The sequence below is a fragment of the Juglans microcarpa x Juglans regia genome, chromosome 2S, assembly GCF_004785595.1.
Source record: "Juglans microcarpa x Juglans regia isolate MS1-56 chromosome 2S, Jm3101_v1.0, whole genome shotgun sequence".
NCBI lineage: Eukaryota > Viridiplantae > Streptophyta > Magnoliopsida > Fagales > Juglandaceae > Juglans > Juglans microcarpa x Juglans regia.
This window is the reverse complement of record NC_054597.1, coordinates 10,723,797-10,782,541: the sequence shown is the minus strand read 5'-3', so window position 1 is coordinate 10,782,541 and position 58,745 is coordinate 10,723,797. Positions and strand designations below refer to the sequence as shown.

The following is a 58,745-nucleotide window of genomic DNA, read 5'->3' as shown; positions in this document are numbered from 1 at the left end:
ATAAACGGTTTGGTGTCGTTTAATTGTGAGATTGAAGGCTCTCAATCCCATTGAAAAGAAGAAAAGATAGCATGCATTCCAACAACTCGATCATGAAACCAAATAGAAATTCTTATAGGTTGACGCCATGGTGATACTTGAATTCCTTGTGATCATGCATACCTGGAGAAAGAGGAACAACTGACATCGTAGGACGCCAAAATAAAACATGCAGCTAGCAGCTAGAAAAGAGCGAAAAGCGACGTAAGAAGAAATCATAGGATTCAAGAAGATCAAGCGGTGAGGGCAAGGAGGAGCAAGACTCGGCCAGAAAGCAATGGGGGAGGGATGTTAGGAAAAGTCCGTAGCCAAAGGTAGATCTCTCTGCTGTCCAGTCACCTTGAAGACTAGGAGGCCAAGTACGAAAGAGATGGCAAGATGTGCTGCTCCTTCCCCAACGTATATAGCCTGCTACAAAGCACCATTCTCCCATTTGTTCCTAAAGAGATGGCAGTATCTATGCCACCAAAATTAATTTTAAGATGCCCCATAAAGACCTGTTCAACGGGTCCAAGGATCCCACGTACCGAACTCATTTAACGCTATGAGGCAAATGGGGTTGTTTTGAAGTGTTCAGGAGGCACTTCAAAACAATGATTTGGAGGAAATGCTCCCGAGCATGGTGAAAGCCGAAGTACGTTGAAGATCAATCATAAAGTAAATAAATAAGTAAACATGGATTCTGAAACATCAAAACAACTTGAACATTGATTGCATGATTCTCAGGTTTGCTTTGGGTACGTACCAATCTCTCCCACGTTTGATGTCATATGGATGGATTTATGCATTTTGAACTTGACAAATGAATTGACAACCCATAGTATAATGTCGGCAATAACAGAACCAAAAACAATAATTATTCATAAAGCAGAATATTATCATACCCCCTCATTCACGTACAAAGTCGGTACAAAAAGCAAAAATGCAAGTAGATTAAATAAATAAAGATTGATAAAAGTAAATCATTTTTTAATAGAATAAAGATTGAAAATTACAACTCTTGAAGTAGGAATGGCCTTTTATGAACATGAATCCCAAGCAGTTTCCTCTCTCTCTCTCTTCTCGGCAGAGACCACGCAGGGCATACTATTATATACGCTGTCAAGACAAAATAATTGAAGAAATACATGGAAGGACTGACAACATCCACCAACAATTTCAAGAACAACCAAAACATCTACTTAAAGATAAAAAACTCGATGTCACTGGTTCTGGCTCGAGATCAGGCTTTTTGCAAGGAAGATGTTTAAAGAAGGCTTTCACTGCTCCAGCCACACCATCCTCATTTTCCATGGCCTTTGCAAGTTCGACCGCACGCAATTTCACCTGGAATGATTCTAAGGTAAGTTCATCATGAGGTAATTCGCACATTCTTAAATTCACCTTGACAGACCATAATAAACATTTTTAAAAGTTCCACAAAGGTTTGCAAATTAATGACACCTTCCGAGGAACTGAAGTATACCTGTTGGGAAGGCTCGATAATTTGAATAATTTTGCTATTTTTGTCACGCACTAAACCTAATTCTGCTTCTACATAGGCGGAAAATACTTGCAACCAAAAGGAAGTCACTTGCCAGTCCCCAAGTTTAAAATCAAATTGAAAATCCTAAGCTTACTAGAACACCTTTACCTAGAGGTAAATTTCAGGCTCTTAACACATTGAGGTACAACAGAATTCTAATTAAAGCCTCCTTTGGTCAGTACTCTAGAACATTAAAGGCATGCAGGTATCAAGTCATCCCCACAATCAAACTGAAGGCTGAAAAAAAGGGGTAAACGAGGAGGGCAGGGGAAGAACCCACACTTGCATTCACATCTATCTACAAGGCAATACAGATTCAACACACAATCTGACTGTTGTTTTAATCAAGGCAGTTATTTTAAGAACTTGGATTACAGTATCTACCATTTCAAGAAAAAAACAGCATTACCTTTGGATCTACCATAAACTTTATTGCATCAACCAACTTCGTAAGTGTAAACTCCTCAACAGGAATGGGTGCAGGACCTACTCCTCTTGCATGTACCCGCTCTCCCCAAAAGGGTTGGTCACCGAAGAAAGGTACAATGGTAGTAGGGCACTATATTGCAAAAACATGGATCACAATAATCCAGAAGCCAATTACATGGAACCAAAAGCATCAGAGATAAAGTAAGCTATGATTACCGCAGCTCTAAGACCAGCAGCTGTAGTTCCAGCACCTCCATGATGCACCTGAAGGCATAGAGAAAAAAATGATAAAAGCATGCCTGTTAAATATTAGAAGAACATTGAAAACTAATAGCACACAAGGAACAGGCCAACAACTTTCAAGCCTAACCATGGCCCCCCTAGTCACAACTTGTCACTAGGCCTGATTTGGTACATTTTCATTATCTAGGATGCTTCTGTAACTAGAGATTTAGATCTCGAAAACAGTAATTTTAACTCTCACCACAGCCTTGCATCGTAAGAATAGCCAGTCATGAGGGCAGTTGTCCAATAAGTAAATGGAGTCCTTTGGTTCTGCCACTGGAAAGAACAAGAATTACAGCTAAATAAAATAGCATATCTAACAGATGTGATCAGATAGTAACAGAGGTCATAATAATACAAGAAACATGCAACGCTTTAAAATGAAACTAAAACTTACAGTTCCCAAGGCCACCCCAGCCTTTGTTAATGATGCCCCTCTGTTTAGTGCTTTGCAGTGCATCCACAATAGTTTGGGTCATTTTCTCTGGCTCTTGAACAGGCTGACATCAAAAAGGAAGAAAAAAGGGGGAAGATACAATTACTCAATCAAAAAGAAATATAAATCACAATTCAGTCAGAAGAGAAGGGTTATATACATATCATGACAAGCTGACAACATGTAATTTTCTTTAAGGGGATCCATTCTCACATGTAAAACATTTAAATTACACTATGGGGCTTTTAAGACTCATAAAATGAAAACTACATATTAGAGAGAGAGGCATCCTCCAGAATATACACACTAAGCCTATCTGCTTCAATATTTATAATTCATAAGCCTTTATACAAATTACTTATAAAAAAAATATATATATATATTCCATCATTCAAAGTCTGAATCTTTAAATACAATGAAGCATATTCATATAGACTCTTTGGTCTTTACAGAGCGTACTAGAACTAGATTTCTAATTTGACTAGTACAACCTTCATTGGAAAAACATAATAGACTCCTCAAGACAAAAACTTGAACCCTATCCCATTGTTGCGCCAACCTCCTGATGGATGGTTATCCAGCTTTATTGGAAAAAAAAAAAACAGAGAGATGCTCATACTTCATTAACCCATTTTCATGCTCCAGCTGATAAAAAAAACACCCAAGTCTTGCCGTAATCTCCATTACTCTCAATCCATAGATGTGGCTGATAAGACCATGGATGTTGCGCGCACACAGTTTGAGCATCATCTCTTCATGAACTCTGCTGCTATTAGGACAGAATCATCTCCAATCACCCACTTCATATGATGTACTGTGTCTTTCAATCAAACTTAAATGCCCACAAAGGTAACCCAAAGCTAAAACAATTTCTACAAAATCTGTTATCAAGCTCCATTCCACCCACTAAACCTCTTGATCTAGTATATATTTTAGAAACTTTTTTTTTTTTTGAAGTAATCAATAATATATTAATATATTAATAAATAAAATATATAGTATATATTTTAGAAACTGCTGATGTATTGATCTTTTAAAAGAAATATATAGCTCAAATACATGCAAAAATTTCACAAATCTTCACGAAATAAAATGGTAGGATAACAATAATGTTAGTTATATCATAACAATGGAGATAATGAAGGTGCATCTGATTCTTCAATGTCTTGAAGATTATTCCAGCTTCCTAGTCCTAAGACATGTTTAGAATCTTAATTTTTTTTTTTTAAATTCTCAATAAATTGCTAATGTCCTCAACAAGTCAATCATCCAACGACTCAATTAATTTGTTATATGACCTAAGATGGATTGTCAATTTATCAAGACAATCCAAGCACCAAGACTACCACTAAAACTTTGGAAACAATCTTAAGTATCCATAGGGCAAGAGCAGATATATTAATATGAGAAATAAGAATAGAAACTCACAAGGCTACCAAATCCAATGTAAATAGGCTTTTCACCAGCTCCAAGCCATTTTACAAGAGGTTCAGGAGGTTCATAGTTCGATGCAAGATCAAGGAAACAGAATCCAACCACGTCAACCTTAGGTCCCCAATCTGCAAGCAATATCATCCATAAATTTACATGTTGCATCAAAATTCATGACCGCCCATTTTGCAAGGCTGATGCACAATAAGTTGTTTCAACCAAAATAAATGCAGTCTCACCTAAAGAAAAAGAAAAGACATAAAAAAAAGGTAAAAGAATATACAAACTAAAATGGAGGAAAGAAGCAACATGCCTGAATCAGAAGAAAATGCATATGCCAACTGATTTATCTATCTTCTAGAAATAACCTTGATCCACATGCATTCTGGTGAAAACTACAAACTGGATGGATAAAAGAGGAGAACGCCAGAACAAAATAAGCATATAGCATGAGAGAACACTCTACTCACCAAATTCACCCCACAACTGATTCCTAACCAACTTTTGAGATCAAATCCATTTCATAAAACATAGAAAGCTACCCTTCTTGTAGCTACATTTGACCGACATAATCTTCAGATGGAAATAAGGGAAAGTCTTGCACTTAAAAATAGGATTGAGGACCACATGGTGACACAATTTTCATGAGATTGGCGAAGGAAGTATTCTGTGCTTTGAGAAATTGTAGCATATGGTTCTGTTTTGAATATAATTAGGCATACAATAGGACATGATTGAAATCAAAAGCAACCACCTTTTGGTTTAGGAACCAGGTGAGGACTCCATATATATCCATGTGGGATCTCAGACTCACAGCCTTGTGAACCACTTAAATATGTTACAGGACGAAGCTTCAGCTTTTTCTTCCTCAAATCATTGATCATGTCCCGAATCCCAAGCCAAATCAAGGAGTCAACAATTTGATATGACAGCTGAAAAAATTGAAGCATGCAACCAAAAGTTAGAAGAACTTACCCAAGCAGGAAGAGGCAGAGAAGCTACAGTACCCAAATAAGCAGGAAAGAATAACGACAGCGAAAAAGAAAGAAATCAAACAGACTCACCCTATATCCAGCTTGCTGCTTCACACGGGATAAAGGATGTGGAAATTCGTTAGTTGGCCTGGTATGAAAAAAGTAAAACATATGGAATGCAGTTCAAAATCCTTCACTCAACAATATGAGTAGCACAATACATTAAAAAAAAAAAAAACACATACTTAAAACTAGAGAACAGTTCAAAGTAATACATAATTCAGTAAGATTCAATTACCCAGACAAGACTTACGTCCATGGCATCGTGAAAAATATGTGAATCGGTACTTTCAGTGCCTCAGCCACATGGGTATGCCCTAAAGAAGTATTTAATGGTTACTAGGAGTTTATGAAACAAGGAAATACAATCTCAAGTTCAATAAAATGTGGAAAGCAAGAATATGATCAAGTGTCACCAAAATACAAGTTTTTGCTTAAATTTAGCAAAACCAACAGTCTATAATTGTGTTCCAAAATTCACAACATTCAGTGAGTCATTTTGAAATGGAATCTAAATTGATCGGGTTAACCATTGGGTAAGCAACTTGGCTTCAAATTCAAATTCTTCTGAATATTCAAAAGTCGAATAATTGGGAAATTCTGTGTCTTCCCAGGCAATTCAGCCCAAATGTTTGAAATCTACAACTTTATCCACATATGATTGTCATTGTCTGGTATTTTCTTGTAAAACCATAGAAGTATATTTCACTCTTTTTTCTCACTAACATGGCAAACACACGGCAGTACAATCTAAATTCATTACAGCTAAACAGCCTAAAGTAAACAAATTTGATAGTTGACTTACTTATAAGATGCTATATCATGTATCCAACTAACGTGAACCTGTTTCGTCCACTTATTTACTAAGCACTTTGTACTAAGTTCACCAACCAAATTCATTCTCTGTTACCAAGAAGCTAAGGAAATACTTCTTAGTCCTTAGCTTCCAAAGAAAATATTATCTCTACAACCAGAATATTTTTTTTTTTCTTTTTCCTGCCAAATTTATTCATCAGTTCACCCAAAAAAAGTTCCCTAATCAAAATCAAAACTGACAAACTTCATTGTCAAAAACAATTGGGGAACTACATCAAGATTACTCGTGAATTAAATTCAAAACAGAATGTTAATCACGCTTAGATCTCTTTCCTTGAAAGGTAGCATTAGGAAATACACCCTTTTCTCCTTTTTTTTTTTTTTTTTTTTTTTTTTTTTTTTTTTTTTTTTTTTTTTTTTAATTTCTTCAGAATTTTTCATATGGAATACCTAAGTGAACCTCTTGTTTTCACCCTATCTACCTGAGGATTCTCCTCCTAATAAACTTTCTTATTGCTTATTCGTACGAAGAAAAGAATGTTCATCTACTTCAAAAGGAACATTAAGTACAACAGTCACAAGATCTAACCATATGCTGGGGATTGGCAATGATTGCATCCGCTTTAAAGGGGATACCAGAATCAATATCAGGGTCTTTGCAAGCTGGAAGTAAAGAATAAATAATTTCCTTCATTTGATTTCTTTGAACAGGTATCTCTGAAGGCCCCGAAGGCAAGAACCCTTTATTTTTAACCATGTCTGTTAGAGAAAAGAAATACGAAATCAGTAGAGTCAACAAACTTCTTTCAGCATCTAAAGTAAACAATGAATGAAACATAAATTTAATTGTAATAACAATAATAACATCAACAAAAATATAGCAAAACAATAACAATGATGATGACGATGATAACAATAATAACATTAGTAATAATAGTAATAACGATAACAACAACAACATTACCAACAACCACAACAACAATAACAAGAAGAATCATTTTTATATTAGTATAAATGACAAAAAAAAAACAGCAGCATAAAAATAATAAAATATATTTAGTTAGTTTAATATTTGATCAGCCCCCCCCCCCCCCCCCCCCCCCCCCCCACCAAAAAAAAAAAAAGATGTATTCTTGGTTCCAACCATGCTTTGTTCAATGGCCAAGCATAGCCTGCGAACTTTGCTATTGATTCATTAGCTATATGTCTCATTGGTTTATACACTCTGCTAATTCAAAGTGAAATACTCTTGATGAGCATCAAAATAAGTATAAAGACCAACATGAACCTTATTTGAAAAGGAGTGATGGTACAAGGAACTTGAAAGAATATAAGAACAGGCCCCAGATATGCTGCAAAAGCATCGTAGAAACCATTTATGCATCAAGACTAGGTGAAAGGCATTTCCAACCAGTGCTTCTAAGTGCCAGCTAAGAGCTATGTAACTAATTTAAATAGCTGAGCAGTATTGTGGTTACATTTTAAAAGATTTATAACTTTTTCTTTCTCTCTCTCTTAACTTTTTCTCTCCATACAACCAAAACTTCAATGATGAAAAATTTTATCTTTTCCTTATAGTGATTTTCTGGTGCATGTAGTGGTGAGTTAGTGTTTGATTTTAGTGAGTTATGGGTACTGCGAAGCAGGTTGTCATTGAATCTAAGGTTTTTGAGGTAGTAAGGGATGGTAGGTTTGTATTCTTGACTGAGTAAGGATGGAAGGTGGTGAAAGAGATTAGACTGGGGCTAGGCATGGCAAGGTGGTTCATCAAAGCCTTGGAGGATTGCTTGAAGGCTGCAAGGAAGGGGTTTTATTCTGCTCATAGGGAAGGAGATAGGGGCTATGTTGCACAGCAATGCCACAACTCGAGGATCCTTCATGGCATTGATGGAGTATGGTGGAGGTGGGTATCGGAACTTCTTATTCATACTAGAAGATAGGGAGGGAAGGGGTTGGAGAAAGCTGGTGGCGGTTATGAGGGAGGCTGGTTGTACAGGTGGTCCTGTGTTTCAGCTACCACAACAACCACAATTACGGTCATACCGGGAGGCACTGCTACCCAAAGGTAGTGTCAGGGGTGGCCTGCAAAGGAGTGCCGCCATTTATGTAGGAGTCCAGGCTCGGGAGAAAGGTGACAGAGTGGTTGTCGGTTTGTATGAGGAAAAGGATTTGTGTGCCTTGCAGGAGATGAATTGTCAGATAGATTTGCTGCAAGTGAATCTCAATTGGATGATACGATGTGTAGAGGAGAAAAAAGGGATGGGCTTGGGTTTGGGAGTGGGAGTGGGCTGTGGTCCAAGTGAAGCTAAGAGGAAGGGTGCTACAGCATGGGAAGAAGGCAGCTTACGGGAAGAAGAGCTTCGTGGGGCTCAGATTGGGAAGAAGAATTTCGTGGGCCATGAAGATGAGACAAACTTGAAGGGGAAGAAGGCTACTTACGGGTTGGGCCCAAGTAAAAGCCCATGCAGGGTCCGGAAGGAGAGAGGCCTGATATTGACACAAGAGAAGGTCAGTTTATTGGGTGTGCTGGAGGTGCCTGATACTTCTATAACGGGTTCGAGTCTTGGGCCAAGTCTGACACAAAAAGGGGCGACGGCTTCCGACGACTCAGGTGGTGGTCCGTCGGAGGTCTTACAGTCACCAAAAGTGGAGGTGGGGGAAATCATTGAAGTGGAAGGCTTAGAACTGTGTATCATTGAAGTGGAAGGCTCAGGTGGTGCTCAGGGAGGGCCGCCAGCCACAGATATTTCCGGTGAGCCTTGGGACATCTCTGGACCTATCAATTCCCTTGGGCCAGGCACAACTAAGGTGTTGGGGGGGGGGGGGGGCAGATATGGCTCACGGTGAACCTTTGGAGGGAGCCCGAGAAGGTCCTTTTGTTGCTTTGGAGTGTGGGGGCACGTTGGATAAGGGGGAGATAGATGGGGAAGGTCAGTTGATGCTTTAATATCCCTATGAATACTCAAAAGAGGGGGAGGAGTCAGCAGGAGAGGATCCTACACCCCTATACGTATGATCCCTCCTACTATTTCCTCTAATTGGATATTGAAAAAGGTAAAGGAATTGCAGAGTTGTATGGGGATTTCGTGTGAAGGCTATGATGGGAGTGCAAGTCGTGGTAGAAATAAGGGGAGAGCTGGAACAGTTGATAAATGAAGTCAAAAATTATGAGTTGGAATGTTAGGGGGCTGAATGAGATTAATAAATGCCTTCAAATAAGAGCCTTATTAAGGCAACGGAAGTTGGACATCATTTGCTTGCAGGAAACAAAGTTGATGCTTATCAATAGAAGAATTATTCAGAGTATATGGAGTTGCCAATTTGTAGATTGGGCATACCTACCCTCGAAATGGGCCTCGGGTGGAGTGTTGGTTATGTGGGATAATAGGGTGGTGGAGAACATTGATGAGTTTGTGGGAGAATACTCGGTGGGGTGTTTTTTTTTTAAATATTGATGATGGTTTCTTATGGGCTTTTGCTGGGGTATATGGCCCTAATTTAGATAGTGAGAGGCGGTTGCTTTGGAATGAGCTCGCTGGCTTATGTTCTTGGTGGGAGGCTCCTTGGTGTATTGGTGGGGATTTTAATGTGACAAGATTTTCCAGCGAAAGATTAGGGGGGAACGACAAAATCAAGCTATGGTGGATTTCTCGAACTTCATTTTTGAGTTAGATTTGATGGATATACCTCTAATAGGAGGTGAATATACTTGGTCTAATAATCGAACTTGGTCAAGACTGGACAGATTCCTCATTTCTCTCTCGTGGGACCTACAATATCCAGACTTAAGTCAGAAAAGGCTCCTGAGGACATGCTCTGATCACTTCCCTATCATGTTAGACTATGGTGGCATTCAAGGGGGGTAGAAGGCCGTTCAAGTTTGAGAATATGTGGTTAAAAACGGATGGGTTTGTGGACTTGATTAGACAATGGTGGAATTCATACTTTTTTGAGGGCAACCCGAGCAATGTATTGGCTAGAAAGTTAAAAGTTTTGAAGAAGAATTTGAAGACATGGAATGAACAGGTATTTGGTGATGTAACTTTACAAAAGAAGAGCTTATTTCAAGAATTACAAAACTTGGAGGGTGTAGGAGATGAGAACAAACAAAAAGATAAAGTAGTTTCTGAACTTGAACGTTTGATCCTAATGGAGGAGATCTGGTGGAGGCAAAAGTCAAGGACTTTATAGCTTCGGGAGGGGGATAAAAGCACAAAGTTTTTTCACCAAGTTGCTAATGCATGTAGGAGGTTTAATTCCATTGAGTCCCTGAACATAGATGGTGGTGCATTCTCAGATCAGGTTGTGATAAAGGAGCATGTCGCTGGCCATTTCAAACATTTGTTGTCGGAAACTCATGCCTGGAGGCCTATCGTGGATGGTTTAGCCTTTGAGGCCATTGATCAAAATAGTTCGGCTTTGTTGGAGAGACCTTTTGAAGAGGAAGAGGTACAACAAGCAATCAGGAAAATGAATAAAGATAAAGCTCTAGGTCCGGATGGTTTCACTATGGCTTTTTTCCAGACTTGTTGGGAAGTGGTGAGGGAGGATGTAATGCTGGTTTTTCAGGAACTTTTCACTTATGGCAAATTTGAGAAAAACTTGAGTGCTACTTTTATTGCTCTAGTCCCTAAAAAGACTGGTGCAATAGAGGTACAAGATTACAGGCCGATTAGTCTTGTGGGCAGTGTGTATAAGATGCTTTCAAAAGTCCTTGCTAATAGGATGAGCTCGGTCATGACGAATATCATTTCTAAGTCACAAAATGCCTTTGTGAGAGGGAGCAAATTTTGGACTTGATCCTCATAGCTAATGAATGCTTGGATAGCAGGATCAAGTCGGTAGCTCGAGGTATAGGCAAATTAGATATGGAGAAGACATATGATCATGTTAATTGGGATTTCCTGATATATATGCTGGGGAGATGTTTAATAGTTCGAGGGGACTACATCAAGGTGATCCATTATCACCCCTCTTGTTTGTTCTAGTAATGGAGGCACTAAGTAGAATGGTGTCGCCTGCAGTAGAGGGAGGTTTTTTCTCTGGCTTCTCAGTAGAAGATATCCACGGCTCTACCAATATTTCTCACATTTTGTTTGCAGATGACACCTTGCTATTTTGTGAGGCAAATGCAGGGCATATTCAATCTTTGAAGGCCATCTTACTTTGTTTCAAAGCGGTATCTGGATTGAAGATTAATTTTGCTAAGACGGAGATGGTCGTGGTTGGTGATGTAAACAATATTAGAGGGTTGGCTGACATCTTGGGTTGTGTGGTTTCTTCATTGCCATTGAAGTACCTTGGACTTCTGTTGGGGGCTTCCTTCAAAGCTAAGACAATTTGGGAGGTGGTGCTGGAAAAATTTGAGCGGAGGCTGGCCGGGTGGAAAATGTTGTATTTATCTAAAGGGAGGCGAATCACTCTTATCAAGAGTAATTATCCGCCTTCTCACATACTATTTATCTTTATTTCCTCTCCCCGCTAGCATTGCAAATAGAATGGATAAAATTCATCGTGATTTTTTATGGAGTGGGGCTATGGAAGTATATACAAAAAGGTTGGTGCTCCTTTACTAGTAATACTCGGTTGTGTTTGGGGGATGGTAGTAGGATCAGTTTTTGGAAGGATATGTGGGTGGGAGACACGGCCTTGAAGGATATGTTTATCCCACGATCTTTAGTATTGCAAGGGAGAAGGAAGCTATGGTGGCCGATTTACGAGTAATCAATCAAGGTTTACAGGAGTGGAATATTAGCCTTACTTGGGATGCACATGATTGGGAAGTGACTGTTTAGTGGAGTTTCTGAACTTGCTGTATAACACTCCTATTGTGGCCACAACTGAAGATTCGCTAGAATGGAGACCCTCTAGGAAAGGGAAGTTCTCGGTACGCTCCTTCTATGACTCTATTACCATGCAACAAAAGCACAATTTCTCTTGGAAGAACATATGGAGTAAAGCACCAACCAAAGCCGCATTCTTTGTCTGGACAACAGCTCTAGGGAAGATTATGACCATCGATAATCTTAGACGACGTGGCCTTATAATCACAGATTGGTGCTGTTTGTGCAGAAATAGTGGTGAAACGGCGGACCATCTACTTTTACATTGTGATTTTACTCGAGATATTTGGAATTACTTCTTCAGCAGAATGTGAATAGCTTGGGTAATGCCAGGTAGGGTGGTGGAACTGTTAGCAAGCTGGAGAGGGATCACTGGGACACCACAGATTGCGGCCATGTGGAAGATGGCTAGCATATGTATTTTTTGGTGTATTTGGTGTGAAAGAAACGAGAGGTTTTTTGAGGATCATAAGCACTCATTGGAAGAGTTTAGGAGTTTTAGACTTTGTTTTTGTGGGTCATTGCTCTAGATTTGAATGGCCTCAGCTTCCATGATTTCCTTATAACTGTTTCTAGTTCTTAAATAGGTGTATTCACATGTATACTTTCAGTGTACGCGGGCTATGCCTATCTTTTTATTAATGAAATAATTTATTACTTATAAAAAAAAAAACTAATTTAACAAGAAAGCATATAGTCATTATTAGATCCCATGAGATCACCCAAATCATTCGAACATAGATAGTGTTTAGGTACATACAACCAGCAAGAACTTTTGGATCTCCGCCTAGAGGGTAAAACTCCAACCCAGCAGACAAGACAAATTCTTTGAAATTTGAATGAGTTGCTAGTCTAACACGATGGCCATAGTCCTGCATGTAGAATATCCTCATAAATAAAAAGAAACTGCTGATTGTAATATCTTCAATGGCCTACCTATGTACAAATGTAATTTTAAGTGCATAGATAAATACACACATATAAATCTCATATCAAAATTTAATTCACATTATCTTGGTATGTTTGATAATCGATAGGCAGAAATCAATATTAAAATCCTCCTAAAATAAGTTGGTCTCATCTAACCAAACATAAGGGTCTGTATATAAAATAGTTGCAGACCCATGCGATACAAGGGACATTGTTAAGTTTTTAATTCTATTCTATTTTTTATTTTGTTTATAATTTGATTGTGTGAAGTTGTTTAAACATGATCTTCTTCCATTACTAATTTTAATGAGTAAAGGGTAGAAATAATAATGAAGAAATCAATAAATGACAGGAAGTGCAAGAGACGGGTAATAAAGTGGCAGTAAAGGGCAGAAGCAATAATGAGTAAAGCGATAACTGATGAGAAGTGCAAGAGACAAGAAGTACAAGGGACAGGTAATGAAGTGGTAATAAATGGTCTGTAACATTGGCAAGAAGATAAAGGGTTATAATATGACAGTTCAATTTTACTCTTACAAATTATTTTATTTTAATTTAAATGATAAAAAATGACATGGCTTAATAGGAGAAGAGTTTTGTGCTACAGAAATTATATAGTATATAGATTACGTATTGGTAATACTAACAAATTCTTCTCAGATTAAAATATCATTAAGAGCAATCCAACTTTAACATGAGCAAGAAAAACAGAAGAAAGAATGAAAAAATTGTAGAGAGATGATCACGTATAGCATGAAAATTTGTAGATGAGCAAGAATATAGCTGCCAAATGTAGGACAAAGCAGAAAGGTAGGAAACTTGGCAAGGGGCAACTAGCATTTTTATATCTTGCCTACCAATCCCTTTGAAAAAAGTGGGGTCCACCATGAAAAAGTTCATTTTTTCATGTAGGTCCCAGATTTTCTCTACTTTTTTCAATAGAAGTGCGTGGGGACTTACACAGTCTAGGACTGTATAAATCATTTCCCAATATTCATATCCTAGAGGTGGTTTCACTTGTGGCCATGGGAATGGAGACAAGATCCTTGAGATCGCCAACCGTTACATACAAGGCATAAATGTGAGTTGATCACCCAAGATATCAAAGGAAAAAGGTTTATAATATGTGTGCAGATGCCTAAATGCATTTAAGAATGTTTTCAAAGGTAAAACCAGATTCAAAATCTATTTATCTATTGAGTAATTCACTCATTTTTGATTTTGTGTTTTAAATGTCCCAGGAATGATGATAAGTCCACAAGCTAGAACTGGTGATGGAGACCAGAACTTAGCCAAGCTTTAGTGAGTGTTCAACACATAGTACTTGATTACAGTTACGTTAACATGATGAGTTAGAGGAATCATGTTAGTTTTAGCTTATATGAGTTTCTATTATCTACTGGTTTAATAATTTTCAGTTTTGTTGAGGAATTATCGTTTATGATGTGGCACTCCTAACCCTATAGGAAGGGGTGTTACATAGTCTATCGTAAGTTAGCCTTAGAAAAACCATTAAAGATAACACAAACAACCACATTTCTTTTTTTGATAGTATTAACAGCCACTTTTCGATGTGACTAGAGTGTTGGTCTTCTGAGATGCATGAAATATAGTTATAAGCTAATACATTATTTTTTCAAAATAAGAAAAATAATGCTTGTGCATGATTTATGATACTGCAACAACATTTACTCAACATGAAATTTCGCATTTTAGGTCCTAAACATGTTGACTATGCAAAATCCTAATATAGGAACGTTGTCAATTTGTGGACAGATAATAAAATCTCTGTTTTCTACAAATCTCAGCTTTGTTCACAACATTAAGAAGCATGCAACAGGTCAAATCATTGATTAAAAAGTGATAAAACATAAAATCAAGAAATTTGACCAAAATCATCTTATATAAAGGAGAAATCAACCTAATCCTATTTGCTCAAAGATTTTTTGATGGCCAAACAGCACCCTTGAAACATTCTCCTTCATTCTAATACTATTCTAAATCAAATTCTAGAATCATGCAATCACACAGCACCATAAAAGTGAAACTTCGTACTTTCCTAGTAGGATTTTAGTGAGAGCCCTAGGAAAACACCAAGAGAAGCTGGATACAGAATTATTGATGGAGATTGGTGTTAAACATTGCATCTTAAATTAGTTTTGATGATAAAACCATTCAAAAAGGGTGTAGAAATCCATTAGAAGGTTATTTGATATCTTAACTTGAATGTTCATTAAAGAACTTGAAGAAAAAAAAAAAAAAAATCACCAAATCACCAAAGAGAGGCCTGCAGCCCAGGTTTATGTTAAGGCGGGAAAAAGAGAATATTCGAGTTTTGGGGGCTGCAAAAGAGCAGAAACAAGGGGAGATTATAATTAGGGTTGTAACCACTCCGATTTTTGGACAAATTTTGAAACCGAACCAATATACACCGGTTTTGAAAATTTAAGAATCAATACAGACTGATTCATCACAGAAACCGAAATTTTCAGTTTTCCAGTTTCGGTCTGGTTTTTCCAGTTTATTGTTTACACGTGTAGTACTACAGAAGTTGAGACTTAGATCCGGTTCCTCTAACATTTGTTCTACATAAGTTTACCGTTTACACGTGTGGCACTACATAAAATTTAATGTCATATTAATTTTATGTTATAAGATTAAAATTTATACGTTACATCAAATGTGTATTAAAAATTATAAGATTAATTTTATATTATATCAAATGTTATATTAATTTTATGTTATAAGATTAATAAACATGAATAATAAGATTTCACGTTATATTATTTAGCAATTTAGTATATAATATATATAATATAAAAAATTAATATAACATATATATACAGGTCTGATTTGGTTCATTTTCAAAATATGAAAATGGGTTTCGACCGGTTTCGGTTCTTAATAACAGGTACTAGACCAGTACGGTTCGGTCGGTTCAACCTTTTTTGTTTTTTGTTTTTTTACACCCCTAATTATAATTGAGTTGAATAATGAGGTTTAAGCTCCTTTTTATAAGAAAATACTTGAGTTTTCTTGGGCTATAGAAAGGCCAACGAAAATAGGGTTTTCAACTACTGTCTACTTATACAACTTAGTTTCCTAAAAAGAAAAACTTGGATAAGCTCCTAGAATCTCTCCTAGAACTGGTAGCAAGTTATAAAAGGAAAGAAGTACCAGATTCATGGGTTTATTTTCCAAGCTGGAAGCAGAATAGGAATCCTACTTTTTTTAGAAATTGATTCCCTTTGTGATGAACTTTGAAACAACTCCTAACCCTTTTGACAGCAGGTTTTAGAAAGATGTGTCCTAAATTATAGGCTTTTTTCATAAGTGAAATAAATTTTTATTAAATCAAGTAATAAGGCGTAGCCCAAGTATACAAGGTGTATACAAGAGAGAACACCTACTTACAAAGTTAGGAGCTAGAAAAGGATACAAGAAAATCATGAAAACTAGACCCATTAAAACAATAGCTGAGGCCCAAAGAACTGAAGTAGAGAAAAGGAAACATCTAAGCTCTTCCGACAAGCTTTCCAAGTCTTCAAAACTCCGGTCATTCCTTTCAAGCCAAATACACCATATGAGACACACAGGAAACATCTTCCATGCAGACACAATATGGGGGTTATCTTGGAAACCTATCCAACAAAGCCAAAAGATCCACCATCCGCCGAGGCATCGCCCATGCAATTCCAATCCTATTAAAAACATCATCCCATAAAACCCTTGCCAACTCACAATGAATTACTAAATGTTCCATGGATTCACCACACTTTACACATATAGCACCAATCCGAAACAATGAGTCCACGCTTTCTCATATTGTCCACAATTAGACTTTTCCCATGGGATGCTGTCCAACGAAAGAAAGCAACCTTGAGAGGTACCTTACTCCTCCAAATGCACTCCAAGGAAAGGAGGTATAGGTTTGACTTGACATAACCAAGTACAAGAATCAGACTGCAAACTTCTTGTTCCCATAATGAATCCAAAGCAACCTATCCACCTATCCACCTCACCACCAACAATGCTCAAAGCATACAACAACTTGAAAATTCGGAAATATCACCCAATTCCCAATCTTGGGAAGCTCTAAAGAAACACACATTCCATTATAAAGATTCACTAGACTGTCCAGATAATCCGCCACCGAAAACAAAAGATCATAAGCAATCCTGAAAAGGGTAGGAAATGCAATCTTGAGGGCTGTATCACCATACCAAATGGCATGCCAAAAGTGACCCGAGATCCCTCACTAATCACAAAACCCCACAGCCCCAAAACTGACCCGAGATCCCTCACTAATCACAAAACCCCCACAGCCCCACACCATGCACACCTCTCACATCATTAGAGCACCAACTCCCCCCCTCCCCCCCCCCCCCCCCCCCCCCCCCCCCCCCCCCCTCTCCCAAAACACCACCAATCACTCCCATATTTGGCATCAATGATGATCCTCCAAAATGATTCCCCTTCCTAAGAATACAGCCATAACCATCTGCCTTTTTTATAGGAAAAAATTATTAAACCAAGTAATTAGGTATAGCCCAAGTGCACAGGGAGTACACAAGAGAGAACACCTAATTACAAGCTCGGAACTAGAAACAAAAACAATGAAATCATGAAAACAAGCCCCATCAAGTACAATAGCAGATGTCCAAAGTAATTATGCATGAAAGGAAAAATCTCTAACCTCTCCCAACAAGCATTTTCTATCTTCAAAACCATGATTGTTCCTCTCAAGCCAAATACACCACATAAGACATACGGGAACCATCTTCCCAACAGCAGCAATTTGGTGATTACCCTGGATACCTCTCCAACAAGCCAGAAAATCCACCACCCTCCTAGGCATTACCCAAGCAATACCAATCCAATTAAAGATCTCATCCCATAGAACCTTTGCCACCTCGCAATGGAGAAGTAAGTGGTCCATGGGTTCTCCTTTCCTTTTACACATTAAGCACCAATCCATAATGATGCCGCTTTCTCAAATTATCCGTCGTCAATACTTTCCTAAGAGAAGCTAGCCAACCCAGAAAAGCAACCTTGAGAAGCACCTTGCTCCTCCAAATGCACTTCCAAGGAAAGTGGCGACACATAGCCTTATACAAGGATCTAACCGAAAAATTATTGTTCCAGGGATGAATCCATAGCAACCTATCCTCTTTGCCACTATCAATATTCGAATCATGCAACATGCTGAAAAAATCAGAGATATCACCCACCTCCCAATAAATCTCATGTTCTACTGTAAAGAGCCAATAGAGTTGTCCATATAATCCACCACAGAAGCATCCTGATCAACACGCAATTCTAAAAAGAAGGGAAAGCATTCTTAAGAGTTGTATCCCCACACCAAATATCATGCCAAAATCTAATCTGAGATCCTCCACCCACCACAAATCTAAAATTACTAACAAAATCCTCCCATTCTTTCCAAATAGATTTCCACAATCCCACACCATACATGCCTCTCACTTCATTTGAACGCCACCCTCCCCAAATGCTCCCATATTCGGCATCAATGACAATCCTCCAAAGGGCATCCCCCTCCTATGATACCGCCATAACCATTTCCCTAGGAGTGCCTTATTAAAAATTCTTAGCTTTCGAACCCCTAAATCTACACTTGAAATTGGGGTACAAATCTTATCCCAGCTAACAAAATATCTTCCCAATCCCCTACAAGCAAAGGAAATAACAATAGAAAATACGTAGGAAGGTGATTCTTCCCCCTTTAGACAAATATATATTTTTCCATTCTATCAAGCTCCTCTCTATCTTTTCAATAACACCATCCCAAACCGGCTTTAACTTATGAGGGGCCCCCAAGAAGGGGACCAAAATATATAAGAAGGGTCTTATTAGAAATCCTCATCTTTCAGACCTCCAACCATCTACTTGAAATCAGGGCTCAAACATTTTCCCAACTAATCAGGTGGAACTTGTTCTACACTCGAATTCATACCCACAAGAATGCACAAAAAATCTTCTCAATTCAATTAGCCACACCTACAGGCAAGGGAAATAATGAAGAAAATACGTAGAAAGGATAGACAAAACCCGAATTCCTCCCCACAAGAATGCATGAAAAATCTTCTCAATTCAATTAGCTACGCTTGTAGGCGAGGGAAATAATGAAAAAAATACGTAGGAATGTTAGACAAGGTACTCTTAATTAAGGTGATTCTTCCCCCTTTGACAAGTAAATCCTTTCCAAACTGCCAACCTCCTCTCTTATCTTATCTATGATACCATCCCAAATCGCCTTTGACTTATAAGCAGTCCTCAAAGGAAGACCAAGGTATTTCATGGGCAGAAATGGCACCTTGCATCCCAAAAGACTAGCCAAGTCTCTTACATTATGCACAAAACCCACTGGGACCAACTTGGACTTCACGAGGTTCACCTAAATTATAGGCACAAAACCCCCTTTAAATTATAGGCTTAGTCCGTAAAGATAAGGGTTGGCAGATCTGATCATTCAGGATGAAACCTTATCCAACAAGGATTCTAATTTTCTTATATTCTTCTTTTCCTATTAGAAAATGGATCGGGCCTTCTTACAACTTAATTTTAGGTCCTAAGCAACTTTTCTAACAACAACTTAAGGCCACCCATAAGATCGACTTACGAAAGTAAAATAAAAAATAAGCACCTAAAAACTAAATAAATTCCATGTTTACCCCTTATAAAAAAAATGTTTACCCCTTAATAAGGTCTTGGGTGTGACAACACAATTTCACCTCATGTATAAATTTTTTGAGCATTGATTACATAAAGAGGATGGGAATACAAGAAATTCATAAAGATCAAACCTACACAGCTTAGGGTCCACTGGGTAGCACTTTTCAAAACACGTTCCCATGAAAAGTAGTACCAAACTCCCTAAAAGCAGTTTCCAAATACTGTTTTAAAAAAGTGCATTTCCAAAACACCTACCAACCCCTCCCAAACAAAGATACCCCAAAGCATCAAAACTCTTACTAGGCAGAGCATTATAGTTTATACCACTTTTGAAGCTGACACATAATCAAATGTCTCAATTAAAAGACATAAAGGTGAAAAGCTTGAAAGATTATTCACACATAAACTCAGAATAAAAGGTAAATAATCTTGTGATGATTAGAAATGTCTCGAAACCTGCAAACGTTTGCCAATTGCAACAAATGGCTGAACATCCCCACGTGTGCCAACAATAAGCATTACTATTTGCAGTGGTGGTATGTACTGAAGCTCTGTTGCATCTAGAGTCTCATCATATACAGTATCATTGTAAGCACCAACAGATCCAGCACCAAGAGCTTGTGATTCAACATCTGCTGGGACTTCAAATTCTACCGTTCCATCATCTTTTACAGTAGCCATTCTGGTCAACAGTTTTAGCTGCAAAGTTTGAAAATTACATAAAAATATGAATTATCCTTTTTTTTTTTTTTTTATGTCGGGGAACCTATCCAAGGCAGGGCCCTTCAGACCCACCCCTGTAGAGTAAACCCGGTCCCGTGCACCCCACCCTCGGAAGTTTCCCTACATGGAACTAGTTAAATCACTGATTTTTCACCAGGACGTGTGGTCCCAAATGATTGTTTGCACCCATGAAGCGTTGAACCTTGGACTTTGATGGGAGTGATACCCTAAAACCAAGGCCTTCGCCACTTGGGCCAATCCCTTGGGGTTTAAATAAAAATATGCATTATCTGTAACCATAAATCAAGCAACCTGATATAAAGTTCACCTTCTGCTGGTCAGATATTTTGTCATCAAAGATTTGAGCTGCCTCTTCAGCATATATGTTGTTATGTCTTTGCCTCTCAGTTTTTGATCTTTCCAACTTAATCGGACCTGAAGATTCCAATTTGTCAACGTTAGATATCTCAAACGGATATGTGTCTACTTCAGAAACATTCCTGCTACCCCTGAACAAAGAAACCCAGATACATCATAATATGTAACTATACATGCACTAGAATTAAGTGAAAATTGCCAAATAGATCCTCCTGTTTCTTCAGTTTTGAACCTAAAGGCCTACCCCATTCCGTCAAGTCATTTACCATTTGAGCCAAGGTGCAGAGTTGAACCAAACAAATACATACCATGTACAATATATAGCAAAATGACCAAATCAACAAAGGAGCTCAAATCTCACTAGCAAAAAATTGCCAAAAACCAACTAGTCCAAGTTAATATATATATATATAAACAAAACGACACAAAACGTTTTTTTCCTCGTCTATATTATCATATGAAAAAGGCATTTAGCTATAATTTGCTCCCATTTATCATTTTATGTGAAAAAATTAAACATGTTTTTTTTTTATACGTAAAAGTTAAACATGCTAAATCAGTAAAATAAATCGTCTCATTGCTGTAACGACCCAAGGTAGTACTAGTCACATCTATGCTTATCTCCAAAAAGATTGGTCAATATTGCAACCGATTGCAAATTTCACTTGAAAGAAACCATGCTTATAAAGGATGTGAAAGCCCGGATGGAAAATGGCCCCTAGGCCCAAATGGCTTTCTATGGCTTATTTTGGGCATGTTAGTACGAAATGAAGAAGATGTTATGAATGTGTTCCATTAGTTTCATTCAAGCTGAAGGCAACCTTCAAAAAGATCCTTCAAGCAACATTCATTGCACTTATTCCTAAGAAATTAGGGGTTTGGTGGAGGGTGGTAGATCTACTTGCTAGTTGGAGAGGCCTTCAGGGACTAGGGCCCGTCCATTGCACTTATTCCACCCGGTACCATGCAGCCCATCCATGAGTCCCACTAGGCCCGCATGGTACCTGGAGGGCGGGATGGGTGGATAAATTTTTTTAACAAAGCAGGGTGGGATGCGGATGGGATATCCACCTAGCCCACCAAAATATAAAAAACCCCTAATTTATAACCCTAGTCTTCATGTCCTCTTTCTTCTTCTTCTTCTTCATCTTCTCCTTGTGTTGCAAACAGTGCGTAGATCGTCGGCAAGTCTGACCCAGGGTTCTCTAGTCGCGAACCAAAGACCCACGGCCGCACGACATTCTCTAGTCCCAAATTGATTTTGGTTCAATTTGTTTGATTTTGGTTGGTGGATTTATGTGTTATTTTGTTTGGTTCAATTTTTGTTGGATGATTTGTTATTATTTGGTTTAGTTTGGACCTGGAAGGTGCGGCGGAGGAAATTGTTTTAGGTGGTTTTGTTGTCGTTGGGAACGTAGGAGCGGCTGATTCCCAACCCCCCATCCATCCACCCGTATGATGGGGACGAATGGCCTTTCTGAAGGGTTGGGGGCGGGGGCAAGGTGGCATATGCCCACCCCCGCCTAAGCGGGGCCGAGGGCAGAGAAGGCTACAATCCACCCATATAGGGCGGGTGACAACCTTACTTCAGGGTAATCACCAAATTGCTAAAGTACGGAATACGATTCTCTTATGTCTCATGTGATATATTTGGCTAGAAAGGAACGGTTGGAGTCTTGAAGATCGACAACACTCATTGGATGATCTCAAATGTTTCTTCTTCCATACTTTATTTTTGTGGGCTTCTATGATTGTCCTCAATGGGACTGGTTCCCATGATTTTCTTGTCTATAGTTCTAGTTCCTATCTTGTAACTAGGTGTTATCCATGTATAATTCATGTGTCTTATAAAAAAATGTATAATTCCTTTGTACTTGGACTTCGCCTATTTACTTGATCAATCAAATCTTATTCTACTAATAAAAAAAAGAACTAGGGTTTTGGTATATCAAAACTTTCGGCCTAGTTTTGAGATAATAGAATGGGCATAGTTTTGAGAATTGTGAGAAGTCTATGCTGGACTTCAAGTAGCTCTTTCTTAACACCCTCTTTTCAAAATAGATCAAAGTTTTGTATGAATGGCCGAATCCGTTGGCCTTTGAGTGATCTGTATATTATATAGAAACTTTACAAGAGAACTATACATGGGAAGAAACTAATTGCCGAGTGATCCTAGCATTCTAGCCTTATATGAAAACTATATATTCTGTCAATATGCTAACTGTACAAGCCTAAGTAAAGGAAGTAAAGATAAAATAAGGAAAGAAGAATAGGAGGAAAGAAGATTGATTATGGACAGCAAATGACAGCCCCCCTCAAATTGATACGGGTTGATCAACAAGCATCAATTTGCTACTTAAGAAGCAATGTCGATGGCGAGTGAGAGCTTTAGTGAAGATATCAGCAATTTGTAATTCAGTGGAAACATGTGGAAGAGTGATAACATGAGCTTCAAATGCACGGATAGAGTGACAGTCGACTTCAATATGCTTCGTGCGCTCATGATAGACAGGATTGGCCGTGATCTGAATAGCACTCGTATTATCAACATGTAGAGGTGTAGGATCGGTCTCAGAAAAATCTAGCTCAGCAAGTAAACCTCGAAGCCAAATAATTTCGGAACAAGCAAGAGACATTGCCTGATACTCAGATTCTGTAGATGACTTAGAGACTCTGTCTTGCTTCTTACTCTTCTAGGAGATCAATGCATCACCTAAGAACACACACCAACTAGTAATGGATCGACGTGTATCAGCACAATCGGCCCAATCAGCGTTGCTATAAGCAGTAAGGCGAGGAGAATTGCCTATAGGAAAGAATAAGCCACGGGGAGAAGTGCCCTGAACATAGCGTGTGATCCTACGGACAGCAGCCAAATGAAGATGACGAGGGGTTTGAAGAAACTGGCTGACTTGCTGTACTGCAAAGGAAATGTCTGGTCTAGTAATGGTGAGATAGAGCAGACTACCCACCAACTTCCGGTATAAACTGGGATCAGCAAGTAAATCACCCTCCTCTTTGTGAAGCTTGACATTCAGTTCCATGGGAGTATCAACAAAGGTGGCCTCCTGTAGGCCAGTTGTAGCCACCAGGTCACTAGCATACTTATGTTGATTGAGTGAAATACCAGATGGACTACGATGCACCTCGAGACCGAGAAAATATGTGAGAGACCCAAGATCTTTCATATGAAAGGACTCAGAGAGATGAGTCTTGAGCTATCCAAGTAAAACAGAATCGGAACCAGCAATCACAATATCATCAACATAAACCAAAAGAACAACAATACCCAAGTCTGATTTCCGAAGAAACAAGGAAGTGTCATACTTGCTCTACTTGAATGAGAATTGTAATAAAGTGGTTCGAAATTTATCAAACCAGGCCTTTGGAGCTTGTTTGAGACCATAAAGGGAGCGACGAAACTTACACACATGCGAAGTCGAAGAAGAAAACAATCCCGGGGGTGGCTTCATATAAATACACTCATTAAGATCCCCGTGAAGAAAAGCATTCTTGACATTCATCTGATGTAGTGGCCAATCATTGGAAGCAGCAAGAGCTAGAATCGTACGAATAATAGTCATCTTAGCCACAGGAGCAAAGGTCTCTTCATAATTGACACCATATTCCTGATTATTCTCAAGTGCAACAAGCCGAGCTTTGTAACGATGCAAACTTCCATCAGATCGAACCTTGACTGAGTAAACCCATTTGCAACCCAGAGGAACAATTGTTGGAGGACATGACTCAATGTCCCAGGTATGATTGGCCTCTAGAGCGGCAATTTCTTCCTGCATAGCTTGTTGCCAATAGTCATGCTTGGCAGCTTGTGAGTAGCATGTGGGAATATCAAAATTGGACAATGCAGTAGTAAGAGCTGAAATAGAGGGGCCAGAAGAAAACCCATACCTATCCGGAGGTACAGACACACGAGGAGAGCAACGTACCAAGGGCTCTGGAGGTGCTGCAACTGACTGGTTCTGGAGCATGGTAGGATCAGATATCGGGTGAGCCACGGGAAGAGACTGTGGGCGGGTGCGTCTCGTATACACAATACCTGGTTTAAAGTGAGAACTGACTTGATGAAGATCTGAGAACTGCTGCTCAAAGGAAGAGAGGACCACAGTAGAAAGAGAGGACACAAGAAAGAAATGTTGTTTTTCAAAGAAAATAACATTCCTAGAAATGCGTGTGCGATGTAAAGTAGGATCATAGCAAACAAATCCCTTTTGACACACATTATATCCCAAGAATGCACATCTAACAGATTGAGCAGATAATTTATGTCGCTCATGAGGAGGTAAATGAACAAAGTATACATAACCAAAGGTACGGAGATTATCATAACTAGGTTGCTTACCAAATAAGCGGAAATAGGGAAAATCCATGTGTAAGACTTGGGAAGGTAAACGATTAATCAAATGAGTAGCAGTTTTCAGAGCCTCGACCAAGAACATGGATGGAACAGAGGATTCTAACAAGAGAGTACGTACCACGTCAAAAAGATGGCGATTTTTGCGTTTAGCTACTCCATTCTGTTGGGGAGTAGCAGGACATGAACGTTGATGAAAAATTCCTTTAGAAGCCAAGAATGCCTAAAACTTAGTAGATAAATATTCACCACCAGAATCTGTGAGTAATGTCTTAATAGTCGCAGAAAATTGATTGTCAACATACGCTAAAAATGCAGTGAAAGTGCGAAAAACCTCAAACTTAGAACGAAGAAAATAAACCCAAGTAAATCTGCTATGATCATCAATGAAAGTCACATAGTATTTAAATTTTTCATGTGAACTAACCAGGGAAGGTCCCCAAACATCACTATGGATGAGATCAAAATAGTGAGAAGCTCTACCAGCATGCAAAGGAAATGGAAGAGTTTTGATTTTACCAAGTTTACAAGAATCACACTCAAGAGATAAAAAAGAACGTTCTTTATTATCAAGAAAACTAGAGTGCAATACATGAGATAAGATCTGAGTATTGGGATGGCCTAAACAACGATGCCACACCATACTCAGATCAGGAACATTATTACAAGCAAAAGACTTAATAGAAGAAACTGGAGAAAGTGCTAGAACAGGTAAAAATAGTGGAAACAAACGCCCCACTTTAGGTCCCTTCGCGATCGACTCCCCCGTTACCTGGTCCTGCACAACACAACCATTACCAGAAAAATTAACAGCACAATTGTTATCAACTAATTGACCAATAGAAATAAGATTCGTGGAAAGCTGAGGAGCAAGAAACACATCAGTAAATTTAGAAGAGGCATCTCCGACAGCAGCTATTGGCAAAGAACTGCCATTGGCAGTCTGAATGGTAGATCGACCAGCATAGGGCCGAACATGACACAGAGTGGTAGGCATATTCGTCATGTGATTAGAAGCCCCCGAGTCTACGTACCACAATTTAGTAGAATTTTTACCTTGAAACCCCATTGCAGATAATGCCGAAATTAGCATCTGTTGCACCATTTCTGGTGTGCAGTAATTTGCTTCAAGAGGTGCAAGATCAGAAGAAGCACCTGAGGAAGAGCCATGTGCTACAGAAGTTGCTGCAGGAGGAACAATAACAAAAGTCTGAAATGTGTGGGCCTGACAATTCTAGGGGCGGATACGACATTCTTTGATAATGTGACCCTTCTTCTTGCAATAAGAACAATATTTCTTAGGACAATTGGCAGCAATATGCCCATATTCTTTGCAGCAGAAACACTGCAAATTTTTAGAATTCATAGGTGACCATCGTCCTTGGGCAGCATAAGCCACAGTCGTCGTCCCGGAACTGCCATGAGATTGCTCCAGAATAGCTTGAGTACTAAGACGTTCTTTGCGAAGTAACTCACCAAAACAAATATCAAGAGAGGGAACAGGAGATCTGTTCAGTAGAGAAGAGCGAACAGATTCATATTCCGGGCGTAGTTTCATAAGAAACTGATCACGCCGGCTAGTCTCGTGAAGAGTCTGAATAGTCGAAAGAGCGGCAACAGGAACATCCGCTGTAACCAAATCAGTATATTCATACCAAAGAGTCAGAAATGCCGAGTAGTAGTCTTGGATGGAAAGGCTCCCGTGTTGAAACATGGCAATCGCATGTTCTAACTGAAAGCGACGAGCATCATTAGCTTGATGATAAACCTTCTTGAAGTAATTCCACATAGATTGAGCAGAGCGATGAGCCCGCAAGTTGGTAACAATATGTGGCTCCACCAAACCAAGAAGCCAAGACATAATCCGAGCATCAAGGACAACGCATGAAGGAGAAGTCCCGAGATCTTTAGATTTATCAGTATTGGATGTTTGGGCGATATCCGTGCCATCAATATGACCCCAAAGATCTTTTCCGTTAAGGAAAAGTTCAAACTAAAATGCCCAAATAGAGTAATTTGTGCCCGTAAACTTGACACACGTGGCGAGTCCATCACAAATAAATTTCGAGACAAAGTAAATCAACAAAAAAATTCAAAACAGTCCAAAATAAAATGAGATAAGGACCTTTGACTTGTCTGTGAGAGGAAGCAGGGGGCACGAGTGATAAACTGAGAGCCAAATGAGTCATTGTTCAGCAAGAGAAACCGAGAGCCACACATAGAAGCCGAGGAAGGTGCTGCGATAACCACCAAGACAAAGAAAAAAATGCCAAAATTACCACCAGAGGCAAGCTGCAATAATCATGAAGGCACAGAAGTGCCAAGATGCCCACCAGAAACAAGGTGCGAGAGGCACGGAGATGCAAAAATACCGAAATACCAGCCAGAAGGATGCTGCGACAATCATGAAGGCACAGAAGTGCCGTAAACACCCAGACCAAGAAGCACAATTCCAAGAAGATGAGAACTGCAAGTCAGACTCACCAAAAACAACCCAAACGAAGCTGAAAAAAAAAAACAGAACACCCAGACGAAGCCAAAAAATCCCACGAGATGCTGCTGCGACAGCAGAACTAGACCTGCCAAAAGTCTCTGAAATCGAGAAGAAGGAAAAAAAAAATCGAAGGAAACAAAGAGCTTAGTAGGCGGCTCTTGATACCATGTCAAAATAGATCAAAGTTTTGTATGAATGGCCGAATCCGTTGGCCTTTGAGTGATCTGTATATTATATAGAAACTTTACAAGAGAACTATACATGGGAAGAAACTAATTGCCGAGTGATCCTAGCATTCTAGCCTTATATGGAAACTATATATTCTGTCAATATGCTAATTGTACAAGCCTAAGTAAAGGAAGTAAAGATAAAATAAGGAAAGAAGATTGATTATGGACAGCAAAGCTGTCCATTGACACCTCTCCCAATGGTTGATGGTCCACCATTGTTCTAGTTTTATCTCTAGTTTTCAGAACTTTCTTCATCTTTATATGTTTTCTTATTAGGTATATATATCTAAGAAAAAAAAAAAAAAACAAAAACTCAAATACTACCCATGTTTTTCGATAAAATCTTGTCTTAATTATATAAAAAAATAGAACTTCTTGCAATCATTTATAAAGTCCATTTACACCTACAAAGAACCAATGTGGGACTTGGCACTCATGAAAATCTATCATAACTCACCCACCCTATGCAGAGCTTGACTAATCTGAGCTGTATAGCATTTCAATAAGTTTAGTGGGCCTTATGGGGTTGGTTGTGGAGAAACATCATAAAAGAACTCTGGGGGGATGTCTCCAGTTCTTTTTTTATAAGTAAACGATTATATTGATATGAATAGGCACAGCCCAAGTACACAAGATGGTATATAAAAGGACACACCTATTTAGAGAGAAGTAATAGAAACAAGAAAATATGAAAATCGAGGCCACGACAAGCTACAGCTATGGCCCAAAGAAAAAGAGTGCTAACAAAAAATAATCTAAGTTCTTCTAGTGAGTGCTCCTTGTCTTCAAATGTCCGGTCATTTTGCTTCTTCCATAGACACCACATGATACAAATCAGGACTATTTTCCACACCACTGAGATTTGTGGGGGATCCCGTAGATTTATCCAACTGGCCATGAGCTTTGTAACTGTAACAGGCATAACTCAAGCTAATTCCATTTTATTAAACACCTCATTCCATAACGTTCCAGCCACCTCACAATGCAACAATAAATGATCCACATTTTCACCATTTTTCCTACACAAATAGCACCAATCTACTACGATCACCTTACGTCTCTGTAGATTATCTGTCGTCAAAATCTTACCTAATGCTGTTGTTCATACAAAAAATGCCGCTTTGGGAGGTGCCTTGTTTCTCCATATCTTTCTCCATGGGAATTGCGTATTATGTGCTTGTGTAAGTGACTTATAGAAAGAACGGACCGAGAATTTACCTTTACCTGTGGGTATCCACCACATCTTATCTACTCCTTGGGTTCTCGGCATCATGGTGTATAGAAGACCAAAGAACTCCTCAATGCTGCCAACTTCTCAATCTTGGGCAGCTCTAGTGAAATTCACGTTTCATTGGACTAGGTCCCCAAATAACTCCAAGCAATTAGCCACTAAAGCATCTTTCTCACCTGCAATCCTAAAAACTGATGGGAATGAATTCTTTAGGGCTTCATCTCCACGCCACAAGTCAGTCCAGAATTTTATTCTAGATTCATCACCCAACCCCAGTCTAGTATGCCGATTAAAGATCCCCCACCCTCTTTGAATGTGTTTCCAAAGAGAAATGATATTTGCAGTCGTGAAATGCATAAACGCCGCGCAATCCTTTAAAAAAAGAGTAAATATGGGACTCACATGAACAAAAACTAATTTTTTAATAGTGGACTTCTATTTTTAAAAACGATTGCACAACAATTGCGCACTCCACGACTATATATAGCATTACTTGTTTCCAAATTCTCACTCCATAAACCCCGTGAACCTCCCTAGTGCACCCCCCCGCCCCCACATGCCTCCATATTTGCAATCAATCACTGACTTTCATAGGGCTTCCGGTTCTGTATTACATCTTCACACTATTTCCCAAGCAAGGTTCGATTGAAAATCCTCAAATTTCGAATATCCAACCCACCAGAAAAGACTGAAGAACATACCTTATCCCACTTGACTAGATGATACTTGAATTCTTCTCCTATCCCACTCCAAAGAAAATCACGATACAGCTTCTCAATACAGTTCGCCGCACTTGAGGAATTGAAAATACAGATAAAAAATACGTTGGTAGATTAGAAAGAGTACTTTTGATAAGGGTGATCCTACCACCTTTCGAGAGATATGATCTCTTCTAACTTGTCAATCTGCGTTCAATCTTCTCTACCACTGTATCCCAAATCAATATAGATCTTACAGCTGCCCCCAAAGGAAGGCCAAAGTAATTCATGGGGAGAGAGGAAACCTTACATCCAAGGATGCTAGTTAGCTACCGGATGTTGCGAACATTGCCCACTAGCACCAATTTTGATTTATCAAATTTTACTTTTAACCCGGATGCCGCTTCAAAACAAAGTAATAATGCCCTCAATATTTGAATTTGGTTTTGTTCTGCCTAAAAAAAAAGAATTAGTGTATCATCTGCAAATAATAAGTGAGATAAGTTAATGGTGCCCTATTAGGATTACCTACCGATAATCCCTCAATAAAGCCACTATTCACCAAGGCTAGAATCATTTTACTAAATGCCTCGATGAAAAGAACAAATAGGAGTGGAGACAAAGGATCTCCTTGTCTTAGACCTCGAGAGCTGTTAAAGAAACCATTTGGGCTGCCATTCACCAATACTGAAAACCTCACCGTTGAAATACACCATCTAATCCACGAGCACGATTTCTCCCCAAAACCGCACCTCCCAAGCACATAGAGTAAAAACTCTCAGTTAACACGATCATACACCTTCTTTGCATATCTAACTTGCGTAGGATTCTCAGCTGACCAGATTGTAGCCTATTGTCTAGGCATTCATTAGCAATGAGGACTGAATCCATAATTTGCCTCTTTAACAGAAGCATTTTGGGGTTTTGTAATGATCCTCCCCAAAACTTCTCCTAAGCGATTGGCAAGCACCTTAGAAATAATCTTTTATATCCCTCACAAGGCTAATGGGCCAGTAATCCTTCACCTCCAAGGCCCCAATCTTCTTAGGAATAAGTGCTCTAAATGTGGCGTTGAGGCTTTTCTCAAATTTCCGGACTGAAAAGAATTCTTGGAACACTTTTCATGAAATCTGCCCTCACCACATCCCAACAAGTTTGAAAAAATCCCATGGAAAAGCCATCGAGGACTAGTGCTTTATCTTTGACCATGCTCCTTACCACGTTATGGACCTCTTGTTCCTCAAAGGGCCACTCCAGCCACGAAAACCTATTGTGGATCAATGGACTAGACTAGTACATCGAGTTTTGGCCTCCATCCCACCTGTTCAGAAAGTAAGTGTTCAAAAAATCCCACAATATGCTCCCTAATCACAGGAGCCTCCGTATAGTCCGCTCCGTCTATTTTCAACATCTCAATGGTATTAGTTCTCCTATGGGAGTTGGCCACTCTGTGAAAGAACTTTGTGCTGCGGTCTCCTTCTTTCAACCCTAAAGCTCTTGATTTTTTACGCCAAGAGATCTCCTCCAATAACACAACCCTTTCTAATTCTGCCTTTAGCTCAGCCTTCCGAGACGCTTCCTCTATAGAAAGAGCCCTCCCCTCTTGAGTCCTCTTTACCTCTTGAAGTTCCTCTAGCATGGACTTTTTACGGTCTCCTACATCACCAAAAGATTGAGTATTCCATAACTTTAAATCATTTTTTAGAGCTTTCAATTTACCTGCAAAGAATCCCACCAATTTTTAGAACTTTCAACTTTAAATCATTTATGGTCTCGAGTTTTACCATATGCAAGGTGAATGATGGGTCAGAAATTAGATTTTGGTATGACACGTGGTATAGGACCAAACCTTGAAGACTATTTTTCCAGAGTTTCTTCAATTAATTAGATCAACATAGGGAGGCTTCAGTAGCATAACACTTGCAGATTTGTGACAATTTGCCCCAATAGGACTATCCCTTTACTAGATTAGCCCACAACTAGAGAAATGTAGTCGTTCTCTTCATTTTTTAACAGGTTGAGACCCTTCAAGTGAAGAGGGAGGCAGTGACAACCAGATTTGTTGGATCCTGTCCAATAGACGGATCTTTGAGGTTAAATCCTTTCTTCAATGTGCTCATTCTTTCTATTGGTCCATTTCTTTCCTTATATGCATATTTGGAGAAACAACATGCCCTCAAAGGTAGCTTGTTTTGTCTGGACGCGTGCTTTAGGAAAGATTTTTTTTATCAACCTTTAGGAAAGATCTTTTTTCTTATCAGTAAATAAGATTTTATTGATCATAAGGATAGGCAAAAGCCCAAGTACACGGGACCATTCGGAAAGATCTTTTTTATATATATAAGTAAAAGTTATAGGAAAGATCTTAACAGCAAATGATTTGAAAAAGTGGCATGTTATAACATTGGATTGGTGTTCTATAACATTGGGAGGGTGAAGCCTCAGCAAGTGGTATACATTTTGGCATGTTAACAAAATTGTTTTGGAAGTCATAGGAACTCAGAAGTTTGGGGGATGGCTCCTTTATGTTCAATATGATGTATTGGCAAGAAAAATTCCTCTCACAAAATGCCTTAAAAAATTATTAAATACTCCATGAGTATGGATGATGTAGTATTCCCATCATATCACCAAATTGCTATCAAAATTATTCACATAAGTACTAATTCTTATTGCATGGCATCCTATAATAAGATACAAGAACCATGTGTCTGTAGTCCATAGCTACTTAAAATTTCTCTATTGCTTTAGTGAACAAGAAATCGAAAACACTTCATTTACAACAAAACTGAGGATGTAAATCAGACACGTTTAGGAATATAGCCCAGTTACCAAATCAATGTCTATAGAATGATTACCACCTATTTGAGTGATATAGTTAAAAATTTCAGTTGAAAAGATCATCCTTCAGAAGACTATCTTATATGGAATTAATTCATGTGACCACCGGCCTTACTTTATTTAGCCTCTCCAGCATAGTCTTAATTTCAGTTAATCGTTGAATGATGGAAACAACACCACTCTATCTATCATATGTATTTGAAGCCCGCTAACCCAGCATTCTACCTCATCTTCAAGAATTATATAATATAGAATAATATTAAGTTTCATTTCAGCACTTATGTGTCAATTAACTGTCAGTTAGTTTCAATTGTTTTCATAGTTTTAGTTGTATCAGTTCAGCAGTTAGTCTCAATGCTCATGTATAAAAACAAAGTACCTCTCTCTGTAATATTTGATTTATTCAGTAAGAGCTTCTCTTTCTTCAGTTTCAATTCGTGTCAAAGACTGGAAGGGTAGTAGTAAGAAACCAGTTGTCCCTTCAAAACCGTATTTGCCCTAATCCCACATCAACATACCCGTAAGTACTATAAAAAAATACCCGTAGGTCATCCTACCATTTCCACTCTGAAGAAGCAGGAGAAGATTTTAGAATTGCCTTCCATTTCCGGCGTCAGTCAAAAAGGGTCAGGCATACGATAATTTGGCCCTTATTGAAAAGACGAATGGATAATTGATTACTTACCTGTTCGGTTCCTAAACCTTCTCAGAAAACAATCTCAAAAATAGCAGTTGCCAGTTGAAACAACACTTGAACAACATACTTAAAAATGACATAAAAACACCACTAGCAACCAAATTCGAAATTCCCGCAATAGAAGTTCACCCTAAAACAGCTCTCTACCTCGATGTGCAAGTCAAGGCTAGCCAAAAAGTTTTCAAACAGTAAAGCAAACAAGGAATTACACTTAAAAGAATACGAAAATAAACTGTTTTCTCAGGAAACAATGAAATAAGTTCGCAATCTAATTGCAGTATGGAACATAATTTGCAGAGTTTCGTGTGTTATTTTCTCGCAAACCAAACAAAAGCTTAACTAAGAAGAATTCGCAAACCTGGAGAGCTACTACCACCATTGTCCAACGAACCCACATTGCCGACCTCTTTATTGTCCACTTCTTTGCTATCACTACCGCTTCCACTACCAATCTCGAGCTCGATCCGGACAGGGACCTCGCCTGAGCTCTCGGAATCTATCCGACGATCCTCCCGAGACTCCTCCATCGATAACGGGGATCTCTCCCGACCGACCTGGCCCCGCTGGTCCTGATCCATATCCGTAAAAGTATCTGGCCTCGATACAAGAGATACGACCAGAGAGCGTGTTTGGACCGATGATACAAAGGGAGAATCTCTACTATTCTCTGAGAAAAAGCGAGAGAGATGGGGGAGGTCGGTGTGTGCGCACCCCGTAACGGTGCTAAGATGGAGAAGGGGACACGCACGCAACCGTCCGCATGAGATATGAGAAATTTCGCGAAGTGAAAAAGCATCCAACAGAAAAACCCGGTAGGATCCGGAACTATTTTAGTAATTTGTTGAAGATATAAGGCCATCCTCGTCTCATTTCCTCTAAAATTTCAAATAATTTAATTAAAAATTACATTTTCTAAAATTTTTTTCTAAATTTTATTATTTTTTAAAAACCTCATGCATCTCATTTCTTATCATTTCTCTATTCTATTAAAATAATATTTTTTTATTTTTTTATTATTTTTTTCTCTCACTTCTATTTACAAACTTAATTACTTAATTTTTTTTTTATGTTTTGAAATATTACTCTAGTGAATATTTTAAATAAAAATATAAATTATTTTTTTCAGGTATGATAATATTTTTAAAATTAATTTTTTTATATTTTCGTAATTATTAAAATTATTTTTAAAATTATATTTAAAACTATAATAAATATGAGTATGATATAAAATATAGATGATTGGAATAAGAATTTATTTTATTTATTAGAATAAAATATTGATAAAAAATGATTTAAGAGATAAATATTGATTCCTTATATTTAGAGAGTGATTGTTCTTCCCCTAAACCTTTTCTCTAAAATAAGAATTCCGATGTAGGTATGATTTTAACTAAATCTCTAAATATAAAAATTCAAATTATAGAAAAAAAGGTATATTTGCGGTACTGGGAATGCTCTAAATAATAGTTCCACACCACTTTTTTTTTTTTTTTTATCTATTGATATTACTTTCATTAATGCAAAACAGTTGGATATTACAATAGGATAATATTATATACAGTCTTATAATTTGTAAGTCTTGCGCACTTCGTTTGAAAAAAATTGGGTTAACAATTAAAAAATAATTTCTTCATGTGAGTTTCAGATTTATCTACTTTTTTCAAATAGAATATACGAGACTTGTATATTTTAAGACTGTAAATATCATTTCTCTTTTCAATAAATTTCATAAAATAAAAAGACTTCTATGTGTTATAATCCACACTTACCGAAAACGAAAATATATATAGCATGAATAAGTAAGGCAAAACAAAAATATGGAAAACTATAGAATGCTAATGACAAAGTCTTGGCATCCCAACACTATCAATTAGCACCAAGATGCCAAATAAGTGTCGAGGGAGCTCTAAAGTTGGAAAGAAAGAAACACTGTGCCCAACTTCAAGATTAATTACTAAGACTGTGTTTAGTTGCAGAACTCAGTTGAGTTTAGACTAATTTTAAACTGAATCTAATATTCAAACATTCAACTCTCAAATTACTAAACTTATCTCAATTCAAAATCTTCTTACACGTGAGACTCACGACATTTTTCAACTTAACACATATTTATACGTAAAACCTACAACCTTTTTCAACTTTTCATAAAAAGTATTAAACTCATATTAACATCCAAACACACTTTAAACTCAGTTTAGATGAGCCTCATATAACTCATTTCACTACTCAACTCATTGTTATTCATAAAGAACTGAGTTCGGCTGAGCTTAACTCAACATCTAAACACAACCTAAATCAACAATTGACTCGTTGATAAACATGTCAGATTTTAAAAAAAAATTTGATTGGGGAAGCTAAGAACGTCTTCCTAGAGCTCAAAGCAAGTTCTAAAATTTAACTTACACGTAATGAAAAAAAATAAATCAACATGCTATTTTAAGTAAATGAAGGAACGAAATCAACTATGGTGAATAAATGAGTTGATCTTATCTATTCACTTTTTAATACGACGAAAACTCAACTCCTAGATATAGTTTAAGATATATTTATGTAAATATTTTTTGTTGAGTTAATTTTAATAAATGGTATTGATTGGGTTAATGAAGGCATAAATCTAACAAAGAGCAAAAATTGCAACTGATAGTTGTAAGTGTTTGCTCTTTTATAATAATGTCCAAAGTACAAGGTGGTATACTCTTTAGCATAATGTAATGGTGGTAAATTCAAGGAGTAAGATTTTGAAAATTTGCGTTTGTTTAATTGTAAGTCCAATGAAATGTTTTTTTTTTTTTTAATAAGCAAATGATTAGATATATTAAGAGTTATTTACAAGGATTATAGAGGTTCTTTTCGAGTATGGAACTGGGGAAGAGGGGTTAGTGCTTCTGCTGGGGAGGATGCGATATGTTTCAAGGGTCTCCTTGGCTTTTCCTATGATTGGTTCAAGGACCCAATATTCAAGTTTTGTATGCATCCTTGGACTATGGTTGAGTCACCTTCGACAGTACATAACATTGTTTAGAATTAACAAGTGGGTCTCTGGGATTGCTAGTAGAGTTGCAATTGCTTCTCCAACTGTGGGGTCAATGGTCAGGCAGCATCTTGTCCACGTGTAGGATTTCTCCAACTGCATTTTGGCAAACTGGAGCAGTAAAAGATTGCTTGGATCGTGTGTTCCCTTGTGAGTTTTCTAGCAGAGCAAGCTGCATTGAGGGATCAGGTGTTTGCTTCTCATGTGATGCGCGCTTTGTTTCTTTCTAGCTAGATTGTGTTTAGGTTTATCAAACTGGATATGAGAAGATGATGTACTGATTGATCTCTTGGGAGATTAAGCTATCATTCTTGTTTGAAAGTGAATCATCTTAATCCAGTTGATGATTGACATTTGCTATTGCGCCAAAGATTTTCTCTCCATAGGATTCTAGCAAAAGGGCAAAAGAATAAGACATGTTCTAGATTTTCTAGCTCATTCTTGAATAGGGTGCATGAATAGTCACCTTAGCTTGTTAGCTATTTTTTGAGAATATAGTTAGGTTGGCCTTTGTTGGGAGTGTGTTCCATATGAGTCTCCAAAGGAGAGCTTGTGCCTTTCATGGGCACTTTACTTCCAAAAATGCTTCCATTCCGAGAGGGTTAGACTGGATGGAGCATTTAAATGGCTTGAGGTGTTTAGTTTAAAGGTAATTTTGACTGAGAAGCAATGATCTTATGGATCATTTGGCCAGATGTAAGAGTCTTCTGTTTCTTCTGGTGGGAGATGGATTTGGATTACATTGTTATGGTTGATGGTTAGGAGTGGTTTCCCAATAGTGGTAGGTTCCATCTTGTAGGATTTGGGAGGATAAAATCACTTACTTGAGATGCATGCTCTGGAGATTTACCAACGATCGGGAGAGGTTTGAAACTTGGGTTGGGTGGTATCCAGGGTTTCAACCATATTTTTGTTTGTTGGTCATTTCCTATATTTAGTAGTGTAAGCAAATATAATAAAGTGAAATTTGGTCCAATAGAACAGATCGTATTACATTGGTAGTATATATTTACAAAAGACGTAACTCTACACTTGATATAAATCAGCTAAAGATAGGATAAAAATCGAAAATTGAATTTAAATACAATATCACGCAAGGATAGATTTACGTAACCGTCTCTTCACTAACCTTCTCATCATGGTTATTTGAGTGATCCTTGGTGTCTGATACGGTAGTAATAAATGGTCAATTATACTTTATTAATACTCTTAATATCTTGGGTTAAATGAGTTTTATTTGTTAAAATAAGAGTATTAATAAGATAATATGAATTAATTGGATTTTGGCATGTGAAATAATATTTTACCTCTAATTAATAGATGGGTTTATGTTTTTGGGCTAGCTAACATTTAAGTAAGCTTATGTTTGAATCATGACCATTGCAGGTGTGAAGGCCATTGGAACTTATAATCAAAGCCTACTTAGTTGCTAAACTGAAATAAAATAGAGGCCACGTCCATGACTAAAGCCGATGGATAGCATGTCCAAACCACAGCCGACGTGCATGTGAAGCCCATGAGGAGAAACAACCTGAAAAGAAACTAAATCTCTATCAAACCCGATAGACTAACGCAGGTGCAATTATTTTGAGAATTTGGGGACTACGATCAGAGGAGAAGATGCGGCAATTAGGCACGATGGAAGAAAGGAAATTCGTGGCAAGGAGAGAGAAGAAGAGAGAAGATTTCAAGTATAAAAGGAAGGAGTTAGTTTCATTTTTCTTCTTCTTCGACTGGCATTTTTTTCCATACTTTTGTTCAGAAGAATTTGGGATTTTTTTCTTTAGGTTTTTTTTTTTCCATTTCCAATATTTAGCTAGTTTAGAGGAAGAAGATCAGCTAAGTTCTTAAGGCTTGGGTTGTGGTAAAACTTTCTATTGTTCTCCATTGTTTGTTGGATTTTCTGTAGTTTGATGGCATACTTCACTTTGTCTGAAATTGAATTCTGAAGAGAGAAGTTTGATGAAATCTTTTGCTTCTGTTCTTGCTCTGTTGTTGACACAAGGCACATCAGAACCTTGAATTAATCAAGGATTCCATCAACTGCGTGTTATAGTAATTTTGGTGGATGCTTAGTGAGGATATTTTGTTTTAAGCATTGACATATTTACTTTAAGCTTATATTTCTCACATTTTATTTTATTAACACGTTGATTGGGTTAGTAAGAGGAGAGTAATGCCCAGAAAAGCTTGTTAATGGTGGAAATAAAGAAGTTTTAAAACTGCAACCCAGGTGTTTTTCAAATTGATTCTGTGAACTATCAATTTTAGCCATTGATTAGTAATTCTATTGAGGCTTGATAAAAACTAAAATTACATTTTAACACCTTTTGAACCATTCCAGTTTTAGAAATCAAATTGTGTATGAGTTAATTCATATTTTAAACCAAAGTCGTAGACCCGAGATCCTCCAAGCTCCACCATACACTCCATTGGCAACAAATCCTTTAATGTGTACAAATTACTTTTTATCTTCCAAATTGTTTTCATAACCATAAAAATCCAAAAAGAATTTTACATAGTATTTTTACATCACCATATTTTTAGAATAAGCTTTCACAAATACTTTGAAAATCATTTGTCTCTGTGAAATATGATTCTGGACTTATCATTGATATAACTTGACACTTTTACACTTGGAAGCACATTTGAGATCACATCAGGTAGACTTGCTAACATTCCCCCACAACCGAATGAGTCGATCACAAACCATGAGCTTTGAGAAAAGAAAACCGATTAGATGTCAAGCCCTTGTTAAAAATATTGGCGACTTGATCTTTGGTAGAAATAAATTTAATGCACACATCCATGTTAATCACTTTTGCACCAATAAAATGAAAATCCACTTAATTTGTTTTGTTCATGCATGGAATATAGGATTAGAAGCAAAGGCCAAGACACTAATGTTGTCACACCAAATAATAGGAGAATAATGTAAAGAGATATGAAGATCGCTAATAATCATATGCTACAAGTAAAGTTCAGCATTGTAAAAGCTTATGCACGATATTCCACTTTAGTGCTAGACCAAGATACCATTTGTTGGTTCTTAGCAAACCACAAGATAAGAGATGATCTTAGGACAACACTACATCTTGTTGTCGAGCAATATTCATCAAGGTCATCAGCCCAATCTCAGTCACTGTAAGCTTGAAGAGTAAGGCCACTACTAGTATGATAGAAGCCATGGTCAATTCATGTGCCCTTGAGATAATGAAGAACTCACTCAGTAAAAGCCCAATGAGCATAAGTAGGAGCATGAAGATATTGACAAAGTTGATCGACACTGAAAGTAATATCAAGATGCATTAAAGTGCAATATTTTAAGGCTCTAACAATTTTTCTATACTCAGTTGTATTGGATAAATGATCACCTGTATTAGTGCTTAACTTTACACCAGACACACATGGAGCACTATATTGCTTTGCCCTTACCATACGTGAACGATGTAAAATATCTAATATATACTTGCTTTGGCATAGATGAAGTCCATGTGCATCCTAGTATCTTGAATGCCAAGAAAATAGCCAAGAGACGCAAGATCCCTTAATGCAAGTTTAATCTTGAGCTTGGTAATTAATGAGAAGATAAATGAGTCATGTGTACCCGTGACCAATAAGTTATCAACACAAGTCAAAATATATAAGTGAATTTTATCATGATAAAATGTGAATAGTGATGTGTCCACCTGAGAAGCCACAAATTCGAGATTAAGAAGACACTAAGAGATGCGAGTGTACCAAGCCCGAGGTGCCTGTGTCAAGCCATATAATACCTTATGGAGGCGACACACATACTCAGGATGATCTAGATTAATGAATCCTTGGAGTTGCTCGATGTAAACTTCTTCTGGTAAATGTCCATGTAAAAAGGTGTTAAATACATCCAATTGTCTTATATTCCACCAAAATTGCACAGCCAATGCCAACACAATTCTCACAGAGGCGGGTTTAATAACAAGACGAAACATCTCAAAAAAAAAAAATAGATGCCATCAATTTGTTGAAGCTTTTTTGCTACAAGCCTTGCTTTGTAGGGTTCAATGCTACCATCTGCCTTTCGTTTTACTTTGTAAACCCATTTAGTCCGAATGATGTTATGATGTGGAGGTCGGGGGTATAAAATCCAAATATCATTAGCTAAGAGTGTAGTATATTCATCTCATCTCATGACAGAGCATGGCACCACTAAGTGGAAGTATAGGATGACCAGTTTGAGAGTTTCAAGCTGCACGTTTACTTTTCGATTGCATGATTTCCTTTTCCGTAGTGTTGCTGCACGTTTACTTTCAGTTACATGATTTCCTTTTTGGTAGTATGTGTGTTTATGCTTTCTGTTTTACGTGATTTGTATTCAGTTGCTTTTCTATTTCAGTTTGTACGTGGCCTTTCTTATTTAAAGCAGCCAGGAGTTATCAATAAAGGGGATCAAAAAAGCTTATTGTCCAAACTGGTGGTATTTTCTCACCCGAAGAGAAACAATTTATCTTAGCATTTATACTCTCTGAGTTTGGGAACTATCATTGGCCTCAGAGCCAGGTTATTTATGGGAACTAATAAAGAGCGTATTGAGCAGTTGGAGGCTGGGCTCAGTGGAGTGCAGGATGGGTTACACAGGATGGAGCTCGGCATGGCAGACAGACTTCATCATTTGGAAGAAACCCTCAATTGCCTCTTTGATGTATTGCTAATAAACCAGGAGCCTCCAAACCACGGTAGCCAATACCGTGAAGGCCATGATGGGGGACGACTGGTTGTATCTTCCAAAACAACAAAGCTTAAATTTCCTAGATTCTCAGGAGATGATCCGACGGAGTGGTTCAATCGTGTGAACCAATTTTTTGAGTTCCAGAATACTCCCGAAGGCCATAAAGTTTCATTGGCCTCCTACCGCTTGGAAGAAGAGGCCAACCAATGGTGCCAGTGGATCCGCAAGACAGTACGAGAAGAAGGACACGTTCTCTCGTGGGCAAATTTTGAAGACGAACTCTAGTTTCAGTTTGGGCCTTCGGAGTGCGAAGATTTTGATGAAGCTCTTTCCAGAATCATGCAGGTAGGCTCTCTGCTTGATTACCAATGAGAATTTGAATGCTTGGGCAATCGGGTACGAGGATGGACTCAAAAGGCTCTGGTCGGGACATTCATGGGCGGCTTGAAGGCTGAAATTGCCGATGGTATCTGACTGATTAAGCCTCAAACCTTAAAGGAAGCCATCGGCTTAGCACAAATAAAAGATGACCAACTATCGAGACAAAGGACGTTAAGACATCCTCCACCACCGGTGAAAGCCCCGTTAGCTTTTCCGCCAGCAACTCGGGCATCACCAGCCGCACTTGCAGCTCCTGTTCGATGACTAACTTGGGATGAAATGCAGCAGAGGCGAGCTCAAGGACTATGTTTGAATTGTAATGAGCATTTTACTACAGGTCATCGGTGTCAAGGGTCACGGCTACTCATGCTGGAAGGATACAATGGTAGCGGCAACATCATCTGCAAAGATGTCACCGAAGAGCAACCAACTAAGGAAGGATGTTTCGTTCAAAATCGGCGATATGGTACTTTTGAAGCTGCACCTATACCAACAATGAACGACCTTCAAACGGGTCCAAGTCCACAAGCAAGTGGCTAGACGAAAAAGCTGTTGCAAATGTTCCCAACTATGGACCTTGAGGACAAGGATCCACTTAATGGAGGGAGTATTGATAGGCCACGTAAGTCTAAGAGAAACCAAAGCCGAACCCAAGTATCAAAGAGTGAGGCTTGAACGTGCACGGCATGCATGCAGCGTAGGACTGGGTCAAAAGCCATGGTGATCAATTAGAGAGTTTCAAGCTGCACGTTTACTTTTTTGTTGCATGATTTCCTTTTCCGTAGTGTTGCCGCACGTTTACTTTCAGTTACATGATTTCCTTTTCGGTAGTATGTGTGTTTATGCTTTTTGTTTTACGTGGTTTGTATTCAATTTCTTTTCTATTTTGGTTTGTACATGGCCTTGCTTATTTAAAGCAGCCAGGAGTAATCAATAAAAGGGATCGAAAAAGCTTATTATCCAAACTAGGGGTATTTTCTCATCCGAAGAGAAACAATTTATCTTAGCATTTATACTCTTTGAGTTTGAGACCTATCATTAGCGTATTAGTTGGATGGAATGGTAGTGGAGAGTGATGTCATTGTGTTTTCAAAACTTGAATTCTTGGGTGAGATCATCACATTTTCTAAATTTGAACTTTGGATTGGTGTTGTGTTATTATGGGAAGGATTTGAGTTAATGTATGAGAAATGAATTAAAGGAGTACTCATGGTAGTTGGCACGTGACAATTTATTGAGTGTTGGCAGCCTTTGAAAAGTGTGGGAATGAGTGTTCATAAAATAGCACGTGATGGGACATATAAACCCTGTTTGACATGGGATCAAGAGTCAAGACGCATATATTCTCTATGATTTGAAGAATACCAGGTGAAAATGCTTTTTTTTTTTTTTTTTTTTTACTTCTAAAAACAAGTTTGTTGATTGAGTAAGGTCTCAATAATGGATAGTATGCACGTCCAAAAGTTAAAGAATTGAGAATAATTAGGACACTTACAAAACAATTTGCTAAATGGTGAGTCAAAATTGAGTAATGAGTAGGAGTCAATTGATCAAATAGATTGCCGTTAAAAATGCATCAATCCAAAATGATGCAGGAAGACCCAATTGTGCAAGTAGAGATAGTGCAATTTCCATAATATGACGATGTTTTCTCTCGAAAATATAACTTTGTTGAGAGGTATAAGGACATGTTATTATACGATGATATATGACATGCAAATACAAGAAATTATTGAACTGATGCAAGGTAAATTCACCATTATTGTCAGTTTGGAATTCTTTGATTGAGAAGAAAATAATTTTTCAACTAAACTCTTGAAATTGACAAAACAATAAAAGACATCTGATTTGTTGATAAGAGGATACATCCATGTAAACCTTGAGTAATCGTCGATTAAAATAATAGGATATGAGTGGAGTACTAATTCTAAAGGATTAGAGGAAACAATGAAGAAAATGTTTGAAGCGTAGAGGAGATCTAGGAGTGTGGGGTGACTAGAGAGAAGGAACCTGTACTCTTAATCCGAAGACCCGAACCATTACCAAGATCCTTGCTTTCTCTTTTGTGCTTAATTCATAGAAGATGGCGTTAATTTTGAGTTATTTTTTTCTGCAGTAGTTGGACCCATGTCTTGTGTCTTGTGTTGGTGTGTAGATTCCATCCTATCTTTGCAATAAGGGCTCTTTTTGAGGTTGTGGATCTTCCTAGCTAGCTAATACCAAGTCCTCCTATATATATATCTAGGTTGGCAAATGGAGGCCAATTAATGAAATGCGTAGTTACTTGAAGTATGAAGATATATACAAGGTTTTGCAGTCTTTGTGATATTATATATAATATGCATCATGTACTCTTGCGTTTGAGCTGTTGGAAATATTACAAGATCAACTGAATAAATGTTGGAAACGAAATCTCAGATAGAGCAAAGTCATGGAGAGAGAGAGAGAGAGAGGCAAATGAAGAAGTGATCAGGGATAGGATTTGTGTGATGGAATGAATATATTATTTATATATTTCATATTGATTGCTTAATAGAGGTTTTAATAAATCAAGAAAGCAGAATTAATTAAGTAGCTGCGCTGCACATAGCAGGACAAAAATAGTATTGGCAACAATCATGCGAACAAACAAGGCGTTCATGTGCATTAGGGTAGAAAATCTTGCTTAGAGATTACAAAGCTGAATTTGGTGAACCAAGCATATCGAGATTGATTATCACTTCATCTGATATGATCATATTTAGTAAGACACCTTATTTTTAAATTCTGTCTTATCAGAAGATAACCAGGCTAACATTTTCACTAAGATAGTGTCTTCATCGTCTTCTTGAGTTTGAGGGGACGTTAATGAGAATAGTACCATACTTATGATAAAATATATTCATAATATTCTAGCATATGAATGATAATATGATTTATTTTCTACCATATTCAGTTTATTGTCTAAATCAATTAGTATATTTGATTTATTGTAATTTCCTTCTTTCTCAAGTTTCATGCATCTATAAATTAATAGGGTCTTTCAATGTACAGTTTAATATACAAAAATACAAATTGTTCTCTCTCAATTTCATTTCAACTTGTCATTCTTCATGACTGCCTATTCAAAGTAAAGGAAAAGGAAAACTCTCCAAAATGTTGAATCCGGTCATGTGTGCCATATTAAAAGGCCTGTCTCACATTTCTAGTTAATTTGTACCTTAATTAACTGTAGGTAAGTGTCTTAATTTGTTTTACATTCTTCACAATAATAATTGAAAAAGAAACAAATTTTCTTTCAAATGGGTATAGTTAAATCTTGTTTTATATAATAAACTAGCATTTATATATATAGTTCTTGATCGTTTGAAGCAAGACTCCTCGTGTAACATGTTTTCTCCTTTCTTGAAAAAAAAAAAAAACATGTACCAAGCTTGCTAGTAATGCCAATGTACTATGGAGTATACCACAAGGAAGTTAGATTTTTTAAAGTCTGAATAATAAAGTTTGGAGCGAGAGACATATATGTAGAAACATAAAGTAAAGTGAGTGTTACAACACTTGCCTCATAAATTTATTAGGACATTTATAAAGTTCAGGTGATCCTATTACAAGAACGTTAATGTTTTCATAACACTACTGTGATATCCCATATGATAAGAAAAGGATAGGTGGTGTATGAGATCTCACATTACTTAGAAATGAGAAGTTATTGCTCTTTATAAGATTTTAATGAGACTCCAATTGTATCGTTGAATAGTCTTTTTGAAATATAAGTCATGTGCTTTAAACCTTCTATTGAGGCGTTACAACTACTGAACTTGTTTTGGCGAATACAATCTAGATCTTGTGATGGCCGGAACAGAGCATTTCATATCCATGAAGGAGTCACCGATCTCCAGGAAGGTTAGTTTTGTCAGAGAAGAAGCTGGTGAAACAAGCAGAAGGAGGCAGAGCATTGGAATCGAAGACGAAGCTGGGTGTGAAGTCAGTCTTAAATAATTGGGAGTGGATTACATTTAATAGTGTGTTTAATAATAATCTTATAAATGTGATGAAATGTGTGTGAGATATTATGAAAGCTGGGTGCCACAGTACCAGCCTTTATAGGGAATATTGTCAATAAAGTTGAAAATATGGTAAATGTTTTAATCAGACACCTCTCTCTCTCTCTCTCTCTCTCTCTCACCCCACAGCCTACCAATAATATTGCTATATTAGTTCCTTTTCTTGTAAGCCAATGAAGAATGCCTACGTACCAATATTGTCAAGCCATGAAATACAGTTGCTTCAGTGATGTGTGTGTATATGATTCCAAGCTTTAATTTCGAGTATATTAAAGCAACATTTCTATATTTAATTATCAAACTCAAGTTTTCCAAAAGTAGTGCTGTATATTCCAAACTTGCCATGTTTCTCAAGTCATGAAAAATATTCCGAGCTTTTTCAAGCTAACATAATTGCCAAATTTGTCGAACTAATTAAGTTTCCAAACGTACTTATACTGCCAAATTAAGAACTATAGAACAGCAATTAATATTAATTACCAGATTGAAGTACTACTGCGTTGCTACTTGCAATGGCCGAATCGAAGAGAGGTGTGATCAGAATGGACGACGTTGGTGAAACAAGCCAAGGCCGCCACCAACTTGTCATTTCCGTTGAGGAGGCACAGACGCAGAGCTGTTTAGTCCAACCCAGTGTCAGAGAGGAAAGGTTTAAAATGTTTGAGGAGATCAGTGAAGTCCGAACAAAATCCAAAACACCAAAAATACAGAAGGTAATATTCTTGCTCCGAGATCACAAACATTTCGTCAAGTACTATGAGCCAAGAGTGGTATCATTGGGTCCTATCCATCATGGAAAGGAAAAGTATCAGATTGCAGAGACGTTCAAGCTTACACTGGCAAAAGAATTTGTTAAAAGAAGCGGCACGACTATTAAAGAATTATGCAATAAGATTGAGAAGATTATTAAGGAGCTCAGGGAGTGCTTCGAGGAGGAGGTGACGAAGAAATATAATGATGTTGACCTCGCCTGGATATTGGTCGTCGACGGCTGCGCAATCTTGCAATACATATACCTTGCTGTTGAAGACAAGTTCGAAGAGTTCAATATAAAACAAGACAGTGTAGCCTTCTGTCAACAGGATTTGTTCTTGCTGGAGAACCAAGTTCCCTATCGTCTCCTCGAGGAGTTAATGAACCTGATCAGCCTGAGCCAGACGAAAGAAAAGTCAGAGAAATCGATTGATGATTTCATTAAAACTAACCAGAATATGGTACTAATGAATCAGCAATCGAGCAAAGAACAAGCTGGAAAATCAGGAGAAGGTGAAAAGCCAACCCATCTTCTCGACCTTCTGAGGACAAGTCTCTTGGGCCCGGCAAGAAAACCAAACAAAGGAAAGCAGCCCTCACGGACGCAGAAAAGGAACAAACCAGATTGGCAATCGTATCGCAACATGCAGGAGCTTATAGCAGCAGGAATCCATGTGAAGCGAAGTGAAGCTAATTCCTTGAGAGGCATATCTTTTAATAGAAAATTCAACTTCTTCCCGGGATTCCTCTCGCTTCCTCCACTAATAGTGGATGACTCGACGGGGCCTAAGTTCTTGAACTTAATAGCCTACGAAATGTGTCTGGACTTCCAAAATGACTTCGGCATCACCTCGTACATATCCTTCCTCGATTCACTCATCGATGAAGCCAACGACGTCAAGGAACTAAGGAAAGCACGCGTACTCTTCAACCTCCTCGGCAGCGACGAAGAAGTGGCTCGGCTCTTCAATGAGATTGGCACCGACTTAGTGCCTAACATGGGCGAGTATGAGGATGTCAAGTGGCAGATTCAGAAGTACTACGACAACGCTTGTATGACATGGATAGGTGAATTCTTTCACAATCATTTCAGCAGCCCCTGGACGGTGCTTGCTTTTCTTGGCGCATTATTCGCGCTTGCTCTGAGTGCCACTCAGACTTGGTACGCAGTGGACTCTCCCCCCGGCCCCTGCGATAAGTTCTGCGAGAAATTCGATCAAAACTTACGAAAGGGATGATCGAAGGTACTCATAATAATTAATTTGTTCGTGGTTTTCTTTTGCATCGACTATGATCATCTTATCTAAAGGAATTGAAATGGCTTCTTTGCCTCGATAGGGCGGTTGTTTCCGATTAATAAACGAACCGTACTACGTAAGAGTTCTGCATTAATTGTCATGATTTCGCATAAGGTCATTCCTCCTAAGACCATGGTAATTAGTGTATTAATGTATTAATGATGGACCATTAGTGTATTGATTTGTTTGTTTTGGTTGTGTAACGTACGTGTTTGAGATGAAATAAAATATGATTCTGTATATCTTGTACCGAGTCGGTGCGTGCTCGGTGTTCATCTTTCTCATCTCCTATATTATATTTTCTTATGAACATAACATCTTTATTTCTTTTTTAATTTTCAGGATAAAGGAAGTCTTACTAGGAATATTTGTATAACGGAATCATATTATATATACATCACTCACTTTCTTTTTAGTATGTTTGCCAGTACGTACTGTGATACCTCATATGATAAGGATAAGAGTAGGTAGTATTTGAGATTTTACATTACTTAGGAAAAAAAAGTTCTTACTCTTTATAAGGGGCTTCAATTGTATTAATGACTAGTTTTTTAGGATTATAAACTATGTAATTTGATCATTCCATTGAGGTGTTATAAATGGTATCAGAGCCTGTCTCAACCAGAAATGTGAGACTTGAGTCATGTCACTTACGGCGAACGGGCCCGACGAGGACGTCGGGAATTTAAGAAGGAGAGATTGTGATATCCCATATGATAAAGATAAGAGTAGGTGATGTATGAGATCCCACATTACTTGGCAATGAGAAATTCTTGCTCTTTAATTATAAGGTTCCAATAGGACTCCAATTGTATCATTAACTAGTCATTTTGAAATATTGACCATGTGTTTGGGTCTTACATTGGGACGTTACAAATGTTTGTGATACCCCATATGATAAAGATAAGAGTAAATGGTGTGTAAGATCTCACATTGCTTGGGATGAGAAGTTTTTGCTCTTTATAAGGTTCCAATTGGGCTCCAATTGTATCATTGACTAGTCTTTTTAATTGGAGTATAAGTCATGTGGTTTGGGTCTCCTATTGGTACGTTACAAATGGTATCAGAGTCTATCACAACAAAAAAATGTGAGACTTGAGCCGTGCCACCTACGACGAACAAGCCCGACGAGGACGTCGGGAATTTAAAGAAATGAGTTCTTGCTCAGGAAGGAGAAGTTCTTGCTCTTTATAAGATTCCAATAAGGCTCCAATTATATTATTGACTAGTCATTTTTTAGTATAGGCTATGTGGTTCCGTATCAGAGCCTATCCCAATAAAAAATATGGGACTTGAGCTGTGCCACCTATGACAAACGGGCCCGATGAGGACATCGAGAATTTAAAAGGAGGAGATTGTGATATCCCATGTGATATCTCACATTTCTTAGGAATGAGAAGTTCTTGCTCTTTATAAGATTCCAATGGGGCTCCAATTCTATTATTAATTAGTCCTTTTGGAGTATAGGCCATGTGATTTGAGCCTTCCATTGGGGTGTTACAAATTGTATCAGAGCCTATCTCAACCAGAAATGTGGGACTTGAGCCATGTCACCTACGACGAAAAGGCCCAACGAGGACGACGAGAATTTAAGAATGGAAGATTGTGATACCCCATATGATAAGGATAAGAGTAAGTCATGTATGAGATCTCACATTGCTTGGAAATGATAAGTTCTTGCTCTTTAATTATAAGGTTTCAATAGCGTTCCAATTGTATCATTGACTAGTACTTTTGGAATATAGGCCATGTGTCTGGGACTTACATTGGGACGTTACAAATGATTGTGATACCCCATATGATAAGGATAAGAGTAAGTGATGTATGAGATATCACATTGCTTGGGAATAAAAAGTTCTTGCTCTTTATAAGGTTCTAATGGGGCTCCAATTGTATCATTGACTAGTCTTTTTGGAGTATAAGTCATGTGGTTTGGGTCTTCTATTGGGACGTTACAAATGGTATCAGAGCCTATCCCAACAAAAAATGTGGGACTTGAGCCGTGCCACTTACAACGAACGGGCCCGACGAGGATGTCGGGAATTTAAGAATGGGAGATTGTGATACCCCATGTGATATCCCACATTGCTTGGGAATGAGAAGTTCTTGCTCTTTATAAGATTCTAATGGAGCTCCAATTATATTATTGACTAATCTTTTTGGAGTATAGGCCATGTGGTGCCATATCAGAGCCTATCCCAATTAAAAATGTGGGACTTGAGCTGTACCACCTATGACGAACGAGCCTGACGAGGATGTTGGGAATTTAAGAGGGAGAGATTGTGATATCTCACATTGCTTGGGAATGAGAAGTTCTTGCTCTTTATAAGATTCTAATAGGACTCCAATTGTATTATTGACTAATCCTTTTGGAATATAGGCCATGTGGTGCCGTATCAGTGCCTATCCCAACAAAAAATGTGGGACTTGACCTGTGCCACCTATGACTAACGAGCCTGACAAAGACGTCGAGAATTTAAGAGGGAGAGATTGTGATACCCCATGTGATATCCCATGTTGCTTACGAATGAGAAGTTCTTGCGCTTTATAAAATTACAATGGGGCTCCAATTATATTATTGACTAGTTTTTTTAGAATATAAATCATGTAGTTTAGATCTTCCATTAGGTGTAACGTTACACGTACTCTGCCTTAATTGCCCTACTTTTTTTCCCCCTCAAAGTACTTTCGATTATACCAAACGTGCTTCGTAAATGAAGAATCTAGCGTTCGTGTACGTACGTACATGATCTGTATTTCTAATCGATATTTTCTCTTCTTTTCTTTTCGAATTTATGGCTCATCAAACTAACATCTAAATAACCATTCTAAATTGTTCCTCAAGCTATAGCTAGTTTCCATGAGTTGTTAGGCGTAAATCTTAGTACTAGAATGATAATTATGAAATTGCTATATATATATATATATTTAATTAATTAACTATATCTTGTGTGTGTCCACATGGTACTTGATATGGTGGAAATTAGTAATATAGTTTTTGTGGATTCTTTTTACTCGTAAGTTGACGTACGTATATAATATATCTTTTATACAGCTGGTATCATATGTCTGGATGATGTATCTTTTATATTAACTTATAAATTAATTTTTTGATTCGTACGTGGATTCGTACAATGAATCAACCATTATATTATATTATATATCAAGACTGAAAACACTGATCGGCATGAAATCAAGAATTTTGAAATACCCGATTTGAAATCTATCCTATATAATATAACGGGAATTAAAATGCTTCCATCAGATTAAAGCTGTGGATTTGATACCCATGATCATCCAATTGCTTGATGGATAAACCCATACACTCATCATTGATAACTTTATTCAGAAAAGTGTACTACTTCATTCGATCGGTTTATTAAGCTGATCTCATGAACAGGTTTCAATTCGCATGCTTTTTATAAATAAATATCTCCAAATATTTCTAGATTTTTAAATTACAATATTGCTATATATATATATTAATATATATATATATATATATATATATATATATATATATATATACAAATTCATGAAATATAGTTTGTTGCATAGGCCGGAAACTGTGCGCATTTGATTCCCGGAATTAATTTCCAATAAAAGCAACATTCCTTATAAATTCTTCGAATAGTTTTAAGTAGCGTCAATTCAAAACTAGGACAAGAATATTACCAGATTTAACCGTGTTGTTGTGGGCAAACTTGCATGCTATGGCCGGAAGGCCGCATGACTAGTGTTAAGAAACAAATGGTAGAATAATTTCCCATATATTTTCTCATTGATCTCATACACATATATATAAAGAGAAAATATATTTGTAATCGTGAATTGTGCAACCGTTACGTAATCATTTTGAAAAAAGTGAATAAAGTATGAGACCTACGTACATAAAAAATTAATTTTTTAATAGTAGACCTCACTCTTTTTCAAAATGATTACGCGACGTTTACGCACTTCATGGTTGTATGTAGAATTACTCATGACTAATTTGGTGGGATTGCTGAAATTGTGGGATCTTGGTGCTATAATAATACTCCCCTCAAGTTGACGCATGGAGATCCGTAATGCCCAACTTGCAAGACAAATGATGAAAGAGATCATGACCCAGGACTTTGGTGAAGATATCTACGATCTGCTCAGAAGATGGAAGGTGAGAGGTGGTGAAGAGACCAGAACAGAGTTTATCACGGACAATGTAGTAGTCGATCTCAATATGTTTGGTGCACTTATGAAAAACAGGATAGTGAGCAATGTAGAGGGCAGACTGGTTGTCACAATAGAGGGTCATAGGAGCTTTGTGTGGGATTTCAAGATTGTGAAGAAGTTGTTGTAACCATACTAGTTCACAGGTGGTCACAACCATGGCATAGTATTCGGCTTCAGTAAAGGATCAGGCAACTGTAATCTGTTTCTTAATGTGCCACGAAACAGGACTAGATCCAAGAGTAATGAAGAAACAGGTGGTAGACCGTCGAGTAGTGGGGCAGCTGGCCTAATCAGAGTCTATGGAAGAGGACAAGAATATGCCTTGGTCTAGAGTGCCTTTAATATAGCGAAGAACACGGGTGGCAACTAACATGTGAGGAATCCGGGGAGCATGCATGAACTGGCTGAGAATATTCACCGCAAAGACTATATCAGGTCTGTTTATGGTGAGATAAATGAGATGTCCAAGTAACTGTCGGTAAGGAGCAGGATGAGGATGTAGATCACCATCAGTGTCATTGAGCTTTAGGTTGTATTTCACGGAAAATGGAGCAGGACGAGAGCCAAGTTGTCCACTAACGGCAAGAATGTCCAGGGCATATTTTCGCTGATTAAGAAAAATGCCTGAAGGGGATCAAGCAAATTTAAGTCCAAAGAAATATTTGAGAGGTCCAAAATCCTTGGTTTTGAAGTGAGTGAAAATAACAGTCTTGAAGAAAGTGACCTGAGAGAGATTATTGCCGACAACCAACATGTCATCAACATACACTAAAACAATCGTGAGACTGGTAGCAGTGATCAAAATAAATAGAGAGTGATCGGCTTGAGATTGAACAAAACCTGTAGTAAGAAGAACATATGTTAGTTTAAAAAACCAATTCTGGGATGTTTGCTTAAGGTCATAAAGTGATTTCCATAGGCGGCAAACGCATGTCTCCCCCTTAATACAATAGCTGGGTGATGGGATCATGTAAACTTTCTCATCAAGTTCGTCATGCAAGAAAGCATTGTGGACATTCATTTGGTGAATGATCCAATTTTTTGTGACAGCAACGGCTAGAACACAGCGGACTGTGGTAATCTTGGCTACTGGAGCAAAAGTTTCATGATAGTCTATTCCTTCTACTTGAGTGAGGCCTTTGGCTACTAATCGGGCCTTGTAGCACTCAGTGGTGCCGTCTGCTCGGAGTTTGTTCTTGAAAACCTATTTACAACCGATGGGTTTCTTATTAGGAGGAAGAGATTCAAGTGTCCAATTAGAGTTTTCTTCAAGGGCACGGAGTTTAGAGGCCATAGCTTCACGCCAGTGGGAGTGGCGGGTGGCTTATGAGTAGCAGGTAGGTTCAACAAATGCAGTAAGAGCAATTAAGAATGAATAATGAGCAGGTGAAAAATGAGAGTATGAAAGAGAAGTAAATAAGGGATGAGAAGTACCTGAGGACTGTGCAGGGATCGAAGAAGCAATGGACTCCGTGGGTATGGTAGGACAAACATAATAAAAAAGGTATGCCGAACAAGTAATGTTGCGGCGCGGATGAGAAGAAATAATGGTAGTGGGTGCAAAGTCTGTAGGTATGGCCGGTGATGGAGTAGAAGGAGGAATAAGTTCTGGAACAGGTAAAGGGAGAATTGTGGGACTAGTGGGATGTGAAGTGACAGTATGTTGGAAAGGAAATTAGTCTTCATAAAAGGTGACATTACGAGAATAAAAAATGTTGTCGGTGTCAAGGTTATATAACTTATAGGCTTTACAGTTGCTAGGATAACAGAGGAAGATATAGCGGGATGCTTTGGGTGAAAATTTATGTCTATGAGCAGTAAGAGTCTAAGCATAACAAAGACAACCAAATACACGTAGATGGGTGTAAGTGGGTGGAGTGTTAAGAAGAAGTTGAAAATGAGTTTGATTTTGGAGAGAGCAACTAGGGGTCCTATTGATGAGATATGTAGCAGTAAGAACACATTCGCCCCAAAATTTAAGAGGTAAATGTGCCTGAAAACGAAGGCTCCGAGCAACAATCAAGAGGTGCCAATGTTTACGCTCTACAATACCATTTTGTTGAGGACTTTCAACCCATGTATGTTTGTGAATGATGCCGTGATCATGAAGGAAGGTTTGGAGATTATGGGAAAGAAATTCTTGGCCATTATCAGTTAAGAAAATTTTAACCATAGAGTTGAATTGATTTTTAACAAGAGTGAAGAAATGAATTAAATGACTAAAAGTTTCTAATTTAAAACGCATTAAATAAATACATGTAGTGCGTGAAAAATCATCAACAATAGTCCAAAAATAATGTGCGCCACAAATAGAAGCGATATGATAGCCACCCTAAATATCACAATATAGTCGATTAAAAGGAATCGTACTTTTATTTGCTTGAATTTGAAAAGGTAAGCATGTGTCATAGGAACGAGCACAAGTATCACAATAAGAAAGAGTACATGTACTATAAAAAATATTAGGGATAGTAAAGTTGGAAGGATGTCCTAGACGTTGATGTCATAGTGTCTTATTGTCAATATTGTGAACTGAGGAAGCAGCGAACTTTTGGGGCTGAAAGACATAGAGCACATTGCAAGCTTCACTCGCTTCAATCAGCCTCTTCAATTGAAGGTCCTGAAAAAAAAAACAAGTTGAAGATGAGAAAATTGCTACGCAGTATAAATGAGTAGTGAGTTGAGGGACATATAAGAGATTAAAACAAAAGGCAGGGACATAAAGGACAAAGGAGGTTCATGAGTTGCTGGTAATTTTTCGACAAGAGTCCTAGGACTGAGCTCGAGCTAGATTCGGTGAGGTTGGCAACAACAGGGGGTTTTCCAAGGAGTGACGGCTTTCGGTTGTTGCGTGGCTCACAGTCATGAGGGTAACCAATGATTAGCCAGCAACGGTGACGGAGGTGACCATCTTTTCCACATTTCATGCATTTGATTGGTGGTCGATATGTGTGGGAAGATCGAGCAGCAAGAGCAAGATTCTCTTATGGCAATCGGGGAATTTGTAGGAGGCGTTACTGTTCCTCTTGGAAGAGGATGAAGAAGACTTTGTTTAGAGGTGGGAGATGGTCGGTCGCAAGGATTTGGGTTCCAAAAGCAGTGAACGAATCATTGAGTCCCAGTAGAAATTGGAAGCCACTTTCGTCCTCGGCTCTCTTCTCCCAAGTGCTGGCATGGGTGCTACCCGCCCCTTACGGGGCGGGGCCACCCCTTCCCAGCACCTCGCCCCGCATGGGCGGGGGGTGGGGTTTTGCCAGCACCTCGCCCCGCATGGGCGGGGGGTGGGATTTTCACCCCCGTCCCTTACCCCGGAGATGCGGGGGCGGGGTGCGGGGTGGATTCCCAATCCACCCTGCCTCCGTCTACTTAAAAAAATACTACATTTTACTTGGTTTAAAAATGATTTCTAAGTCCAAAAGTAATTAAAAATGCATTTTTAGACTCAAATTATAAATTTAAATTTTGTAAATATGACTATAATTTAAAAACTATGTAATTTTTAAATTGCTAGTGCATATTTTGTTTTGTGTAAATTGTAGTGTATTATGTAGTTTTTAAATTTGTCCATGCATATTTTATGAACAAGTCTAACAAATTGTAATATATATTTATATAAACACAATTTATAAAATATATATATATATTTATGTTTATATAATATATATATATATATAAATGTAAGCGTGGATTGGGCGGGGTTGGGCCCTCCCCACCACCCGCCCTGCTAGGGGCCCTAGATGTGAGGCGGGGAGCCCCACCCCCGCATGGGCAGAGTGGGGTTGCCCGCCCTGCCATGCCCGCACCCCGCTGCCCACACTTAGGTGGGAAGCTGGAGGTTGCCCAATTCATCCCAAAGTTGTTTGATGTTATTGTAGTAGTCAAGGATGGATTGGTTTTGGTGGAGGTTGGAAATTTCTCTTTTAAGATGGAAGAGACGGGCATTGTTGCCATGACAAAATCGAGACTCAAGATCAAGCCAAACATCTTGAGGGTCATCGTGACAATCTAAAGAATTTCCGTATATATAAATGGTAGAATAATTTCCGTATATTTTCTCATTGATCTCATGCACATATATAAACATGATTAAATGATTTATACATGGAAAGAAAGATAATTTAGCTAAACAAAAAATATGTAACTGCCAAATGACTAATTTGGTGGGATTATTGAAATTGTGGGATCTTGGTGCTATAATAACTAGTTTTTTTAGGAATATTATAAATGATGATATTTTTTAATTTTATCAATTTGGTTGGATTTTATGTATTTTTTATTTAAAAGTAAACTCACAAATTGACATGACTTGATATAGTACGTTTGATTATAAACTTACTTTGATTGTAAAGTTGATCTAATATTGTATATATATATATATCATATATATAAAGTCATGTCAATTTGTGAATTTATATTTATAAAAAAAAATTGTAACTCTAACACTTCTCTATTTTTCTTACTATTGATTTGATCTTTTGTAGATGTATAATCGATTTGAACATTTTTCTTTCTTTGTGCGCATGTTAATAATTATATTAATAGTTTGCCATTGCCATATAAGTTATCTGTGATGGGTTTATCTTTTTTTTATTAACCAAACACGCCCTACTTATTCTTAAACAGACTGCAGTACGTACGAGACTTGTACACCTTAAAAATCTCTTAAATAAGTACATTTAGGGGAGGTTTGGATGCAAAAAGCCTTTTAACTCACTCATCTCATCTAATTATTACAACTTTTTTAAATTCTCACACAAAAGACAATAATTAACAATTCAACTTTTTAAATATTATTAAAATAATAATAATATTAAAAAATAATATTTTAACAATATTTTATTCAAATTTCAACTTTTATCTCAAGTCAATATTAAAACCTCCCCTTAATTCATTTTTAACTAAATTTCTCTTCTAATTTTCAGAAGAAATATCCTCAACAAGTTAGCTCTCGTCTATTACACTATAATTCCTAAGCACCTTTTCAATATTCTTCAATCTCCACTACTCGATCTCTGTCTTAATTTGTCTAATCGGTCTTAATTGATCAAAAGATCACATGAGAATCTGAGAAGATGAGAAAAGAAAAACGAACTTTTTGAGTCAGTGATGATCGATCGATGTTACTGATCCACGTCGGATATGTGCATGCATTTTGAAACCTTTTCGTTGCTGCAAATATTATATTATGAGATAGCTGCACGCAAATGCATATATATAAATGCTCCTCTCGTATTCTTTTGACGCTCTATTAATTGATATGACAAGATTTCATTTACTAGAAAAAATTAAAATTAAAATCTTTAACAAATTAAGTCTTGTCATGTATGTCCGTCAATTACTAATAGGAATGTAATTGATCCGGTGCGGGTGTCATGGATTGAAAATTTTGGTCCAACATTTTTGCCAAACCGAACTGTTAGCTATCGGTTCATTTGGTCTAATTCGGTTTATGAATATTTTTTTCTCTTTTTTCTTTTTTTGATAAAAAAATTAATTAAATTAATAAATTAAAATTAAGTGATTTGTTTAACATTTTATATATGGTTAATAAATATTAAATAATTTCATTGTATATATGGTTAATGGTGATCCCTTAGATGTAAATTACATAATTAACTTATATATATATATATATATATAATATTTAAAAATATATATACATACATTCGGTTGGTCTCAGTTACGTTCGGTCCAAAAAAACCACACTCTGAGACTGACCAATAAAACTATCGGTTCAGTCTAGTCTAGACCGATAGTTTTATAGTCCTAATTACCAACTTCTAGGTAGAAGAATCGCTTTTGTATTTTATTTTAAAGTTTATAAAAGTTGCATTGATTTTTATATTTGACTAATAATTAGGTAGTGATTAGATTAAAAAGTTAAAATTTTGAAATTGAAAATATTTTGTATTTGAATAATATTTGAAAATAAAATTATAAAAAAATTTTGGAAATTTTGAGAATGTTTATTTTTGCAAAACAACCCTAAGAGTATGGATGGGTAGTGGCTACCCATATCTAGAGTGCATTCACTAATCTGCTGCCTGCAAGAGTAAAGAAAAAATGGGAAATTTGGACTATGAATTTTGTTTACTATATATAAATTCAAGATGTATTATTCGGCCTGTTTGTTCGATGCAGACGAATTGCTTTGACGAGAGGGCTAGGGTCGACGAGGGATGGCCAGAATCTGTTCATGGATATTAGCCCTAATCATCAAGAGCCAATGTCTTTTAATTGAAATTAAAATGAAACCACTCTTTTGTCTCTGTAATTAAAAAGAAAAAATCTATTTATCATATATTTTCTCATTATCTTTTAAAAAATTATCGCACGTATTTAAAAAAAAAAATTGATATTTTTTTAAGGAAAATACTCTAGCCACAAATTGATGTAGCTAGAGTATAAAGTAATCTTATAAACTGATGTGGTTTGATATGATTCGTCAAATTATAAAATACTTTTCTAAAGTAGATCTAACGGATCAGATGAAACCACGTCAGTTTGTAGAATTGTTTTTATGTAATTTTTTTTGTAGATATAGTCTCTTCTTTTAAATGTATAGACCTCAATGTTGTTATGATTCGATTCTCCAAATAAAAAATTTAAATTTGAAACTCCCAATCCGCTTATTAAAAAATAATAAATAAAAATAAAAACTCGAACGTAATGTACAATGATTGTAACATGCTTTTAGAAATGTGTTTAATCATTACGTCCAACGTTGCTAGCGTTAGAAAAGGAGAATGCATAAAGAAACCCATCAACTTTAATGCTATCGATCAAAATTGTGCAAAGTACATTAATTACATCATGTAAATTTGAAGAATAAATTACAAGGAATAATATTATTCTCTATATTTAGTTTTTTTTTTAGTAAAAAAAAAAAAAAGGAGAGAGAGAGTACTGTTTTCTTGATATTTGGAATGGACAAAAATATCTTATAAAGTTTGGCTGCGACTGGCTCATTTCATTATTCTTTTGATAATTGTGCACTAACAAAAATGCCAAAGTGTCGTCCACGTGGTACGTAGATTTTTTTATTACTTTTATTTCATTTTTAAAATTAAGATTTCGTTTGGTTAATGAGGTAATGTTAAATATTCTACAAATAATAATAAAAAATAATAATAATATTAATTAATAATAATAATAAATAATAATAAAATAATAAATAATAATAGAATATTCTCA

At 37.4% G+C, this 58,745-nt stretch overlaps 2 protein-coding genes across 2 annotated transcripts; one reads left to right on the top strand and one right to left on the bottom strand.

The window, feature by feature from the left end:
• Positions 1-987: 987 nt before the first annotated feature.
• LOC121253025 (sterol 3-beta-glucosyltransferase UGT80A2-like) lies at positions 988-33,939 on the bottom strand. Its single transcript, XM_041152915.1, has 14 exons — positions 33,484-33,939; positions 20,513-20,619; positions 19,918-20,160; positions 12,599-12,710; positions 6,593-6,754; positions 5,433-5,505; positions 5,210-5,267; positions 4,900-5,077; positions 4,143-4,273; positions 2,676-2,778; positions 2,478-2,554; positions 2,210-2,257; positions 1,974-2,123; positions 988-1,365 (listed from the first exon to the last, which is right to left on the bottom strand). The coding sequence occupies exons 1-14, from the start codon at positions 33,701-33,703 to the stop codon at positions 1,198-1,200; spliced, it is 1,830 nt and encodes a 609-aa protein (XP_041008849.1). The 5' UTR covers positions 33,704-33,939; the 3' UTR covers positions 988-1,197.
• Positions 33,940-45,725: 11,786 nt separating this feature from the next.
• On the top strand, positions 45,726-47,467 carry LOC121253024 (UPF0481 protein At3g47200-like). Its single transcript, XM_041152914.1, has one exon. It carries the CDS (start codon positions 45,804-45,806, stop codon positions 47,280-47,282), a length of 1,479 nt encoding a protein of 492 aa, XP_041008848.1. The 5' UTR covers positions 45,726-45,803; the 3' UTR covers positions 47,283-47,467.
• Positions 47,468-58,745: the final 11,278 nt, after the last annotated feature.

Coding starts and splice junctions, on each gene's coding strand:
- LOC121253025 (XM_041152915.1), bottom strand. CDS start 33,703: ATGGATCAGGACCAGCGGGGCCAGGTCGGTCGGGAGAGATCCCCGTTA. Junction 20,161..20,512: donor AAATATCTGACCAGCAGAAG/GTGAACTTTATA, acceptor CAAACTTTGCAG/CTAAAACTGTTGACCAGAAT. Junction 5,078..5,209: donor AGCAGCAAGCTGGATATAGG/GTGAGTCTGTTT, acceptor CAATTTTTTCAG/CTGTCATATCAAATTGTTGA.
- LOC121253024 (XM_041152914.1), top strand. CDS start 45,804: ATGGCCGAATCGAAGAGAGGTGTGATCAGAATGGACGACGTTGGTGAA.